At 39.2% G+C, this 72,089-nt stretch overlaps 1 protein-coding gene across 1 annotated transcript; it reads left to right on the top strand.

The window, feature by feature from the left end:
* Positions 1–34,379: 34,379 nt before the first annotated feature.
* Positions 34,380–46,364, top strand: lmo4b (LIM domain only 4b). The gene is made up of 5 exons (XM_014973216.2): positions 34,380–34,951; positions 36,739–36,979; positions 41,842–41,938; positions 42,030–42,185; positions 45,408–46,364. The coding sequence occupies exons 2-5, from the start codon at positions 36,744–36,746 to the stop codon at positions 45,414–45,416; spliced, it is 498 nt and encodes a 165-aa protein (XP_014828702.1). The 5' UTR covers positions 34,380–34,951; positions 36,739–36,743; the 3' UTR covers positions 45,417–46,364.
* Positions 46,365–72,089: the final 25,725 nt, after the last annotated feature.

Here is a 72,089-nt window from a genome sequence, read left to right as displayed (position 1 = left end):
AACCACAACTTTAACATCAGTCCATATTAACCCTCAATATTTCAGTTAAGGCTTTTCAAACACAATGTTCAACCACTGAGGGAAAGAATTGATGCTTTGGTGCGTTGGACTGGATCGGGGAATGTAGATGTGGAGATCCCTTTAAAATGGCACTGAGCAGCAAGGTGATGTCAACACGAACACCAAAGGTCTTTCACAGCAGAAACCTCCCAGCTGGGAGCCCAAACGGCGAATAGGGAACTTGTGTTGGTCCAGCAGTTGCCTACACAGAGGTCCTGCTTGAATTAGATTTACTGGAGCAGATATGACATGTTTTTAAACCTGACACATTTTTTAAAAGAATATATTTTTTATATTTATCTTCTATATTTATTCCACTTTTTTAAAAATTAGACATTGTTTTTAAGCTTGAAAGACATTCCTATGAGCTTAGTTTAATACTCAGATTTGTATTTGCACAGGAAAATACTTTCCTGTTAAAGACTTTTTGCACCCAACGTGATAATAAACGTAGCTGCCGCTGCACATAGTTGTCAGCTAGCGTTGCCTAAAGCCATCATCATGACCACTTAACACAACTATTCACAAACTCCAACAGCTTTCCGACTCTGAACGGGAACTCGGTCGAGTTAGGGCTGACCTTCATTCCCAGATCAAAGTTTGAGCTTCTGAAGCACCAATAGTCAGATTTTCATTTCCTTCAGATGTTAACAATACTTTGAAGTCACATCTGTTTCCAGCAGTCATTTAAAGAAAGACTTTCTACATTCTCTGGGTGAAACCTGGTGATGGTTCCTAGCCTGTTATGTGAAGGCATTCTGTGTTCTCTAGGTAAAACACTGAAGCTCCTCCATAAGCTGTCTTGAAATACAACTAAGATTGAAATGTGGAAGGAAGTATAAAGTGTGGCACTGGTGGAAAAGTCTGGAGTCTGTAGTAATAAAACTTCTGCCTCTTATACCGATAAATATATCCAGAATGTATGAATGATGGCTGAGACACACTCCTCCTGAAGAAGCATTAATTTTCCTTACACTTTTTCACTTTTTCTTTTGTTCTGACAACAGAATGTAGTTTGTTTTATTGGGACTTTATGTGAAGAAAGAAATATGATACCTGATTTTTTTTTTATTGTTTGTGGACCAAATTATTAAAAGTGTTGTGTGAAGTTAATTGTAATCCATTTTAATCTGACATTGTAAATAAAAATCAGAACAAGCTATGACAGGTTTATGTAAAAAAAACAACAAAAAAAAACATAATCCAAGCAGTGAAAAATTGCTGCAAACATTTGACACCCAGTATGAAATTGTTTTTTTTTGTTTTTTTTTTTACAAAAGTGCCTGTAATCTTGACCTGTCTTCCCTTACCAAGCTGAATTATTAATATAATAAAATAATAATAATAATAATAATAATAATAATAATAATAATAATAATAATAATAATAATAATAATTTTCAACTTCTCAAATTGTTTTGTTTATTTATTTTGGATATTTAAAATGTTTTCCACCTTTAGACTTAAATTTAACTTCGGGACACGATTGTGTTTGCTGGTGCTGTTCATCCAATTTCAGTGGATTTTATAAATAAATTCAAAGAACAAAATCATTTGGGCACAATAGGAACAATTTGGGTATTAAAATAAATTTAGATTCTAGAATTGCATCCTGAGGATGGCAGCATGTTGGAGAAACTCTCCCTGAGCTCTGATTTGCTGTTTTTGTAGAAATTTTGGTCAGATTTTTGGAGGGGTTGAGGCATTGCATGTTCGAACAATTATTCCGTCTGGTTTGGGATGCTGAGCAGCTGGAAGGATTTTTGCTGTCACCATTTTATTATTATTATTATTATTATTATTATTATTATTATTATTATTATTATTATTATTATTGCCTTCAGACAGTGACAAATCGTGACAAAAAAACATTTTTACAACTGGAAACAGCTGATTGGCATCTCAGAAGCTCAGCATGTTTCCTGAACTACGACCCCAAACCTCGAGCTTCACAGCTGCAGGACCAAAGAGACAGAAGAAGGAAGTTCACACCATCTCTTCCATCGGTCATAACGGTCAAGGACCATATCCCCGACTCCAACATCTCTCTGCCCAGCTTCCAACTACACAACCAGACAGAGATTTAAAGAGGAGAGACAAAAGCCAAGGAGGTGGATAAGAAGTGCTAACCAGCAATTGATGGAGTCATCCAGAACATGTTTCAGTGAAATACCAATATCATGTCATGTCACAGTCTTCGTTGCAAGGCTGACCATCGAAGATCTTTCCATCTTCACAACAACTCTTTGAACATACTTGGATGATAAGTTACAATATTTTATTTCCCTTTGAGATGATTGAAGTATTTTTGAGCAGGGAATGAAACCCTCAGCTGAAGTGGCCAAACTGAACCTAATTTGCAGAATTTCGAAGTTGCAAGTAATGACTAAAGAAGATACTGTTCACTCTGTAAGGTCAATGAATGCCTGAAAACGTGTCACACAATTATAATCCTGAAGGTTTTATTTTTCTTTCTGTTTTTTTCCTCTTTGTTTGAACAGCAATCCAGGCAAAACACACTATAAGTCAAACAATGTCAGGAAGTTAATACTCTACAACTCTTTTACAGACCATTTAAAAAAGATATTGGCAAGATGAAGTCCGGAGATTTAATTAGCATTACATCCATCCCTTACATCAAGCAGTACACCATGTAATACATAATGGACAATATGAGCCTGTGAGCACAACAGGGAGGCTGACCCCATACAGGAAACTCTCTGATACTCTTAATTAGATTGCTGCATTGTAGTTTGACCTTGGTGGAAGACACTCTACACTCTTCTGTCTCTCCCTCTGTTCCATCCTTTCCCTCCTGCTCTGCGCCTCTCTCTCTCTCTCTCTCTCTCTCTCTCTCTCTCTCTCTCTCTCTCTCTCTCACTCACTCTCGGTTTGTGCTGGCAGACTGAGAGAACATAGCGGAGCATGGGCATTTTCTCCTGGAGGGTAGGAGAGAAATGCAATCAGCAATTCAATCGTGGCCATTGTGTAGCAGTGCTGATGAGCTTTGCAGAGTAGATAATGGATTAAATTATTTATCTTCCCCCCTCCTCCCTCCTCCCTCCCGCCCCTCCTCCCCGGCGCTCATTGTTGCCTCCTCTTTGTGCCGCTACGGCGCTACACAGACGTAGGTTGAAGGCCTGGATCACTCGCTGCCTTTCATAGATCTAATTTTTCTAATTAGCGCTTGAATGCAGAGCGGTCTCTCCACCCTTTTTGCCTCCCGCCCCCGCCGCTCATTGTCGATATACGTTCCGCGAGGTGAGCGCGCGAGCCTATCAGCGGCCGATTCGGCGCCAGAGAATACCGCGGTACCGCTTACCGCCGTCACTCCTCCCTCCGCTCCTCTCCTCTCTCTGCGAGGCTAAATGAGCCTAATAATGACCTAATCAAGGACAGTTTCTTTAAATGGAGCAATTAGACTGCAGCAGATGTGCCGCGCACTCGCCGATCCAGGATCAGGAATACTGACCAACATGTCAAGTCCTCAAGCTGTTTTCAATTAGGCGCCGAAGGGAGAAAAATAGACACCTCCATGTATGATGATGATTATGTTTATGATATCTCCCTCCCCTTCTATCAGTGATACGTAAGTCCATGGAGCTGGATATTTGTGTATCTTTAAAACTAGGTCAAATGGTACTGTTATTAGACAAAGTGACTGGTTGGTACCGTCTTCTGGTTTTAGCCCCACTTTAGTTCTCCAGAACCAGAACCAAACATGGAAAAACAGCATTCAGGTTCTATGCTCCACTAGTCGGGAACAAACTTCCAGAAAACTGCAAACCTGCTGAAACACCGAGTTCCTTTAAATCAAGGCTAAAAACCCACCGGTTCAGGGTTGAGTCTGATTAATGATAACTGGGACATTGATCCACGTGTTTGATAAATATTTTCATGATGAGTTTAATGAAGGCATTTGACAAATTCCAATGTTTATTGGTTAGTGTTTTTATAGTACTGAACTGCCTCGTTGCTGAAAGATGCTAAACTTAGCCTGATTTTAGTAAAGGAGATGATTTTGGATCCAACAAATAAATAACCCAAGACTTCTAAAGAAAGCAACTTTTTACTCAAGGCAAAAGTATTCACATCCTGTCAACTTTTTTACATTTGGGCATGACAGCAAAGAAAGCATAATACAGACTGTGAACTGAATTTAGGTTTGAACTTTGACAGGGTCATTTTAGCATGAGGATATTGAACTGCAGCTATGGCTTTGTGTTCCAAGATGGAATATTAGGGCAATACAAATATAAAAAAAATTAAACTACGAGAAAAAAGTCATTTCATTACAAGAATAAACCCATAAAGGAAAGGTCATAATATGAGAATAAAGTCATAATACCACTACTGTTAGTACTATTACTATCATGAGATAGGCCCCTGGTTCAGGGGCCCCTCATTCAGGGTGTTGTTATTTTTTAATCACGGTGTTTTGCATCTAAGCCAAAAAGTTCAACTTTGACCTCATCTAACCAGATCACCTTCTTCCACATGTTCGCTGTATCACCACTGTGTGTTCTCCTGTAACAGATTTGTGGATCACATAACTAACAGTTGTCCTGCCAGCAGATTCACCAACCTGACCTGAGGATCTCTGCAGAGCATCATAACAACTGTCCCAAAGTAAAGGAAAAATCAAGAGCAAAAATCCTTCCAGCTGCACAGCATTCAAAACCAGAGGGAATTATTATCCACAAAAAGCAACACTTCAACCAAAAAAATGAACAAATGTCTACAGAATTAACAAATCAGCTAACGTCAACATACTGACACCATAAATGGCACTATTCCAGAGAAGCAACATACTTTATTCTGTTTAGAAAATAAATTGAAAACCATGCAGTTTACTATTTTATATGGTTCTGTCACATATAATATCAGTGAAAAGCATTGAAATTGATGTTATGTTATGATCCCTTGTTTTTCGCGGGGGTTGCTTTCCGAAAATAACCCGCGATAAGTGAAATCCGCGAAGTAGTTACCTTTAGTTTTTATAATTATTATACAGCATAATTAAATTCTCTACATTAAAACCAAAGAACAAAACCTGTTTTCAGATCAGCAGTGTTCATCAATCGAGCCTTAAATAACGTTATTGGCACACAGATAGAGAAGGAGCTTGAAGACTGCTGAGCCAATCAGGACGCAGAACACAATGTACTGTCAAAAAAACAGCACAAAAAAAATCCGCGAAGCAGCGAGACCGCGAAAGGTGAACCACAATATAGCGAGGGATCACTGTATAAATGATACACAAACATTCACACATCCACACACATACAAGTGGTGGGTGTTGATCAAAATTTTTGATTAATTTCAGTCTCTTTAAATAATTAACTGCATTAAAATTGAAAACTATATCATGAGAAAATGAGAAACATTTTTAAATTCAAAATCCCTTTGGATGTTGAGATTAGCGTTAGCTACTTCTGCGCTGAGATACTATTTTAGATTGGAATCGCTTCACTGATAGGCTAACTCCTTTGAGTACAACTTGCAAACAGAGGTCTTTTCCAGCGTCCAATCAGATCGTTCTTTGAAGCCAAACTTAATCTCCAGAGGGCCAAGAGAAGCTACTTTGTCGTTCATTGCTGTTTGCAGATGTCGCTTGTGCGTCAGATTTACATGCATACCAGAAACACGCAAATACAAAGGTTCCAATCTGAATGTTGTATGGAAAAAAAAAGATTCATTGCAGTAAAATCTATGTAATTACTCGACATCAAGGCGTTAGAATCCCAACCCTAGAGTGTGTTAGGGAATACTGGTTGTCATATTACAGCCCTACTGCTGTTACTAACAGCATATGTGCATTAGTCTTGGCAAACATGCAACCAGGAAAATCCATCCTTCCTCTGCCGACATCAGCCCTGTGTGCCACGGCTCACATAATCCCCCCTCCTCCCCTTCCCACTTTTTCTTCTTCTTTTTTTTAACAGTGTTGACAGATGATGATGCAACTGTTTTGTGGCCGTGGAACGGCAAAACAAAAAACCGGCCACCAGCGTCTGAGGAGCGAACAGCAGCAAATACAAACTCTCCCCTCCTTTATTCCTGTTGTGGCTGGCAGAGGCTAGCATGCGCTGGAAGTTCCAGAGCAATGAGGCCTGCTTGTGTTACATACTTTCATGGGCCGCCTCCCTGACAACTGGCAACAAAGGATCCATTGAGCAGAGGCAGCGAAGAGGGGCTTTGATGGGTAATCTGCATGCGATTGTAGAGGGGAAACTGGAGCTGGGTTAAAGGAAACAGGTGCAACTCATTACAATATCCCCCAGTTCTCTTTACGGCTGGATTTCCTCCTGCTTTCCTTCACCAGCCCCCCCTCACTCCTCCACTTTTCTTTCATTTGCTTTATCGCCTCTGTTTTTTTCTTATTGGTACAATTCCCTCCTTGCACATACAGCGCATGCAGCCTTCATTCAATCCATACTCGCAGGTCAGACATCAAAGTTGGGAGTAACAAGCCATTTTAATTTGGGGACCTTGCACCACACGTGTTACAGCTTTACTCTTTGCACGTCAGCACAGTACCATGCGACCGACTGAAATCGCCTCCTCTCTTCGTCAAAGTTTCTGTCTTTTGGAAGACGTTCAGCAGTCTGCGGCGCAAAAATAATGGAAATGTAGAAGGTTTGAAATGCGCCAGGCTCGTGGTACGCTTGATATGGTTTCCAGTATTTCGATTATTAGGCTTTATTTCAGAGGTCTAATGCTCAAGAGGTCAGTCTGTGTGGCCACTGTGGGGTATAAATATAAAAGATGATCCCTCCATGGTGAGAGACGTTTGTTTTTTTGCATCTCGTTCTGAGAGCGTAGTTTGAGAAGAAGCGAGTGGCCAAAACCCACACAAATAAATCACAAAAAATAAGCAGCTCATTGTATAAAAGACTATTAGGTTTGGCTGTGGAGTTCTGAAAAATCATAAGCAGATTCCCCCCGCCCCCCTTTGTGTAGATTAATAAACAGATTCTAGGTTTCGACAGCACAGAAGCAGGGACTAGCATGTTCAATCGCTGATCCTGGTGTTACACAACTGATCACTTTGTTGATGATTTAGCAACTGATGGGAATTCTGTTGAGCTCTGGAGTTCACTGTGTGCCAGAAAGAGCCGGAGGACACTTTGGATGGTAACGCAGCTTTTTTTCACTCGTATCTTTCTCCTATTGGGCTTTATTGTATCAGATGCTGTGTGCTAACGGTTTGTAATACTGAGTATTACTGAGTACTGAGCTGCCAAAACAAGGCAGCTTTGTTTTTTTTTTGTCTTTGCTCATTTTTAATTTACATGTCCTCTACATGACCTCTAATCAAGGAGTGGTGGAGAGACGCTAAGAAAATGGAAAAAATAAAATTACGAGAATAAATAATCAAAAAATTATGAGAATAACATTGAAAAAATATGAGAATAAAGTCATAATATAACTATTTCAACTTTACTCTCGTACTTTATTTTCATAATATAACATTATTCTCAATATATTCTCACTTTATTCTCATGTTATGTTATTCTTGTCCATAATACTGTAACTTTATTCTCATATTACAATGATGTTTTACTCATATAATTTTGACTATTCTTGTAATTTTATTTTATTTTTCTTAGTTTGACCCTAATACTCTGTCATACTTCCGACTTACAGATTAAGAACTTAATTTTTAGCATCAGCCAAGCAGCTGAATAAAACACCCAGTAAAACAGAATGTTGCACTACATGCGACGCATAGGGGTGCTGCGCTAGAGCGGGCGCCAAAAAAATGGTGGAAAAATTATTCACAGGCAAGAAAATGGGTGCTGTTGTTTTGCTGTAGCTACTTCTCAGAATATTAAATTACTCTAAATTCCTGACAGAGTTCATACCAGAGCATATGCAGGAACTAAAATGACTAATATGAAGTGTGTACATTTTCAGTTTCAGTGCAGGACTTCATACTTTTGCAGTGACTGCACTCAAAACATCCACCTTCATTTACAATTTCAGATTTACCCAGAATGCCTTGCGCTTTAGTTCGCTTCCTGCTTTTGGAACATTTTCTGGTTCACCTGGCATTCACATATGCATCTGAAAGAAGAAACACACCACTCCTGGTCAGAAACAATCAATCACAGCAAGGAGGACTGTTTGGTGCTTTCAATCAACCTCAAGTATGCACTGCTAAATACATTTTTTTCACAGATTATCTGTCACACATACTCTTATGACATGGTGGTAGTTTTAACACACACGCACACGCACACACACGCACACACACACACACACACATATATATAGAAGCTGCAGCCTAATAAGCCTAATTCATGTTTTTAAGCAATTTCTTGTTTTTTGTGACATATTCTCTATAAATTCATGTGATTGATAATATTTAATTTATGATGTTAAAAGTTATTTTATGTGGCGTTAGTGTGGTTTGGATAGCTTTGTCCCATAATATGTAAAAAAAATAATAATCATTTGAAAATTTCATTTGGAATGAAAACCTTTTAGGAGGTATATATGTTTCAGACTTCTGTATGAAAAATGTTTGATTGTTCTGATGTAATATTTTAATCTTAAATGTCATGTTTTCATCAAGTGGAAGCTGACAATCATCATTACTAGCAGAAATAAAGGCTTGAAAACATCAGTCTATGTGAATTTAATCTATATTATGTTTCACCTATTGATGGAGTTGCTGTAATAAATTAACTTTTCTTTAAGGTTCTAATTTATGAAATATGACTGTATATCAGTGGCAATGAAAACAGGTACAGTTATAAAGGAAGTAAACCATTTCTTTTAGGACCTACAGAGGAGTTTGCGTTCATTAATAGCCGCTACGTACAGTTGAGCTAATCAATGTTTTCAAGTCAACTGAAAATAATTCAAACAAGCACAAATACAGACAATCTATCTCCATGTCAACAACTGCAAAGATTACGGTTGTTTTACTCTTCTTTTTTTTGTTTCCAAGCTTCATCATCTTTGACATAAAAGCTGGATCAAGCTGTTAATTGATGCCTTCAGATCTCCATCGTCTGTTGTTCTTTATCCGGTATGTCTCGTCCTTGAGCTCTCCTTCTTATCGGCACACCATCGGAAAATGGAGTCATTAAAACCGCAGCTCTCTGCCATGTGTTTTCATTAGCACACAAAAACGCAGTTAATAAAAAAAAAAAAAAAAAAAAAAAGAAAGAAAATACGCTGCACCTACATGGTTTCTGCTCGGCACAAATGATGAGCTAATAGTTGTTATCATCTCAGCAGACAGAGAGAGGTGACTCCCTAAGAGAGGACAAATGAGCCCCTTTTTAAAGATCAGGATCCATTTATGATGAGAGAATCATATTAGCGCGGTTCAAAGCCTTGCAACAACGCATTCCAAAGTGTGTGTTTCATTCGGGGCGTTAATATCTCCTCCAGCCGCCCCGCCACACCTCGGCTGCAGATTAGCCCCGTCAATGTGTGTGTGCACCGGGGAGGGAAAAGGAAAACAACCTTGCACTAACAAAACCATTATTAGTTCATTATGAATTAAGAGAGCCACATCTGCAACTAATACATGGGCCAGGTGGGATTTGTGAGGAGAGTACAGTGTAGAGTTTGGTTCCACTAATGCATTATAAACACAGTGAGGATGTGCGGCCTTTGAGGTTCTGGTTACACTGAATATGGACCTTGATGCCGCTCAGATATAATGTTTCTCACATGGGTCAACATTTTAAAATTAAACAATCTGGGATGAAACAAAGCGGCTCCCTTGTTTTCGCTCTCAGATGGCCTTTATTTCTCCCCGAGTCCAGTTTTTTTTTTTTTTCTGATGTTTTAGGACAAAAATCCCTTCTTTTCTCTTCCTGTTTTCTTTTTTTTTCACAGCCAGAAAAGTCAGGTATTAGAATTGTACTTCTACTATCGGACATGACAGTTTTAATAAAACTAGCAGCATTGCCATCGACCACATAGTCGCACAATTCGACATTTCAAAAATAAATTTGCCCAATGTTGTTTTTCGATTAAAAGTTTTGGTGCTAGGTTAGGTGGCTTTTTTTAATCGTATCACTAGAAATATTGAAGTGACACGAGTCACGTGATCAACAACCAGCTGACTGGTGCAAAAGAAGAAGATAGTTGAAGTATGATAGCACAGCATGTTTTTTAATGACAGCATGAAAAAACATATTTATGTCTGATCTTAATTATGTTTCTTAGTTAATGGAAACACTGCAAATGCAAAATTGTGTTTTTTTTTACCAATAGCCTGATATTAAAGTTTTGCACACATTCGTAATGTTAACGCAGCAACCGAGTTAAATCTCTTGAACAGAACACCACGGGTTAGTTGGGCGGTAGGTTAGGTGTTTTTTTTTGGGCCATATGATTTATTTCACAAAACTGCAATGGAAACACTTTTTTCACATCACACGAGTCGTATTGTCAATAACCAGATGTTGCCACTGGTGGAAACCATGAAGAAGACAACAGGAAGTGGTAGGAGGATGATGGCATTGTATGTTTTTCAATGACTTATTGTATGAACAAAAGTATTCGTGTGTGATTTTAATTGTGTTTCTTAGTTAAGGGAAACACCACAATTGCGAAATTGTGTTTTTCAACAACTGAGTTAAATCTCTTGAACAAAACACCATAAGTTAAATACGTTCTGTGAGTAATAAGTTGTGAAGCAAGTCTAGGGTTAGCACATCTAGGTTTGAGAACCTATAGCTGTGTTTCCACTGACCATACAATCACTCAAATTGGAATTAGGAAAATAAATTTGCTGAATTAATGGAAACACACCAATTTAGAAAAAACTCACTTTTTTGTGGTTGTTCTGCCGCATCAAAATTAGTGCATTTCAGGAAGCTCATGAGTCACAGGATCAACAACTGGATGTTACTAGTGGTGGAAATGAAGAAGACAGCAGGAAGTGGCAGAAGGATAATGGCGAGGCAGCTTTTTTAATGTCTTATTGTGTTAAAATTATCCACAAGTGATTCTGATTGAGTTTCTTACTTAACGCAGACACCACAATTGTGAAATTTTGTTTTTGCTCGCAGATGGCCCTATTCCTCCCTGAGTCCAGTTTTCCTTTCTGATGTTTCAGGACAAAAATCCCTCTATTCTCCTCATGTTGTTTTTTTTGCAGCCAGAAAAGATGAAGGACTCGTTTTTACTTCAGCCCAGGCGTTCATGTGAATTCGCTTTTAGCTTAGTCGTCCTGTCAACTGTGTGACTATGAGGGTGGGTAAAAAGGCCATTTTCCCAGGCTGCTCAGGCAGATTTTGGCTTGAAAGAGAAGCGCCGCAACGAGAGAAAAGGGACATCAAAATTGGCCTCCTTGTCATCGGGCCGCGGTATGATCCCCATTTGCCTTTCTCCGACTGATCCATCAGCAGGCCTTGATCAAAAAGGATATGTCTTCCAGCATTCCTCCCCACTCCCTTTTTTTTTTTCTAAGAGATGAGTGTTCCTCACTGTCACACTGCAATCACTTCCTGTGGGCCAGGAAGCCCCTCAAACAAAGGCCTGCCTCTTTCTCCAGAGTGCCGAAAAAGGAATACGACACATATTTATGAGATTATCTGGCATCTCGTGTTTCATTATTGTGAAAGGAAGAACTGTCTCAGTCTCCCAGAGATGAAACATGTGACACCAGGAAATGCTTGGTGCCATTACTGTCTTGTCTGAAAGACGGAGTTTGTTTGGTTTTCCTTTCTGGCCGACGATGACGATGTTCAGAAACCAGTCAGACAGAATGGGAGAGGGTGAAAAGCTACTGTCTGCTTGTGGTGTTTACTGAGGACTGGCTTGAAAATGTATGTCTTTAATGTCTCATCACAGTAAAAAAAAACAAAAAAAACTTTTATGTTTTTTATTTATTTAGTGTGCTAGACTAGCATTAAGTAGTATACAGCTAGTTGTGCAATCTAAAAGATATATATACTTTATGGAGGAATTGCAAGAAAAAAACTATTTTGTAAAAAAGCTACAAAGCACAGGGTGTCTAAAGTGCGGCCCTCTGATGTAGACAGATGCTCTTTGTAAATGTTTTAGGAAAGATTTTCATGGCAAGTTTATATCTTAAATGGAAAATTTAAAGAGCAAATAATTTTTAATCTTTTTTTCCCCTTTTATTTCATAGAAAGTCGGGCCACAAACATATGGCAATATTTTTTTTTAACTCAGAAGCACACTTTGGGTTAAACATAGCAAAGTTTTTAAAAGAAAATTATCTTTTTTTGTTGCTGGAAATGAACTAAAAACATTTTATAGAAAGAATACATAAATTAGAAAATAATTGACCCCTCCCCCCCCAAAAAAAAAAAAAAAACTTACCTAACTGTAAACATTAAGGCAAACATCATACCACTGTTGTCTTCATTAAAATATTACTTCATTCATTATTGTGCAGCTAAAGAAGAAAAAAAAATCACAATAATATTAGTTTTATGTTAATGCTTGGAGAGAAAAAAAAAAACTAACTTTGGCCCCTGGGGACTTTCAACTTGGGAATATTGGCCCCTGGTGCAAAACATTTGGACAGCACTGCTGTATGACATTCTGTTTGGAGTTTGCTGCAAGAAGAAGGTTCTCTGATCAGATGAGACCACAACTGGACGTTTACAGTCGATAAATCATACCAAATTCTTTTGGTCTAGTTTCTAGTTCAAATATCTTTGCACACTTGAAATAAGACAAAACTAACTTACAAGTAACTTTTCAACAATATATACAAGCTCATTTTAAATCAATAATTCCTTAATATTGATTAAAAGATACTGGTGCCATTGGCAGATTATTTCACTTATAACAAGACATTTTGCTCCTCTTATAAATGAAATAATCTGCCAGTAGTATTAGTACTTTTTAAAATCAATATTAAGGAATTATTTATTTAAAACTAGCTCTTATATCGTGCTGAAAAGTTACTTGTAAGTTGCTTCTGTCTTATTACAAGTATACTATTGGTAGATATGCTAGATACTTGTACTAAAAACTAGACAAAATATAATTGGTAAAATGTGTTTTTGCAGTTTATGTATAGTTTTGCTTCTACTTCAAAATCCTGCACTACTTTTTGTTGGTCTATTGCATAGTATCACTTTGAAAAATATGAAGACCAATTTTAAAGGCGTATGAATACTTTTGGAATGTGCTATGTAACATAAAAATTGGTTTATTTCGGGGTTTCGACTGAGACAACAGTAGTCTAAAAGAAAAAATAAGTAGGCTTATATTTGGTGGACTTTCTGCAACAGTTAGAAAAACCAAGCAGCTGAAGAGGAGGAGTAATAATTTTACTTCCAAAAGCAACAATATTGCTCCCATTTGTTCCTCTAATAGCACTCCAAGGCCAAACACTGGACGTCTGGGGTCGCAGGAGCAAGAAAAGAACAAGCACATTCAGGAAAAGCTTTCCCAGCATAAATAAAGGTAGAAATAAAAAAAAAAATGCGTTGGCTCTTTGTGTGCCTGTCTGACACAGTCAGACTCGGTTTCACTGAGATCATCTGAGGCAAAATCCCAGAAGTCCAAAGGAAAAGAAACGATCAATGCCCTGAAGGAAATGCCCTTATTCTGACTTTCTCTCGAGTTTAATTTTAACTTCCCATTCAGACTTAGTGTGCTGTTAACTATGTTAAGCACAATTCCTGAATGAGTCTCTTCTGTAAGCACATTAGTTTTAAACACACCATTTTATCAAAAATAAAACAGTAATACTCCTTATTAACATACACGCTAACCTAATGTAAAATTATCAAAATTCTCCATTGCACATGATGGCGGCTTTAATAACATTTAACAAAATCTTTTGAACAAAGCACCTTATGTTAAATAACTTATTAACCATCTATAAACCACAAATGAGTTTGAGAATCTATAGTTGTATTTCTTAATGAAAACATGGCAATTTCACGAAAAAAAAAACTTTTCGATAAAACTTTGCGCTCATATTGTCACCCCACAAGATGCTGCCCTGGGCGGTTTCCCATGTCATCCGTATCAAGAACCACAACTGTTTGGGGACACAGGAGAGGAAAGGCTGAGACCTATACATTTAGGCCAAGCTGCCTAAATGTAGCGCTTTCAGATCCTTTATGGTGAGGGGAGGGAGGGCTGACAGATGGAGTGGCTCATCCCCACCAACGACCTGCACCAGATGACCAAGGTGTTTTATGTCAGCTAACTTGCCGTCTGCAGCTCTGTAGGACATGCAGAGCAGAGCAGAGCAATAACCAGACAATGCTGCTGGAGTGACTCTACAAATGTGTTTTTGAAGGCAAAAATAAGTTTATGAGCTGTTCAGATCAGAGATAGACACGAGATGAAATATGTTATCATTTAGCAACCATGCTCACACACACACACACACGCACACACACACACACACACACACACACACACACACACACACACACACACTGATAAAAACAAATTACAGCAACAAGACAAATGAGGGCAACCCGTATAAAAACCCATGCAGCATTTCAACCTGCTGTGCAGTGTTTCAAATAAACTGGGCTAGTTTATCGCATGACTCACGATGACATTATTATTACCAAATGTCTAAACCTGGTCCACAGATACTGGAAATATAACTAAAGCAAATTTGTATACAGACTGTTTCTTTAAAAGCATTAAAAATGAGATAAAGAACAAAAAATTCTGTAGAATGTTAACAGGAAGGACCATACCTGCGGTCGTAGCTGGCTAACCTTTTAGCTAACCATTAATCAGAAAGCTACACCGAGGTCAAAGTGGAATTATGTCATGTTTTAAAAACATTAAAACTAAAATACTACAATGGTTAATTTTTAAAAATTGAAGTAAAATAGATGTTGCCGTGTTGTTTACCATACCACGCATCATGGGTAGATGATATGCTAAGTCCTACGGGGCTAGCTCCAACCGGCCAGAACAGTAATTTTTGCACAATAATTAAAGTTCAGCCCTTTCAATTCAAACAAGAGGGTGCTGAAATGCAAGTCGCAGGTGAAAAAAATACCGAGCCCCATGTTGTCTACACTACAAAGCACTCTGCACAAGTTAGATGCTAAGTTAGCTAAGAGCTAACTTAGCATCTTAGATTTTCCTAAGCCAAAATTCCTGTTAACCAAAAGCAACACCAAAGACCATGTCAAATTTGTCAAAAATCATGCCTTGATGGTCCATAAAAGCTTTGAAAAGATGTTATGCTGAAAAAGAATGTCAAAGTGCAACATTTGGAAGCTAAGTCTCGGTCAATAACTTTCTCTCACAGGTCAGGTTGCTTTGGTTAGCATCTTCCATTAATAAATGTCAGCTTAAAACTACTTTTCACATTTACAAAAGAATTAAGATTAGTCTGATGACAAGAAACAAGTTACAAAAGAATTCAAAAAGCCTTGTTCAGGAAAACCCACTGAACATTCAGCATCAACACATCATATTTCTTTTATGAAGTGATCTGCCCTGAACTGACTGTGTACTGCTGAAAACATGTACTTTCCATCTTTAACATGCTAATGCAGGGGTTGGGAGGAAATCCCACACCATTACCACTGTGTAAGATAAAACAAAATGCTTACATGTAAAGTTCATTTAATGCTTGTCTAACACTGTTTTGTGTTAAAATCAAAGATTAATTTAATTCCATCGAGTCTCAGTCATTCAGCCATAAGAACAAGGAATTATTGTTTCTCTGGCTCGTATTGATTTCAGAGGGACTGCATATTCACCTAGCTCAAACATCCTGGGTACAAAGTCACAACACAGAACAGTATGTTTTTCTTCCACTCATTGATTTTTTCGTACAAGCATTCCTCTAACCCTCACTTACCCTTTGTCTTCCCTCCTCAGAAACCTAATTTCACCTTGTGACAAGCCGTCTAATTTCTCTCCAGATCTCTGGGTTTGATGAGCAAAGAAAGAAATAAGCTCCGTGCATTTTCCTTCTTCTATGGACAGAAATATAAGGTGGGATCTAGTGCTTTATCTGTTTTCATCGCAAGCGACCCAAGGCGGCTCCAAATGAAACAGGCCAGCGGAGCTTTGCAATAGTAAATAGGATGTCTGATTGAAAGATTGGCTCACCTGACTGTGACTGTCAGGAAGGCCTCATCTGAACGCAGGCAAGCACAAAGCTCACCCCCACGCCACGCCACACCACGAAGCCGCCCAAATGGCCCGAGACGGGCCCCCTGTCTGAGGAGATTGCTGAGGGAGCATCGCGAGTGGGCCCTGATGGAGGAACACTTATCTCTGGGTAATTACTTTCAGTGCACAATGAATAAAACGAGAGACAGCTCCATAATGTATGGCTTGGCAAGCCCGCAGACTAATATGCAAAGATGAACAACAAAGTCGGGTTATCTTTGGCTCCGCTGAGGGAGATCCATCCGTATTTTACTTCACTCCCAAATTTATTTCAATTTAATTAGCGGACCACGCATATTTGTGGAACCGCTCTATTACACGATGCGCGCGCGCGGTTGCTGTGGAAACATATAATTACTCTGGCACGTGAGCCACGGGGAATTGAACCCGCCAGTTTTGTGTCCACCAATTTGGGGCCACACACATGAAAGCATATTTGGTTTCACTTCTTTGGAAGGTGAGAGGTTTTTTTTTTTCTTCTTCTCTTCAAAGTCACTCCACGCTGATGGATATTTGCAGTTCTCCATAGTCTCTGGTCTTTGTGGAGGGTATAAGACTTCCCCACTCCATTGTTGAGCTTTGTAATTGGCTGTGTGTTCCTGACAAAAGGGGCTCATGGTGGGACTCTGATGAGAAACTGCCTCAATCTGAGCTCCTCTGTTTCTGGATGGGCTTAATTAGAATTGCTGCAAAAGACCCTAAGGGCCCACAGAGAGGGCCTATTTCATTTTCCTGTTGTCTTTTGTCATCCTCACATCGTCCTCCCTAATTATTTCAGAGCCCAGAAAAGCTGCTCAAAGAACTGGGTAAGTGTAGGCGAAGAGGCCAGTCTCGTCTATCAACTGGAAGTGTGGTACTGGAACTGGGCTGGAGGGAAAATTTGGGAGAATTTGAATTAAACATTTTTGCCTTGAAGATTTTTTTTTTTTTCATTTGTCATCCTCAGTGAAACCAGCTTTCTTTAATATTTAAGACTATTGTGTGACCTCTTAACCAACAATACTTAACTCCACTTTAATGACATAATTCATATTGAATTTATAATTTGTTTTGTTCCACTTGAACTCATCTGTAAAATCCAGTACAGTCCAGATATTTACTGATCTACAGGTCGTTCTCGGGTTTCATGTTGCTTTCTTTTTGTCCTCGGAAAATGAATTTTCAAAGTTCTCAGTTGGCGAAACAACTAACTCTTGTATACTGAGTCGGAAAGTTGTGGTTGGCTGAGCGACTTCTAGTTTAGCATCCAACATGGCTACACGAATGTAGCGAAGTCATCATGGTAAAGGCTTTTCAGCAGCTTTCAGCAACATGGAGTTCACTTTTTTAGTACACTTTTATTTGAACACTTATTTTCGAGATTAGAATTTATGCAATCTGTCATCCAATGAAAACATCATTATTGGGTTTAGGCTAAATGATATCTTAAGTGTTATCATATGAATCTCTGTTGGCTTTATGTTTGTGTTTTATGTAATAAAAAAGTGAAATATGCTGGAGTCCATAGAAATCTGAAAGAGATGTCTAAAAGGTTTCATTTTTAGATGGCATTAGCTAACAAGCTAGCTAACTTCTTTTAGCATCCACTTTCTATCAGGTTATTACAGTTTTAACGTTGCACTATATAACTTTCACAAAGCCATGTTGTTATTTTTCATATATTTGTTAAAACTGTCACCATGTCATAATAATATAGTATAAGACAGACAATCTGTGTAAGAATGTAGCTTCTCTGTCTTCCTCGAGTTTACGAATACAGCGTCCTGTAGGGTTCAAATGGCGGAGAAGCAACTTACCGTTACAGGAAAACCCATTTATCTGCCGTCATCATGTCCATGCTAACTAGCCTTACCATTCATGGCAGGTTCCGTTGTGGGTAGCTAGAAGTATGGAGTTATAGAGACAGGGGAGGGGTGTGAGCAGTGCTAAGACCCTCCTCCTGGTTCTGATTGGTTGTTCCTAAGGGAGCAGTCTCATACATTCAAGACATAGTGACTATTTTAACAAATGACACAATTGTTAACCCTTAGGGTAACAAAATGTTTTGTTTTTTGTTTTTTTTTATAAAAGCTACATAATGCAGCTTTAAGCCATTTCATTAGAAATCTGATTATATAAATCCAAACAGTAAACACTTAAAATGAAGTGAAAAAGCCCACCAAAAAATTCCACCCCATCAAAGTTTATGTACTATTCCAGGATAGTCACAATGTGGGCAGGATTGTATGTAAGCACCAAGAATAATAAATTCAGTCAACATACATAGAGCCTGCATGCAAAGACAAGCACGGTATAAACAACCCCTGGCTGTGTAATCTGGGAAACAGAATTTCTCATATAATGAAAGGTGTTAAAGTGGCAACAGCGCCTTTGCTTTACACAATATGAATCATCTGATGAAATTGTTAGTTCGGACATTTAATCACTTGACATAAATAGCCCTAAGGGTAACAATTGTGTCTATTTTTTTTCCATGTAAAGTCAGTCACATTTGTTCCCAATGCACATACAGCCTTTACTGTAGTAGAACGCTATTTACTGGGGATGTTGCGCCGTATGAGGGTGATAGGAGTAATCAAGGAGAGGAGGGGGCTTCTCCATAGGAAGTTCCTGCAAACAGAGTGCACCCACTTTTTAAACCCCATTTGTCTTGTTAATGCTCCCCTCTGATTACCTGATTGCACTGGATGACTGTGGAGAAATCTGATTGCGTAAAATTATATAGAGCAAACTTTTGATTGGGGAGGGATCTGGCGAGCTTGCTGCCACCATTGACAGGCTTTGTGAAATTTGGCCTCGCTGATTTGAAATCAGCTAAGTGTCACGTCCCATAATTGTAATCAGAACTTAATTTTTTATCCTTGTTCTCTCTCTCGCGGCGCAACTTTTCTCGTGCAAACTTTGGGAGCTCGAACAATACCGCAAGCTCTGTTCGACACACAATGAGAGAAAAAAAAACTTTCACTCGGTTGTTTTATAACCCGTCTGTCTCATATAGGTGCAACTCTATAGGTCAAAGGCAATATGTGTTAGTATATGCTTCTACAGTAAACTAGGAAACGTTAGATTTTCTGCCCTGTGTGCGATGCATTACTATCGTGATGCACATTCACCTGTTCAATTGCTTGTGAATACAAATAGTGAGTCACTTGGTCAGGAATGAAGCTATGCTTACTTGGAAAAAAAAACAAAACATGAAGAGTAGGGTCACAATCAACAAAATGTCTTAAACGTTCCTCTTGCTCTGACTTTAATTGTTCAACAGTTGGAAGAGTGGCCAACACCTACCGAATGGCTTTGCTCATTTCACTGCCATTGCTAAAACTACAACTGTAGGCAGACTGAAAAAAATTAAAATAAAAATAAAAAATCAACGTCACTGTTTACAACTTCTCCTTCTGTTTGATGATGGGCTTGGTAGAAATTCATGAAATCTCAACTGATTTAGGAAAGTTCACTCTACTCCAGTGGCCTCCATGAACTCCAGATACCAATCCTGTTCGAACAGGAGCTCCACATCCCGGTAAGAAATATAGTCGCTCTGCTATGAGATGTACTAATCAGCGCACAGGCAAGCCTGATGCGAGCTTTTACAGGTCTAAAGATATGCAGAAATGATGGGGTAATATTAAAAATGCGATAATACTAAAGTGCATTCTTCATCAGGTTGCTACATTTAGTCTGCATGGATATCTATGATTTAAAAAAAATATTCATACTACATGACATTGTTTCAAATCAATACTAATGTAAATTCCAAAGTCAACCAGATTTATGGCTTACGAAGCGTCGCCTTCCTAAAATAATGGCCTAAGTAATTTTTTTCCAAAAGGGATTTGTTTTTTTGCTAAATCATGTTTTATCAGTGAAAAGGGAGTGATTTATTTGCTAAACTTATTTTTGGCACAAAAAAACAAACAAACAGAAATTGCCATTTTTTTAGGAAGTTGATGCTATATTTGCTAAAGCTACAATAAATATTGTTCTTTACTTGCCACTATAATGGATGTATATAATGTCACAGTGGCAATATTTGCCTGTCCAGATCGAATTTAGTCATTTTTTGTTGCAGATTCAAAGTATCTTTTGAAAATACCAATCTTGAGGATGTATGAATCATACTTTTTATTAAGTTCACATTTTTGTATTTTTTATTGGTCTTTTGTAATGTCCTAATATTAAATGTTGTGTTTTCATTAGCTGCAAGCAGAAAATAATCATAATAAACCAAAAAACGTAATTGTAAATGCCAATCTGTGTGTAATTAATCTGTGTTCAATTGGTCAATCGATTTAATGAAAAGAATGAACCTTTCAAAAAAAATCTGATTTATTAAACATGACTACGTGTACCAATGCAAAACATTTTAAGTGTAAACTAACTTTAAAAAACATTTTTACTCTACTTAGTTACATTTTATTATGTTACCATGACAAAGTAAATACTTTATGAATAACATCAAAGAGTAGGTCAGGTGACTGAAAAACTATGAAAATGGACCCAAAGGTTTCTAAAAAATGCTTCAGACACCTTGGTGAAGAACTGAAGTGGTTCTGAAAGTAAAGTGGAGTCCAACCAGATAAGGTGTTGCTAATAAAGTGGCCAGTACATGTACACAGTCTATATTCATGTCTATTTATATTCATGTAATTTTGTCTTTTGTCCTTTACACCAAGGCTATTTTGACAGCTATTTTGTCTGCTTGAGCCTCATTGGTTCGTTCCGTACAAAACACGAGTCCTGAAGAAAATCTCCACCATATATCAGGGGGCTGATGATACAAACGTTTTTATTAGGATACTATTTCCAGGTAAATTAAAAGGTAGGCTGATTTTTTTTTTTACCACCCAATTGCTGGTGACATTTCAGTTATTGGAACACACTCATAGGTTTTTCAGAAATCCATACTTACACAACGTTGCATACTCCTCATTAATTAACTTCTTATTGATCTTGCCTGACCTTGCCACTTTCATTTCGCATGCCAGCTCACAATTCAGTCTACTTGTGTTTCTGGAAAGTACAGTGAACGAGTAGGAGAAAAAGAGTAAAAGTGGGATTGAATTTATTATCGGTTTGTTTTGATAATGGATTTTTTTTTCCAAAGGAGGCAAAGTGCAAGATTTAGCTCAAGGACCCGATACAACAGAAAGGCTCATGGGACTCACACAGTATTCTATGTAGGGTTGACACTGTGAATGCTTTTCACTCTCATAATCAGAGGGCGACTGTATCGGAGAAATATATACATCCTCCATAGTGGCAGGTAAAAGTGAAAGAAACACAAACAAAATTAAAAAGAAAAAATAGAAGAAGGACCTCAGTAGTAGTAGTGGTAGTCTTTGGTAGTATTGCCCTAAAACTGTATGACTTGGCTCAAACGTTTTGGGTTTCTTGACAGAACTGGCGTAAGGTTTGCAGGCCTCCTTGCTTGGATACACCTTATACAATCTGGCCACAAATTCTCTGTAGGACTGAGGTCAGGGCTTTGTGATGGCCTCACTGAAACATTGACTTTGTTGTTCATTAAGCCACTTTGTAACTACTTTGACCAATCTGCACCCAAGTTTTTACTTCCTGGTTGATGTCTTTTCCTCATGATGTCTATTTTGTGAAGTGCACCAGCTCCTCTTGCAGTACCCCCATACTTGACAGTTGGGATGGTGTTTCCAGGTTTATAAGAATCCCCTTTTTCCTCCAAATGTAACCATGGCCATTATCCACTTCAGTTTCATCAGACCACAGGGCATGGCTCCAAAAATGAAGGTATTAGTCCCTGTGTGCATTTGCAAACTGACATTTGGGGTTCATAATGTTTGTTTTGGAGTGAAGGCTTCCTCTTCATTGAGTAGGATTTCAGCTTATATGAGTAGAGGAACACATTTCACTGTGGCTAATGACTCTGTCGTACCAGTTTAAGCCCGCGGACTTCACACTGTCTTTAGCTTTTGTTCAATTTGCACAATTTGGACGAAAACGTCTTTATTAATCTCTGGGACACTCGTTTCTTTCCTGAGCAGCATGATGTTTTGACATTCCCATCATGTCTACACTTGTATGAAAGTGGTTGAACAGATGAACACGGCATCTTCAGCCATCGGTAAAGTGTTTCCAAGGCCAAGGATGAGCCAGACTATAGCTCCTGATGTCTTGGCTGATCCGTGCTTACGTTCCCATCATGTCAAACAAGACAGCAGTGTGTTCCAGGTGGGGCCTTAAAATACATCTGCAGGTGCTCCTTTAATTAACTCGAATGTGTCAGAAAATTAGATGTTTCTAATCAGAAAAGTTCCACAAAATTTCCCTCAATTTTTCATGCTTAGACTCTAATACAGTATTATGTAAACTTGACTTTTTTCTATTTTAGCTTTACATCGTGTTATAATGTTATTCCCTCATCAAAAACATCCCTGGAGTGTTGCCTTGATTCTTTTATGCATGTTTGAGAAATCCTTTAATCTCCTGTGGCAACCAGTCAGGTGTGCAAAACGCCTGTGTGGACCTAGCCCCGCCTTTGAGACACAGCTCCTCCTCAGAGCTGCAGTTTCCAGAGCTTCGGCCTCACAGAGCATCCCTCCGCCTTAACTGCCACTCAGGTTCTTCAGACTAGCCAGCAGCAATTAGCCTGGTGGAAGTGTGCATCTCCTGAGCTCATTATGTGAGCTACCTCTCAGATGCTGGTGAAAAAGTTAAAGGGTTAATAGAGGAGCCATGTTGTGATGACTTCTTGAAGGTTTCAGAAAAAGTAGGAGTTTTTAAAGATACAGAGGCTCAATTTCAAAGAATTAAATTAGGAAGTAAAATTTCTATTAAGTCATATTTGATATATTTAACATTTTTCTAACAACTGATGTATACAGGTACTCGATTGTTCTATAAAATGACACTATATGCCTGGAAAACACATAATACAGCTCCTCTAAAACTCACATTTTTCAATGCGCCATAATAGGAAAGACTACACCAGCTTTAGCACTTTTTTTTCATACTACAAAGTTATAGTTGAGTCAAAAATACTGAATATTTGGCTTGAAAGTAGGAGCTTTTTCAACACATTTTTCAATTGTTGGTCAAAATATATTCATCTGTCTTAGATTTGACAAATACAGTTACATTTTTCGCAGATCCATTGAACTTACTATTTTAAGGTTAGGTTCTGTCTGGCTTTGTCCACACATTAGATATTAGATAACTTTGATGAAAAGGCTTCAGTTCCAAATGTAGGGGGAGAATAAAAGGTCTTGATTTTGATCCAGTGTGCGTCTTCAGGCATTAACGGTTTGCTAGCAGAAGCTGCCGCTATGACGGTGATGGTTGAGCTGAGCAGTGCAGAGGAAACGTCACTAGAGACCAGAGAGCTGCTCAGCATTTTGGACTATCTCCATGTGGCATTCTTGTTTGACTCCTGAGCCCCCAGCCACCTGCACAACTAGTAATAAAACTGTCACAAATGAATGAAAGTCGAGGGGGGGAGGCAGAAGAAGGGGGGCTAACACAGATGTCCAAATAAAGTGTGAATGATTCATTTTACCAAGATTAGTGACATTCTCCAGGAGAAATTTTCCCATGGCAAAGGAGCTCCTCTCCTTTCATGACTACCCTGCGGATTGTCATCATAAATTGATTTCCCCCTCAAAGACAGAGCAAATTGCAAATGAAATACAACAGACAGAACAAGAACGTGTCTGTTTCTTCATTTTTCTTCTTTTTTTCTCCCTTTTTTCCACAGCTCCCATTGCCTCCTCGCTCTTTGTTGTCCCCCTTTTCCCCCCCCCTCCCCCTTTTTGTCAATTTCCCATGTCTCTCACATCTAAAGTGATACAGAGTGTTCAAACTTAAATTAAGATCTCTGGCAAGATAAACAGTTAAAACCAGTTCCCATAGTTACGGCTCACGCAGCGTGGTGATTGCATTATAATCCGACAGCAATCAACTCTAAATGAAACAGGGATGATAAGGGTGCTTTTTTCTGTGTGCGTGTGTGTGTGTGTGTTTGCGTGCTTGCTTGAATGTAGCTTATTTCTATCCTTTGTTCGACTTAGATTTTTATTACCTTCCAATCAGGTCAGCTCCACAGCGTAGGCTTTTTGGACAAACACAGCCATGATGTGGGAAGGAAAAGATTAGAACATTACTACAAGGCCTTAATGAAGTCCTTCTGCTGCTGTGGAAAATGCAGCGTCCCTTAATAATTCTGAAAAGAAGAAAGAAAAAGGGGGAAAAAAACACTCTTTAACCTTGGGAGATTTTTACCAAAATTTTTTTCTAGGGATGGAAGAACAAATCAAGTCAGGGTCAAAAATCATAATTTAACCCTGACTAGTGGCTTGCTGAACAAAGGAGTCAAATATTCCATCTTTTCATGATCACTGAAGGCACCATGAGCAAGTACTGCCAGGCTGCACTAAAATTAACACACTTTGGTGAGGAAGCTGTTACTGAGGGAAGAAGATTCAAATCAATAAGCACAACAACTATATATAAATATTAATCTTTTACATTTTAGCCATCAGCATGTTTAAATTTACTAACTGAATACACACTGTCAGACTTGTTTAAACTTGACCTTGTTAAAATCTAACTACTAACTAAAATTGCTTTATTTATAGAAATTACTAACTAAAAAAATTGTCAAACACTCCAAATTGTGCTTTAAAGTTTGGTTGGCTTTCAGATAAATTTTCCTTTAAAAATAAAAAATAAAAAATTCAGAAAACTGACAAAAAGCAGGAAGCTTGCATTAGCCTGATTTAATGTTCTAATCTTAAATGTTTTTCCATTAGTTCTAAGCAGAAAATTATCATAATTAACAGAAAACATCAATCTGTTTGGAATTAAGTTATTTGATGTGTTTCACTTAGGAAATTAACTTACTAAGTTAACTTTTCAATAATATCCAAATTTACTGAAAATGACTGTGTGGACATGGCATTCTCAAAGTAAAACACGATGGTGGCAGAATCATGCTGTGGGGATGCTCTTCATCGAGGACAGAGCAGAGTTTCAGATTTTTACTCTTCAGTTTTATCTTTTCTCTACTTTAGTTCTGCATTATTTTGTCTGTCATGCATAATCACCATAAAATACTTTGGTGCTAGTGCAAAAGTTCAACATTTTTGAGTGACGTAATGAACCAATAAATATTATTAAAATAAAACACTTCTTAGCTTTTAAAGCCTGGTTACAATAAGTTTATTATTTTTCTTGAGTTTTACTGATACCAGCAGTCTTCTACTCCTTATACATTTAATTCAGACCAGAATCTTTTTTAATAAACTGGCCACAAATCCTTCTGGTTGATAAATGCTGTGCATTAAAAAATAACCAATTAGCATTAAAAAAAATAAAATAGAACTCGCAACAAAACTAGATGGGCTGTTTTGCGGTGCTTTTAAATTGCAGTTGTATTATTATAAAGGAACACATTATATTTCATCTTAAAACCATAATCTTAAGATCAGTTAACTCCACTGGTGTCACTCTCTCTGCCACTCAGCATCTCCTGGTCTCAACACCAAACAGGGAGGATTTACTGTTCATTCTTCCTAAGTCTGAGACTCCGTGTCTCTGTGGGAAGAATGCCACTCATCTGAGATGTCTGCAGGTTGTCAAAAACGCGAGGCAGGGGAGTGAGGGAAGAGGCACACCCCGAGGCAGCCCCAAGACAAAACAAGAGAGGCGTCTGTGAGTGGAAGCCGTCGTCAGTCATCCTAAAGAAATTACCCTCTGCCACCGCGTGCCGCTGATCAACAACGGGCTACCTGCTTGGCCCTTTCTCGCCAAAGACACAAAACATTCTTTCATTATTGGCGAGTTCGTCTTTGCTCTCGTCTCGTTTGGGGTTTCAGACAAACGGATTGAAGCAAGGAGAAAGAAGAGAAAAAAAAAGGTGAAACTTTCCGAGGAGAACTGCATCGTCTTGGTTTTACATAAGCTATCGTACGGACGTTGTGCAGGACAGAGCCTCACTTTGTAAATAAAATAAAAAATAAAAAAAAGAAAAGAGGAAAGAGCAGTCATTTAGTAAAGTGGAGCTCGAGCCAAATGAAATATGCTCTCAATTATGGCAATGGGTGTAAGAAGCTAATAAAGTGAATGTCCCTACAAGACACTGAACCCTAATGGATCCCAACTAATTTGCTTTGACTGATGAATTTCCCGCTCCGGTTGTGTTGGGGTTGAATAATTATGAAATTTATCACGAGACATTGAGACTCATTAAGGATTCGCGACATTTCATTAAAGCATTGTTGTTAGAGGCAACACATGGCGCTCTGTTTGTGTTTGTACCATGTCCGCATGCAGAGAGTCTGAAATGGTGTGCAGAGGCAATTATGTGGCGATTAAAGCACTTAATAGAAAGACTGATTTTTAATTTTACATCTCTGCTTTAATTTCTCATCTTTTTTTAAATTCCGGATACATTTCATACCTTTTTACATGTTGTTTTGTTGTTGTTTTGATGGAGCTATTATGTTCTTGTATCGTATCAGGCAGCATTTCCCAGGAACAATGCTGTACATTTACACCTACATTCATCAGTTAACCTGTCATGAATATTTTCTACTAAAGTTTGTGTACAAATCCATCCTGAACCCTAAATCTGAAACTGGGAACCTTTAATTGTGGGACTACAATGTAAATCAGTAAGAGTCACCACAGTTCATACCATCTTTTCTGAGTGTCACCATCTTGACAGCCTTTTTAAATTAAGACTTGCATAGTTTGTTGGTCTAAAAAGAAAATGAAAAAAACTAAAACACATTTTTATCAGTTGGCACCGATTCATTGGTTGAATCATGCAGGTAATTACAAATTCTGTTTTTGCTCACATGTTGACATTTCCAAGCCTGGTCATTACGTTTCTATGTAATTCCACTTGATTCTCATCTCCTCTCAGTTCTCCGTCTGGGTTTTCTCCCATTGACCTGGATTTCTCTGGTAGAACTTCAATCGAGCCTCTCAATGAATAGTACAAGAATGACGACATCAAATTTCTGTGCTGTTTTATATCGTAGTGTCTACTTTTAGCATTAGCAGCGGAGGAAGTTAACAAAGTCGTTTAGTCTGTCTTGACCACGCTTCCAAATACTGAACTAACTTTGAGAGCAGAGACAAATGTTGTTTAGCTCAGCATTTGTCTCTCTGCAGTGGAGAATAGTTGTTTTCAACACTGGCAATTTCTGGTATGCTTCATAGCATTGAACTGGCTCGTTACATATGTCACGGACAAACGTTAGTGACTGGGTAAAACTTCAACAGAGTCCACGACCAGCGTCCAAACCCTTTGTATGAAGCAAAGCGTAGAACAAAGGGCTGGCTTTTACAAGGCTAAAAATGTCCAAGTTTGTAGAAGAAAATTGAAGGTAAAGCTCCCCACAAGTCAATAATCTAACTAAATACACAATATTGTGCACAATATTCACAATGGCTGCCTAGCACATACATCTCAATAGCCACTGTTTAAAAAAAAAAAATAAAAAAGAAGCTCATTTACAGTTCTGATGACGACTTGTATGTCATTTAAGTTTAGCCACATGGGGGCATGCGGCCTCAAGTTGTTAACATGTTCCTACAGCGATTGAAGGTGCAAAATACAGAGAACTAGATCCTTTTCAGCTGTCATGACTAAAACTTAGTCATGGTGAAACTGAGGTTTGACGTAATTCCCGAATCCAAGTTCTGACTGCAGAGTTAACTGGAATCACACCACTGCTGGATATGTTGTAATCCACAGTTCTGCACTAATTAGAGCACATTACTGCACAACTGTGCACTATGTGTGTACTCACAAAATTAGTCCATTTCTCTCCCTCTCTCTTGCTCTCTCTGTGCTGTGTGATCACAAAGAAGCGCAGTCCAAACCTGGGAAACCTTTTCAGACATCATAAGCTGGAAGTTTCTTCCTCTCAACAGGGAGTTGTTCTCCTTCTCCATTGCCCAGTGCTTACTCAGGATGAGGGATTGCAGTGAACTGGAAAAATTGATGCAATCTGCTGTTGCTTACATAAACTTTTTTTAGAAATGACATGGTGTGTGCTGCTAAATCCAGGGTGTGCCCGGCCTCTCGCCCAACCTCTGGAGATGGGCAGTGCCAAGACAATGGATGGTGAATCTCGTAAAGTGCTCAAGAATGAAGTGATGCTGTATAAATAAATTGAATCCAATTGAGTTTCTCTGCCTTGTTATTCTGAGATACTACCTAACTCAGGGTCACATCAGCCCTGTTAGTGACAGTAAAATAAACAGTTTTCCAATTTGATCCCAAGTTACTGTTGCACATAGACTTTTCATTCATAACATATAATCTCTCTATGTGGCAAAAGTCTGACAGACAGTAGACCAGTGTTTCTCAACCCTGGTCCTCAGCGCCCCCCTGCTCTGCATGTTTTAGATGTACCTCTATTCCACAACAGCTGATTCAAATGATTGCATCACCATCAAGTACTGCAGAAGCCTGTTAATCACCCAGAGGTAGAATTCAGGTGTGTGGCAGAAGGGAAATACTGAAAACATGCAGGACAGGGGGGCGTTGAGGACCAGGGTTGAGAAACACTGCAGTAGACAGTCCTACATCAGCTGAGCATATGATTATTTGACGTAATCTATGATAGCCCCATATTTTGTCTCTCCTATCTTCAGACCACTGGATTGGTACTGACACCTTCTACAGATTTATTACACTATGGGATCTGATTATTAGTGTATCTATTACCAAAATTCTGTGATGCAGGAAAAGGAATTTAGGTTTTTGATTCTGGTTATCTGGTTAATAAAATGGAGATTTAGTTTGGTGAACTAACATGAATAACACTACTTCTTTTTTTTTTTTTTTTTTTTTTTTTAACAATTCAAGTTGTGACTTCATGAGAAGTTAACAAGGAAAACAAAAGCAAAAAGCAAATATGAGTAAAGTAGCTATATTACATTATACTTCAATTAACCACAAACCACAAAATGCACCACTAGTCTGCCGACATGAATTGGAGTGTATTGACTCGCAGTTCATTGAACTGAATATGGAATCATGGCTACTGGGTTGACTTTGTTATTTTATTATGGAGTTTACTGATAGGCTTACTATGTCACACGACAGAAGGTTTGGGAATCAGATATGCAGGTGGTGTGTTATGAAACGCCAGCACATTACACTCATTTATAAAGTGGTTGCATGATGGAAGGCTAGCAGATAAGGCAGATTTATGCAGCCATCTTAGCACAACTCCTAAAGATGGAAACAACAGGGTGCTCTCTGTCCAAAATCAAAAGCTAATGTTACTTTTATCAAGAACTACCATTTAATAGGCTGTCCCCTCATAAAGTGTTTATACCAATGTGCTATGTAGTTAAACCTAGTACCCAGTGGTGAGTGGATGTTTTTTAGCTACATTAATATTTGTGAGGAGTCGTCCGTAGCTGACCACCGAGTTATACACATGGACAGTTTTAGATTCTCACTGCATGATGAGCCAGAGTGCTGTATGTCACTGTATATCTGGACTGGAAAGACAAAGGGCGCATTCACACCAGTCCTGTTTAGTATGCTTTAATTGAACTCTGGTCTGTTTGTCTAAAAGGCCTGGTTCATTTGGGAAGGTGTGAATGAGCTTTTGCTGACATTTTATTGCACAAAAGTAATATTTATATTGATTTGTGAATAATTTTTAATCCAACTTGCTGTCAGTGAGCATTACTCAGTGAGTTGTGTTTTTACTCAGTGCATGGGTGGGGCATGTCCAGACAAAATGAGCAACAACTGGACAATCCTTGGACTGGGGACAATAAAAGACCACCCCAAAATGACAAGTTTTGTCTCAAGTCATAATGCCTCAGATGTCACAAGTTATGTGGGAGCGTGCCATTGTTGGATGCAGCGTTGTTCACCAGAGAGGTGCTGCATGACTCAATGTCCATTATCGGACCAAAGGCCGTTTTAGAGTTTGTTTCCAACAGACTGGCACTACTGCAAATCGACCTCATCCTCGTCGGCCACGTGTGAACACTCCAGCACAAGATCGCCACATCCGGCTCGTCCATCTGCAGGATCGGCTAAGACCAGCGACACACACAGCTGATGAGACTATTGGTCTGCACAACAGACGCATCACACCTCAGACTGTTCGTAACCGCCCACGAGAAGCCACCTTGGTCAAAATCAAATTCCTCAACTTGACCCCTATCATTTTCAAAGGACTGTCAATCCGCTACAAATGACCATACCATGATGTTATCACTGCTGTTATGAAGGTCAGTAATTACTGAAAATATACTTTGAGTTTCTCTATATATTGGGTAGCCCAAATGTTCATAAAACTCTTATTTGACATGGGGCTTTTATTTGCACTGGAAATCAAAGATTTACCATGTATCAGGTGCAGCATCAATCATGTTTCACTATTTAACCATTAAAATTTCTATTGCTGCTCGATTGTTGTAGGTCACCTTTAGTGTTAACTCTGTAAATTGTCACTGAAACCCACCACTCAACTTGCTTCTGTTTCCCAAAGTTATTAGCATGAACTTGGTGGGGGTGGGGGCAGAGGAAACAAATCAAGTTCTAGCATATTCATAGAAAATTAGCTCATGGTTTGAAACAAAGACGAATCACACAAGTAAGGAGGACTGGAACACACGAAACGAATCACCAATAAAAGATAAGCAACAAGTCGGTAAATTGCAACTCAAGGAGTCATGAACTTTAAGATGAACTAAAAGACATTTTAAGGAAGTGGAGGCTTTACAAATTCCTTTAATGGTTTTAGGAAGGTAGCCTCTAACTCATTTAGAAGATTTCACTTAAAGATCTTACTGCAGTCATCTGGGAGTGGTTCCTCTGTATCTGGATCATCTCAACTCTAATCTCCACTCATCAGCTGGCTCAGCTAAGTAAATACACATCTCTCCCACAGACAGGATGTACATATATGGACTGAAGGCGGTTCCCGTGGTGCGTCACAAAATTTACAGATGAGGCCAGGCCACTGTAGGAACTACAGTGAGATTTTAATATTGACCCGCATGTGGTTGGTTTAGGGGACTGCCTGCGGTGTGTACAACTTGAAGGATGAAGCCAGACTCTCTGCAGTTCAGTGTCATGTCAATGGAGAGGAACACGGAGTGAATCCTTAATCTGAAGTTAACCACCGCGCTGAATGCCGGTTCCCACAGGACAAACAAGCTTCATTAAGGAGGACCGCGGTCTCCTTTTCATCTCGTTGAGATTACCCCTGTGGGGAGTATCAAGATCTGATGCTCTCCGGTCTCTGTTTGAACATAGAAATAGTTTTCTACCATATTGATGTGTGCATGCTCTCTCTCTCTCTCTCTCTCTCTCTCTCTCTCTCTCTCTCTCTCTCTATTCCCCTTTTCTCATAATGCAGCTGCTTGGAAACTGCCACACAACTGAGAGATCTCAGCGGAGGGAAGGAGATGATCAATTTCTCAGGGAATCCTCACTCCTCCCACTTTTCTTTCCCTCATCCTGACCCTCCACCTCCTCCTCCTTACTTCCACTAGCCATAATTACCCCCCCCCAAAACACACACACACAGAAAGTAATTTTTCTTGCCCAGTGATGAAAAGCTCATTAAAATAGGCCTGGAACAAACAAAGCTTTTCCTGTGAGGCCTCTTTTCAAATTCATTTCTGAATTTCTCGCTGTTTTAATCAATTAAATCAATTAATCATTCCTTGGTGGAAAAGACATTCTTTGCAATCTTCTGTGGGCTTTTTTTTTTTTTTTTTTTTGTTCCAGCGTGAGTGAGGCTTGATGAGAGTGTCAAGAGAATGTGGCTCAACCCAAGGTGGTGTATCGCCGGCTTTGCCAAAGGGAAATCAGCTAGATGCAGCGCAATCTCCTCAGAGCCGCAAGAATAATTAAACAATTAAAGTCAAGAAAAAGATCATCTTTACACAACCGTAGCCGGAGGGGGAGTGGGGCATCGTTTTGTCATGTAAAACCTCAAAGCCCGGTAACTTCTCTCTAAGTCAACTTTTGTCACTGGTGGCAATCATCTTCACTCCTGCACCAGATGTTTCCTGCTACAGCCCTTTTTACTCAAACCAACAATGACTCGTGAAAGTGCGTACCCTCCCATCCCCCCTTGAATGTGTTCGTGTTTTGTCACGCTTCAACCACAGACGTTTCATTGGAATCTCATGGGATAGACCAGATTAACACACATGGTTGTAGGTCGTTTTCAGAAAATAAAAGTCTGAATGGTATGATGTGTGCTTTTATTTCACTCCCCTGAGTAGAGGTTTATCAATGCCCAAAAGTCACAAGACAATGATGTTGAGTTCACAAGAAAAGATTATTACTTTCAAGAAAACTTCAACGATCACATTAAGGCCGCAAAAAAGGTCCTGAGGTTCATCCACTCATCGGTTGTTATAGTGATGCTTTCTGCCTCTTTCAGCATCTGAACTACTTGCATGGCTTAGGTGTTGTTAACATCCTGTCTTGTCTGTGACTCTGTTACCATTTATAGTTCCTACTGTAAGCCAAAAATGCTGCCAAACAGGTTATTGAAGGGTAGTTTGAACATCTGTTGTTACAACTTCAACAAGCAAAGCCATGATGACCATAACCGGCTAGCGCTCATGAGGTAGCATAGCAGTCACCTCATCAAGAAACATTGGGATCTTTTCATGTGGTGAGATTTTGTACTACAAGATCTCGTCACACTCCAACCTCTTAGTCGACGCTATAGAAAACAAGTTTTTGATTCATTACAGATGTAAGTTTTTTGGTAGTAAGTAGCCTACCTTTACATCTAGAGACTTGAATGTTTGCTAAATCTTTGTAACCTCAGTCATGTCAGACGGACAGCATAGACAGCAACTTTCAAGTCATGCCACAGGTCTGGACTTTGACTGAGCCATTTCCAACACGTTTTGATCAGAACAATTCCACTGAACCTTGACCTAAATGTTTAGTGTTGTTGCCATGTCGCTTTGTGAGCCTCTATACTGGTATCAAGCATTTTGCAGTCAATTTTCTTTCAGGATTTCCTGTCTGTAGCTCCATTCATGTTAACCTCTCACCAGTTTCCCTGTTACTGCTGAAGGCGATCATGCCCGCAGCATGACTCTGCCACCACCTTCTTTAAGTTGTTGGGATTGTCTTCAAGGTCATTTGCAGTTTTAGGTTTTAGAGCAGACAAATCACTTTGCATGTCCAGAAAGTTCAGTTTTGGTCTTAAATAGTAAGTAGGGTTTAAGAATTTTTTGGTTTTCTATTTCGAATATTTTGTGCCTTTTTCCTCACGTTAGACACATATGCTACATTCTGTTGTGTCGCATCAAATCCCAATAAAATTAACATAAAAGTTGTGATTGTAACCTAACAAATTATTCTAGGGTATAAATACTTCGCCAAGGCACTCTACATGCAACAGAAAGAAAAGTTCTCATCTCTCTGTTAAGAAGTGGCTAGATACCATGCAGCAAAACAATATTCTCATCAAACGCGGTCATAGATTAAAAAACAGCCTGCAATAGTGAAATAATTAAAGGATCTCAGCCAAATCGAGGTCTTGCAGATTAGCCTTAATAGGTGTTGAAACCAATGACCTGCAGCTTAATGAGGTTGTAAACGACAGCCGATCTCGCTGCTATTATTCTCGGTGACAGACGATGGCGCCACTACTCAGCTGTAAAGCCCTGATATTTCCCAGAGGTTGGAGTCACCCTCAGTAAACTAAGTAGTTATTGAATGTCAACTAATTAAACTCTGACGTGAGGTGAATGTAACCTACTGCGTGTTGCCATGCAGCTTGTGGCGCATTTGAAAATGTCCTTAAAGGGAGCAGTAAGAATAAAAGCAGAGCTGCTTTCGTTGTGATCCTACCAATCGCTAAATCCTTTAAATAACCTATTGTATACAGTTAAATAAATATTTTCAGTATTATTATCGATACATTAATTAGAAAAAAAAGTATAGAATTAGAACTTAACTTAAACAGATGCTATTTATTTATTTCTTTTTGTGGCTTTTGGCTCTTATAAGCTTGTTTTCAATACACACCTTTGGCTCTACCTACTCCAGCCTCTCTTACCTCTGTTTCCATTCCTACATGTCTGTGTGTCCAGTCAATATCACTTCTCCCTGATTGGCTGAGATTGTTTTCCTCCTAAATGGACTGCGAGCTGATTGGTCGAGGCGTCGCTTCCGTCAGACACCTAAGGAGGGTTTTTACTGGAGATTTCTTGCTGTCAGCGACACATGTAGAACAAGCTGCTTGTGGGACGCACCGACCAGACGAGACCAGACTAGACGGAGTGCGGACAATCAGTTTTCATCTTCTCCGCCTGCCTCGCTCTTCCTCCACTTCCACCTTTTTTCCCTCCTTCTACCCCCTATTTTTGCCACAATACGCACTTCAAGCTTTTTGGGGAACGTTACGGCATGCGGAGACCTCACACAACGTCTTGCTGTGGAATCCTTTCGTTTCTACGCAAAGAGAAAAAAGCAGTAAAGCGGTGACAGCAGAAGGGGCGAACATCCAGTGGAAATACTATCTGAAAACTCCATTTGCTCTCTCTCTCTCTCCGGTCCGCGAGCTGCTGCTACTGCTGTCTGTGAACAAGCCGACTCGGGTTGTTCAGCGCTGGGTTCCGCTTGTCGCGCGGAGCTCGAGGCCAGCGCGCGCGGTAGTGCGTCCGCGTAATTCTTTCATTTCTTTTTTTTTTCACCTGTACTTGTTTTTGGGACCAACCTGTTCAACTGCGTCGCCAACTTTACTGCCATTACACTTAAGATAAACAGGGTGAGTATGTGAGTCCTGCAGCTACACGGTGTGTTTATGTTTTCCGCTGGAATGCTATAGTAGTATTACATTCCGCCTGCGCCTTTTATGCTATCACCTATTATGCAATTTCCACTCTATTACTCCATAATAACTCCAATATGAAGTCGCATAGCTTATTTTCCATTTCGAAGAAGCAGCCACGAGCGTTTTCCTCCCTCTCCCCTCTATTGTATTTCTACGTCTTGGTCTCTTTGCCCAAATTGAACGGTCGTGTAATTACTTGAGTTAGCCCATTTAAGTTAAAAGCCAACCCCCCCAACCCCTTTCCACTCTCTCACACACACATACACACACACACACACTTCTTTCGCGCTCCTCCTCCCTCCTGCCCCTTCTATCCCTCAGCTAAGAAAACCCCCAGAAACTCCCTCCCCTAAATGAAACTTGACTATAGTCTGTCCTGCTCATCCAGGGGGTCACTTTCAGCTCTCTCTTCTTTTTTTTTTATTCATCTCCTTTTAGATCTAATCAGCACTAAGGTAGGCAGTGGTTTGTCCCTAAGAGCCATCGCTAATGGGCTTACTGAATGCTTTTCTCTATCTCCCTCTCTCCCCTCCCTTCCTGTCCCTCTCCCCCCCCCATCCTAACTCTAATTGGCCTACCTGGCTTTCAACAAAGATTTTTTTTTCTTTTTGCTTTATCCTGGCAAGTCAGGCCTGATCAAATTGGTAGGGATTACATCTAAAAGAGCTCCACATTAATTTTGTGGCTGAATCATTAGATTACAGTCATTACAGCAGGTTTGTCTGCAAAGTCTCAGTGCTGGGCTGTGCATGTCTCACTCTTCTCCTGAAGCTCCAGCTAGTATAAACTGCTAGTAATAAGGGAACTGGAGTGACAAAGCTCCATCCACTTCTGCTTTAGTGTTTCATGTTTGAGAAAAATAAAATGACTGAAAAGAGCGACAAATTTACTAAGATTGTGTTGTGATTTTTGGATTGACAGTTGGCATTAGAGCAGCGTATTGAGAAAGCTGGAGTTTACTACCTGTTAATGGATGAAATGACTTTTTTTCTTCTTCTTTGTTTTAGTTTGCATAAATTATACTTAATGATGAACCAATCAGGCTTGACCAATACCGATTTTGTGTTTTGGTTTTGGGTGCCTGTCCTTTGAAATCTTATTTTTTTAGCGAATACAAGATCCTGACTCATTCTTCAATATGCAAAATGATCATGACGGGTGTAAATCTCAGTCGTCATCTGATAATTTATTGCTAAACTGAAAGAATAAAAAAAGTGAAAATGCACCAGTTAGTCGGTCAAGAAAAGGCCAGTTTTGCCCTCACTGCTGAAAAAACTTAAGTAAATGTATCAGGACTCAGAACTTACTACATTTTTGATCAATAAACTCATATTAACAGTGAAAGTGATTATATTTTCATGCACTGTGCTCAAATTAATAAAAAAAATCTGATAACATTGGTGACGTGTGAATAAAAAAATGGAATCAAACCTCCAAAAAAAAATCAGAAAAAAAATCAGAAGTATCTCTATAAACATAAGGTTAGTGCTGCCAATTACAGTGTTTATAAATCTGAAGAAGTGGGAGTTTGTCGTTTTGATGCATGTAATGAATAAGAAAATAATATCTGACGATCAATAATCAGGGAAAACTGGCTGATTTCGACCCTGGCCGATTCATTTGTGCATTGATATTTTGCTGAAATTTTTCTCTCAGGTAAAGGTACGAACTGCAAGTCTGACATTGACCTTTTCTGTTTTCTTTTTTTTTTTTTCTTAAAGAGACAATGGTGAATCCCGGAGGCAACAGCCAGCCACCAGCGGTGGGGACAGGTTCCCTGTCCTGGAAGCGATGCGCGGGCTGCGGGGGCAAAATCGCCGACCGCTTCCTCCTCTACACCATGGACAGCTACTGGCACAGCCGCTGCCTCAAATGCTCCTGCTGCCAGGCCCAGCTGGGCGAAATAGGCACGTCGTGCTACACGAAAAGCGGGATGATCCTCTGCAGAAACGACTACATCAGGTGAGGAAGCCAGGACGCTTTGTGTTCGATTTCGTCCTGCTTTTAAGTGTCAACAAGTTGACTTACTGACAGAAAGTTTCTGAGTAGGTTGAAGGAACACCAGCATAAAATTGGTGGGATTTTTCCCTGCTTGGCACCACTGAGTCAAACAGTTTTTGATCAGTTTTCAGCAGAGATTTCTTAAGCTGTTGCAAGTTGGGCAAGAAAGTGGCGGTAGCCCAGGGCCACAATTTTGAGGGGGGCTCCAAAGATTTGTAATTTTTAATGAATGAATGTTTTGCGAACATCAAAGGCCCCAATCAAATGAGTTGTATTATTTTAGGGTTTTCATGAATATAAGCAATATTCAAGCATTTGAAAATGATAAAGTTAGTCACTTTCTGTAGAAACAATATGGAGTTATTGGCTACAGGATGTATTCAACCTACAATCAGTTCATACCTACTAATTTATAGGGGCTACCTATTAATGTTCTGTAATTTGCTTTAGTAAAATATTTTTTTCTTTGTGGAGGTAGGGATGGGCGATACAAAATTTTTTCACAATATTTTTAGTGCTATTGTGATAAAGGTAAAAATGATGATAAAAACGATGTATTACTTAGTTTTTAAATAACTTCCTGACAGAATTCATAGTGCCACAAACAATTATGTCTTGAAAACCATTCCTATTTGAAAGAATCTTCTTCAGGATACCACATACTTAAAGACTTGTGAATTATGTTACTAAACTGACTTAACTATTTTTTCAAATTTACTGACATTTATTGATGCCCTCATGGAAGAAAAAAAACAATGGAGAAAATAGTAAAAACATTTTTTAGGCTGTTTTTAACATCAACTGGAATTTATTGAGGCAATGCTAACTCAAAACTCTTATGACAAGAATTTTATCACAATAAATTATAATACAATAAATGCCCACCATTAACTGGAGGACACCAAAACTGGCTCCAGCCCCAGGACCCCACATCCTTTTACATCCGGCCCTGGCGACGATGAAGACGAGCAGAGATGGATTTTGGTGGAAACTCACCCTGAGGTTGTTTCATGTTGCTTAAAATGAAAACTCACAAAACATATTTGGTGTGTTGTAAACATGAATAAAAGGAATTAAGCCAGTTTCACACCAACAACCCAAAGAAAGTTATACATTCCCTCCATGCTTGATGTGCCGAGCTAGACGAAGATATTTTACATAACAGATCACATCACAGTACAACATGTGAACCACTGAGTTGTAGATGTGTTATAGATAAGGAAATGACACCTGATCTTGTGAAATTAGTCGATCTGGCTCTGAATTTAACTCGGAATCTTTTCAGATACCACTGAGAATGGGTGGGCGTCATGTTAGAAAGTTAAAATACAGCTTAACTCAATGTTTTAGTGAAGACGGAACAACACTGCAGTCAACAGGGGGAAAAAAACACACAAAAAACTGCACAATTAATTGAAATGGTAAAGTGTTGCTCTCAGCTCCTACTCCCACCTCATAAAAAACACAGGGAAGTCAATGGGGTACTTCATTCATAATGGTACTATAACATAATTAAAACTGGAAAGCCGAGTGCATACGTGTGTGTGTGTGTGTGTGTGTGAGGGAGAAATGGAGATTTGGGTATGTGTGTGTGTGCGTGCGTGCGTGCGTGTGTGTGTGTGTGTGTGGATACACCTTTCCACTTGTAATGAGAGCGTGCTTGGTTGGAAGAACTGAAAAGCATATTATGGAACGGAGAGATCTCTGCAGAGATAAGACCAGAAGTGGTGGTTGGTTGGTTGGTTGATGTGTTGGGGGGGGGAGAAGGCATGTGACAGTGAGTCTACACAATTAAATGCTTTAATTATAGTCCCCCCTCCATTTCCTTTAGTCCTGATGGGTTTTATCTAATGAGATCTGGTCCCTGGCTTGTATCCGCTACCAGTGACGTGTCCGAAATGAATGAGAGCCGCACCGCAAACAAAACATTTAATTAACCAAATTGGCTTTTGAGAGAAGCAGGAGAGAAAGACAGATAGAGAAGAGGGATTATTGTGAAGGCCATTTGCTCCCCCCCTCCACCTCCTCTGCACTTTATCTTAAAGGGGCAGACTGACTTTTCCAAACAGAACATGCAACATATATTTTTAGGCATCAAATCGAGCTGTGTCTGGTCCAGAGGGCGGCGCCTCAACTTCCAAGCGAAAGTTGTGCCTCGTGTTGTCTCCAGCCAGAGGTGATGTTATTTCTGCGGGCCGCTGGCTGGCGGAGTGGGGAATTAATTTACTTGCGGCTGCTGGATTCGGGAGAGAATGCGGTCGGCTTAATTGAATAAGCCAAGGTAATTAAATGGCACTTTTCCAATAGAACGTGTGAGGTAAATCTAATAGTTGGTTATTTAATATCACTTTGAAGTCTGCCCACTCAAGCACTATGACAGCATGAGAGAATGTGAACTTATTAGGGCCAGGGAAGAGGAAAGGAAAAAAAAAAGGGGGGGGGATCTCAGAAATTAATTAAATCGCATGCAATTTAGAGGAAACGTTTATCTTGATTTGTCATATCAGAATTAATTCAAGGCCTTCAATTCACTTGGGGCCAGATCTGTTACTCTGAATTAACCAAGTGTAATTTGGCTGATCCCACCCTCCACTTCCAACACACACACATACACAAACCCTTCTCTTCCTCCCTCAACCCCCTGCTCCCAAAACACACACACACAACGATCTGTGCCAGCCCTCCGTCATCCTCACAATCCCCCCCCCACACCCTCCTCTCTAATGCAGCTCTTGCCATTATGCAAAGCCTCGCTTCAGTATCAATATGGCCTAGTGCTTTTAAGGTGCTTTGGCTGCTGATGTAGAGAGGCATTTTTAATGGACTGTGTTGCAGAAATCATTGTTGTGGGGGTAATTTTACCCTACTCAAAGGTCTCGGCGAACGAGGTCTGCATTTACCAGACAGCCCAGCAGCAAGCCATGCTATATTTCACCCTGCAGTCACTGCTGAAATGAAATCCAATAGTCATTGCCTATATACTCAACAGACAGCTCAGAATGGGTTCCTTTCTCTCTCTTTTTTTTTCCTGATTGTTGGTGTTGTTTTGATATTTAATTTTATCAGATCCACTTGGAGAAAGGGATAAATGAAAGCGTTTCCTCTTGAAACGCTGTCAGTATTTTTTTTTTAATTTTTATTATTGTTATTGTTATTATTATTATTACGATTATTGTGAGAGGAGGGAAAGCAGAAACCAGATGTGTCATTGTAATTAGGAGTCCCCTTGGCCTTAATTATGCTGACCCGCCGTGTCGACTTCACTCCCGAGCCGTGGACGGGGGGGCCATTAGAGCCCAAGTTCAAAATGCTACAGCAACTTAATTGAGCACCTAAAGGCCTGGGCTCCTTAAATCAAACAGTATCCAGAGCTGCCCCCCCTCCCACCACTCCTTTCCCTTCTCCCTCTACCTCTCCATCCCTGGTAAAATAATTAACCTGCTTCGTGTTGCTTCGTGGACCTTCGTAGGCTTTGTTTCAACACTTCTCAAAAAGCTTTCATGCTGATAAAACTCCAACGCTTTCTCATGGAATCATTCTCGTATCGTCACGTCTCTTAAAGCCAGTTACGTATACAAATAAATACATTTTATATATATATATATATATATATATATATATACACACACACACACGTTTGTTTCCCAGAGAGCCCAAAACTGGCAGCGTTGCAGCAACAGTCTCCATTTAATTAGTTTCTGAAATTGAGTTTTGACGGAGTCTTTCCAAATGATGCCAACAAAACAAAATTTGCTTCCGCCCGGTGCTGTCTTATTGAAAGCCGTTTTCTCTGAGAGCTCCTACTTTTGTTTTGTTTTTGTCGGTCGTATCTTAACAACCGCTCGGGGAGGAGAGCGGGGGTTACGACACAAACACGTTTTATTCTCTCCCTGATTCCGTTTAAATACTTTTCATGAAGAAAAGCTTCCTCAAGAGCGTAAAACGGACGAGACGTTCTTGGGTTTCCTGTTAATTTTATTATTATTTATTTGAAGCCAAACAACTTTATCTGATCCACTGCCACCACCCATCCTTTTTTTCATCCCTCTCTTTCTTTCTCTCTTTCTCTCTGTCTCTCTCTCTCTCCCCCTTCTCTCCGGAGCATGTCAGATGCCGTGGTCTTATTTGATTGCTTAGGAAAAGTGCAGTGATAGAGCAAACACCCAGTGAGATATGATGACAAATGGGTCCAGATCCCAGTAAATTACTTTCTGCTCAAATCGAAATTTCATTCAGTTTGCTGCTCACCGAGATGAAGTAATCTAAATTGTGGACTCAGAAGGAAGATAGAAGGGAAGCTGGAGCAAGCATTTCATTATCAAGAGGCAGAGAGAGAGAGAGAGAGAGAAGGTTAGGGACGAAAGAGATGAGCAGAAGCAAATCTAAAGTGTTGACACCATGATTGAAAAGGTTAACCCATGCACATTATATATCAACCAGAGAAGCTACGGGGTTTCTAATGGAAACACGGCACTGACAGAGCATTCACATGAGTCCTAATGGCGAAAGCTCTGCGTCCCTGCCTGGGTGTACAATCAAATCCTTTTAGCTCCTGATGTCTTATGTTCCTGCTTATTATTGGGTTGCAGAAAAGAAAAATGCAATAAAAGTAATACGTAGTCTCAGCATGAGATGCTTGAGTAGAGCTTAAAAGGATTCATTTCTCCTGTTGATCTTCCATCTCTTCTTCATGTTTTCAGTCAAGAGTAGAGACATGTAGAATAGAAAACTTGGCAAACTAAAGCGTGGGTTCCCACAGTTTATTACGCAAATTTACGCAGACGCAGAGTAACCCCCGCTCTCCTCACTCCGTCTTTTCTCAGGTTATTTGGGAACAGCGGAGCTTGCAGTGCCTGCGGTCAGTCGATTCCAGCCAGCGAGTTGGTGATGAGGGCGCAGGGCAACGTGTACCATCTCAAGGTAAAAACAAAACCGCCGCCATGTACCCGCGTTTAGTGGTGTGTAAGTAGATTGGGTTGGTTAATCTGGTTCCTCTCTTCCCGTCCCAAAGTGTTTCACGTGTTCCACCTGCCGGAACCGGCTCGTTCCCGGGGATCGGTTCCACTACATCAACGGCAGCCTCTTCTGCGAACACGACAGACCCACAGCACTCATCAACGGCCATTTAAGTTCTCTGCAGACGAACCCGTTACTGCCTGACCAGAAGGTAAGCCCGCTGCACTGGTGGAAGTTTGTTCTTAGTGAGTTATAGATTGTAGTGAAATGAGAAAAGCGGGAATTTACTCAGTTTACATTGGTGTTTGATGATCAATAAGGATAACTTGGACTGGCTTTGTTACATTTTAACTCAATAATTTATTCAAAGTTCCTTTGGCTACACTTTTTGTGCTGTTTCTACAAAGTGTTTAAAGCTACATACCAGACTTGGGTGAAAAATCACGCAAGATAATCATATAGTTTGTCACATATAGAACACGTTGTCCTCTAACACGTGCCTTTGATCATGTGTGCATGACCAAAGTCATTTGTCCTCATATTTTAAAATCAGATTCCGCCTTTAAACGTGTTTATTTAGTAGCAGAATGCTACATGTTTCCTCCAGAACTCCTGTGGTCCTGTACCACTACTTTTTAGAGTCAGTTAGAACCAGAGAAGTTAAGCTAAGCTAACGCAGTGACATATTAAAAAATGACTAATATTGGCTGATATCAATGTTAGTGCTCTATCGTTCATCCCTAAATTTTATTAATTAAATTTTTTTCTGAGCAACCTGGAATTTTACTGGCCTGGTCTGGCCCCGCCCCTTAAGACCATTTTCTGGGGGCTCCACTAATGCTCATACCTACAGCATCTCCACCATGACCTTTACCACCCAAACACCTCAAAGTCTATGCCAAAACTCAACCACCGTAACGTTTACTAATGCCTGTTTGATCGGCTAGCCTCTTGTGATGTCGCAGAGCAAAAATTGGCATCCATGTTTTGTTTTGTTTAATTTTAAAAACGTATTCCATGAAATCCTGCAGAAGCTCTGTGTTGTATTGTTGTCGCACATTAGTTTGAGAGTATTTACAACAGAGAAGTACCTTTAAAGCAGATTTTCATGACCTTGTGTGGATAAACGGGAACACCCCGGGCAGCTAGTGTATCACCAGAACCGTCATCACGACTTCCATCTTGATGTTTCCAGTGAAAGCAAAACAAAAAGCTAATCATATACAATACAAGGATAACTTCATTCTTCAGGGTAGCTCCATTCTGCCTGCTGGAGATCTAATCATTTCTGCCTCAAAACAAGGAGTTTTATTGATACACGCACAGGCTGAGAGAAACCTGGAAAGAGGGGGAGTGTTTGGAGTGTGTCATAGATAGACTAAAAGAGGAATCATATTATTGGGAGCATGCATTTCACCTTGACTGCTCGTGCGAGTGGAGGAGAGGCAGAACTCCATTAAGGCCTTTTAAGGGCTTGTCACTTTTACAGATCGGCTCGCCGAGCTCTAAGAGCTCCTCACATTTAAATTGAAAGCCGTTGTATTATCTAGCTTAATTTTAAACGTCTGTTTAAGTCGTCAGCCACGCGCTAAGAGCGTCTCCGTTAGCACGGCCGGCGTAGTAAAATACGAAGCTTCATTGTTTATTTATGCCCCCGACATCAATTGTAGTGGGAGAAAAAAAAAAAGTGCTGCATTATTGATGCTAAAACACAATCTGAATATTGGCCCCGGTGCTTTAATTATAGCGGAGAGAGGAGAGGAGAGGATATTTAAATAAACAGAGACGCTCAGTGGATGCTTCTGTTAGCTCCACATGGGAAAACGTGGAGGATCATCCTGCTGCTCCATCACATTGTGGCACGTTTAGCAGAATCTGGCAGGACTCCGGACCTCCGAATCAATATGGCACCAATGCATCAGGCCGCAGTCGTTTTGATTATTTGCAATTTTTGCGGCGATCGTTTTTGCGCTCATATCTTCAGCTTCCTTTCCAGCTTCTTCCTGCCTAATCTCTTTGTTCAGAGCAGACAAATTACCTCTCTCAAACAGAGCTCACTTTGACCCAGGGGAGGAAGACCCTCCCAGCGTCAGTCACTTTAATTAGCCCCCAAAGTCGGAGTTTGCAATTACTAATAGACTCAAGCCCTCCTAGTGATTTGAAGGATGAAGGGGAGGGGGGAAGTAAATCACCCCTAGAATCGCAGAGAAAAACACGAGGAAGATGAAAAAGTTTAAAGCTGTTTCTTTTTTCTTCCTTTTTTTTTTACCCAGACAGATAATAGTGTTTCCTCCCCCTGCATTTCTGTTTCACAGGCTTGAGCACCTCCTGCAGTTATGCTGGAGCGTGCTTCTAATTATACCAAAGAGAATCGCCTCATGAAGGCACTTCTGAGTCGGTGCTAAGTAAATGGGACACCAGATGGTTTTCAAAGCCTGGCTGATCAATAAATTAAACACAGGCGCTAGTGGAAAATGTATTTATCAGGTGGAGGGGAGTGGACACGTTTAACACTTCAACGTCTTGCTTTTAATGCTGACCAGAGATGTTTGTTTGAGATGCACCAATCCAATATTTATATCTTTATCAGTTCTGATTTCGACAAAAATGATCGATCGAGCATCGGTGGCACTGTGCCTGAGATCTATAAGAGCACATCTGTTCAAGACTAATTCTAGGATTCGTGCTTTGAGATGTGTCATTGTTTATTTATTCTTATATTTAGATTTTCTAATTGCACTTTCTGTACTATTTAAAAGGCTTGTTGCAGTTTATTTTTACATCTACATATTGTCCTGTGAATTTTGGACTGTTTCAAAATGCTTAGAAATAGATTTTGCTTAATTTTTTTGTAAAATTATATTTGAAACTTTGAGATTTTTTTTTTTATTTATGACAAAGCTGCCAGGTAAGCTAACCTAATACTGGTAATATAAGTTACAGAATTTCATTCATAAACCTATATTTGTTGGAATATAAACTGGTGAATTGTGATACAGTATGGAAATCTATCAAATTGTTTTAAATAATTGATGGTTTTGTTAAAACTCTTTTCCTGTTGTCACATAATTTAAACAATCTCTAGACTGTTTGGATAGGAAAACAGTGTGTGAATCAAAAATTGTTTCTAAATCGAATCATTACCCTAAAAATCTGAATTGGATCGCTTAACACAAACATTTGCATCTCTACTTGTGAAGCTATTGGTGTATTTAAGTATGTAGTACTGTTACAGAGTTATCTAATTCATTTGTAATTCAGTACATTTATGTCTGTGTTTAAAGAAAAAAAAGACATTTTAAGTCAATTCAGCACTGTTTTTTTTGTATCGGATCGGTATCGACCGATACTAAACCTCAGATAGAAGTATCGGAAGTGAAAAAAGTGGATTAGTGCGTTGTTAATCTCCGTTTCTGTTTGTTTTTCGTGCTAGGTGTGTTAGGTGAGAAGCTGTGCAGGAAGCAGGATGTGTGCCTTCATTTTAGCCCTTCCTCATTGTCACCAGAGACAGCGTGGATCAGCAGCAGCCCAGGCCCGTTCGCCCTAAAGGAACCCTCTGCCCATCTTAACCAGTAACCTGATTTCTCATCTCCGCAACCCTCAAGGCCCCGCCCCCTAACTCCTAGCCTTCAACCTTCGGCTTTTCCCCAAATCTGGGTGGATATTTGCACTTATTACAACTGAGACGAGAACGCTCGGGAACGCTTCGGAGTTTTAACACTGATCGTAATCAGAAGGGGACTCTCCAGGTAGAGAGGACGTTAAAGCAACCGACAGAGGATGTTGTGACTGAGCGAAGACAGAAAAGTAAAAAAAACAGACTAATTAGGTTTAAGAGTTGCAGACTTTTCAACGCTGCACATTTGTTTAAAGACACTTTTGGGGGAAAAGCGGGAACTTTTCTTTTTTTTTTTTCCCTCTCTTCCTTTTCTATCCTCATTTCCCAGAAACGTGGTGGTTTCACTTTCTATATTTTAAGTGTTGTCAAAAAAAAAGGGGGAATATGTTCTCTTTCTGTTTTTGATTCATATATACATATGTGTTCATATGTATATGTATATATGAATGGGGTTTAAATACAATATCTGTGGCATTTTGTGGAAAACAAATCATGAACACTTGTGGTGTATTTGTAAAGCTACCATGTATGTACAGTATGCATGTAAATGTTGTTGTCCAGGTGTGGCTACAGTACATCTGACCCCTCTGCATCCAGCTCCCTTCCCTTCACACCATGGCAACCTGAAGAAGTTCTGCTCATAGCCAGAAATGTAGATATCATTCCCAACATATAAATGATGAATGAAAGAGAAATTTATTTGTGATATTTTCCGAGACATTTGCTCCCGTATGGTGTATTTAAATAATAAAAGTATTGGAAGATTTTAAAGCCTCCTCAAATTCATTGTGACCCTGGTATGTTTATTTCTTAAAGGAGAAATGTGCTTTGGAGACAGAAATACCAACAGGCGCAAACTTGCAGAAACCAGTGAAACGCACCACAACCAGCTGGAACTGCAAAACACACAAACCCCCCAAATGCAACAGAAAAATCACTGCAAACACAGGAAATGGGAGCAAGGAGGAAAACAACACAACTAGTACAAAACAAACAAAAAATCACAGCACTTGTGTAATGCTATTAACTGGCTCCACTAATTGAAAGGGCTCCAGACCACTAGGGGGAGTCGACAAAAATATCGTACGAGATCAGGCTCTCAGTAACGACCATAGGAACATGGGCCTGAGTGTGTTATACTTCATGTCACTGAAAGGAGCAGTCTTTATGATACTGAAGACGTGGCTGTTTATATAGGTTATACAACCTACTCCAGAATCCCCCTAGTGGTCTGGAGGACTTACCTTTTGAAGCAATAGTGCACCTTTTCATATTTCCAGATGTTTCTGCTATTTGTAAAATTTTTTATTGAATTTCTTTCTTTTCTATTTCCTATGATTGCAATTTTTTTTTTTATTTGAAGCAATTTTCTGTTGCATTTGTCTTATGAAGTTTGCATTGTCCGTGTGTTTGCTGTGTGGAAAAATGACGTTTTTATCCTTGACTTTTTCTGTTTCGACTCCGACCAGCTTCTCTTTACCTGCTGCCGGAGAGCATCCCCCCCACAGCATAACGCTGCCACCACCTTATTACCCAGAAAGGCTTGCGGTGAGCTGCAGCTAGCTCGTAGAACCACAAAGCAAAGTTGCGTTCAAGAGCGACTCTTACCGAGGACCCCCTTCAATCCTATTACAAACCCCGCAGTCATCAAGGCGCCATGATCAGCGCCTGACTGAAAATGGATAAACATGTATCCTCTCTTTCTATTCAGATGACCGTTTGCTATTCATCACTCTAATACCTGGCAGAAATGGAGGAAAATGTCCCTTTGAAGATTCAATTACTGCAGAGAGGGAGAGAGGTGTCTCTCTTTGGTGGGCACAAATTGAATGGGCTATTTGCAGAACAAATTGGTGTTTGAAGTCCTCGCAAGACCTAATAGGTCTGAAGGAGGGACCCAGTAATAGCTGATGCACTTATCTGCACAGTGTGGAGCCGCCGGTGAGCCTCGCTTGCTGCTGCTGATGAAACAATGCTGCTGCTGTACAAAAGCAGACTTTGATGCCGAAATCAGCTCAAGTAGGGAGAGGAAATGGGCCTAAAGAGTAAACAGTGTCTTGGGTTCTAAATTGAAATTTCATGCACGAGGGGATCTGCTCTTGGCCTCGTGGATTTAGCACCAGACAAGCTGATTCTGGAATGATCAAGCTTTAATCTAGGAGATAAGTAACACTTTTTGATTTGATTCATTTAGGGAGGTTACAACGGCACAGAGTTGAACGTTTTCTCAGCCGTATGAAGCTAGATAAAGCGGTTTATTGATGTTGCATGTAAAGCTGCAGCATGCAACTTTTACAAAACTACGTTTGTTCCATATTTGTTAAAACGATCACCCTGCCCTGATGGTTTAATATGAGATAGATAATTGCTGTTCTTAGAAACTCACTGTTTCCAACCAGTTTCAATCTCTGCTTTAAATCAACAGTGTTGTCAGAAACTTTCAAAAATTCTGTAACACAGACTGCTACAGTCCTTCCTCTTTGAAGAACATTGAATAATATGAGTGACAAACATTAACATCAAAGTATTTTTCACATTTTTGCATAAAACAATCCACTCTTATTCACCAGCCATGATCTTAGTGAAGACATTTTTACTGCCCACCAGTCTGGGAAGAGTTCAAAAGATCATTCGCAAACAATTTGAAGTTCAACTATCTACAAATTCAAGTTATTAACAAGCTAAAACCCTTTAAGGTAGATGTTGGTAATCCATGACTGGATGCACCATAAAGTTTTCTCCTTATACTCAAGGCTGTTCACCAACTCTAAATTTGCAAGAATCATGTTTGTCTGTGCAGCACAAAGGCATATTTACTGTAGCAATAGTCCTTAGATATTTAGGAAGCCTCGCAGCATAAACATGCATATAACATGTAGGTGGTGTAGGTGGAGGACAGACAATGTAGGTGATTCCCAGCAGCTACAGAAACCTGGAAGTCTTAAACTCACTGAGACGACCTTACCAATGGCTGAAGCTTGACCCATGCTAGGTCAATAAAAAGGACAATGGACAGTAGTAAATCAACAAAGGAATGGTTGTAAGAAAGAATATTCAAGGTGTTGCTCTGGTCAAGTCGCCTCAGCGCTCAATGACCTGAGGCAAGACAAGTAGGCCTAGCTTATTTCACAATGAGACTGTTAAAAGTTGAAGTGACATACTAAAATACTCTGTATTGCCAGAATATTTTTCGGGTATTTGGTCTACCGCTGATGGAAAGTGAATTGCTGAAGTTGCCAACATTGTGGGGTATGCCTCAGCCAGTCTTGCACATTTTGCCTCCTCTATGTGGTTTAGAGCCTTTCTGTAAATTCCGAATCTTACCTCTGATTCTTAACTGGATTTAGGTCTCTGCTTTCACCAGCTCATTCTGATACATCAACATGTTTTGAAGCAGACCCAGTTGTAGCTTGGACTCTACACCTGGGCCTGGTGTCTTGTTGGAAGGTGAACCTCCACTCTACTGTCAAGTATTTAATAAACTCCACGGTTTCCGTCTGGGCTTCCCCAGAATTTAGCTTAATCGTTATACGTCCGATTCTAGCAAGGTAATTAGCAAACTGCTTAGAGTTTGCTAATAGCAGAGCTAATTTTTAGCTTAGCGCTTTTGCTGATTTGAAAAATGCTTAACGCACATACCTTCCTCTAAATATTTTTTTTTTATATATAAATTCTAAAGAACTCATTTTTGCTGTTTTGTAAACTTTCAGCTGAATAAAGCGCAAACCATGCAGATAAGTTTGTAATTACAAATTTTACTCAGTAACTTGAGAATGATGCAAAAGACATGGTTGAATTTAGCACTGTAGCATTAGCTTCCACTAAATACTACATTGACAAAGCGCCTTAGCATTAGAGGAATATTTACAATTAAAATTAATGCTAACGCAACTAGTTTTCTAGCTAGCAGTGCCCTTGACTGGACATTCACATCTTTTTGTTGGTCCTTTTCATAAAAGATAAAGAGATATGAGGTTTGTAGTTGCAATTACTTACATGTTGTTGGTTTTTTTTAACAAGTTATATTAGTCCAATGTTTTATTATAATATTAAAATATAGAATTAACAGAATAATACATTAATGACGTGTTATTTTTCAAAAATGTTAAATTAGATACAAAATGCACTTACACCGGCCAATAGTTTAACTTTTTGCAATAGGAGGAGAAACTTTATGACAAAATGTCACAAAACAGCCACCATGCAGGCTGTTTTATGTTGCAACATCAATATCTCACCACTGCAGCTGAATTTCACCGCAAATGCAGTCAAGCGACGCAGATAGATTTAGAAAGAAAATCTGAACCAGAACTATAGCCGGGGATAATTCTGCGGTTATATGTCCGATTCAAATGGAGCTTTGGCAGGCGGTTCCACGCAGCACTTAAAACTAACCTCTTAGGCGGGTAAAGCTTTGTAAACATCGTTAAAACGTGGCCGGCATTAATGCTTGGATCATCGCAAAAAATAAAAAATAAAATAAAATAAATAAATCTTTACCGTGAACCTCTTTATTTTAGAGGTTGTGTTCGATTTAAGTCAAAACTGTAAAACAGGATGGACGTGGCGAAGACCGAAGTCGCCTCACAGAGGCTCTCTGGTTGGTGAGCTTGGTAATCCACATCTGAACAGGACTACTTTGTGCACCACTAACAGCCATTTCCATTATGAAATCCGCTTGCTTCTATTAAGCTGTTTATACTCTCATGCACACACACATCAACACATACAGTCTACTCAGAGCTCATATGTCAATTTACAAAATGAACTTATAGTTTGGCATCAACCGGCTAAGTCTGGGGAGGAAAAAAAACAAAAAAACAAGATTTACAAATAATCCATATGTGAGAATTTGCTTTGATGTGGCACATCATGTAGGGGCTAATGGATCTCCCTCATAACAATGCGGCATACTTAAATGGCACATCTGCCTGAGGGAAATTACTGTGCTCCAACCGCCAGCTCCTTTCTGCTCCCCGCTGGGGAGTCTGCTGATGCTCCACAACTGGATTACTCATAATTAGCCACCTTGTATTCATTTGCTATTAGTTTACATTTCCATTCTGCCACTAGTTTTTTATTTTTTTATGTCATTTATCTCAAGGTGGTTTGGAAGACACCAACAGCTGATGTGTTGCTGGGCTAGCTTTTGTTGTTTTGGGTTTTTTTTTTCTCTTTGAAACATTCTAAGTAAATCTTTCCAGATGCTCAACACATGTAATAGATTTATGACTACGGCAGCCTCTACTGGACATGGTTATGCAATTATTCAGGGTTTGCTCTGCATCTTTAACCCTTTCATACATAGTGGTCACTACAGTGGACAGCTATCTAAAAGCCATTTTCTTGTGCTTCTTGTGGATTTCTATGTTATAAATGCACACAGACCACTGAAGTGGACACTAATGCATCATAAAATACACTATCAACTACTGGCCATCAGATGCAAATGCAAGAAATTATTTTTGTTAAATCCAATATGGCCGACAGACAAAAAAAGCATGTCGACTAACCCAGTCCCTCCTTCTGCTGTAGACGATTCTTGCAGGTAAAAAAAAAATATTGTGACATCAGATAACCCCTAAAGAACAATACTACTGATGTATTTTTCAAATAACTGTATTTAGAGAAAATTACAATTGATCACCTAAAATTAATTAAAAAAAACTTTTTTTACAAAATGTTTTTTCTTACCTTTTCTCTATGCCTTAATAAAATTTAAAAAAATTTTGAAAAAAATCCTGACACAAAGGATTACAATTCATGCATGAAAGGGTTAAAGCCGTCATCTTGTCCAATGGCCATGGGGAAGTTTTGCGCAGCAGACGCACGCTGATGTCTTGAGTGCTATTTGTACCATTGGAAGATTGGATTCCTTTGACAGCTAATTTAAAATTATAAACAAGGGAGTTTGTTTTTGTTGCCTTTTTCCATTTCAATCTGCAGATCATAAACTCAGGGGGAATCAATGGAAAATGAACAAAGATTATCTTCAATTGAAAAATACTTTATTTATCCCAAGGGGAAATTAAATGATGTCTTAAGTCACTTTATCCCAGTATCGTCAAAGAGCCGTTGTGGATGACTCTGGTAACAGTCAATGCCTCAACAAATCTAAAGAGGCCTCTGACTTAAGACTGGTGCTGTTTGACACTCATTAGTGTCATGACATGCTAACAGCTCAATTTCTGAGCAGCAGAGATGAGATAATATTCCACAGTAACATGTCCTGTAAGACAGTGTCAGTTGTTGGTAAGCTCAGCTAATCCATCTCATTTGCTTTTGCTGTTCCCCTTTACGTCTCTGTCTGGTTAGAAACTTGGGTATGAGGTAAAAAATGTGGCTTATTTGTAAAAAGCAGAAAACTTGCAGGCATAAATGAAGCATGTGAATTCAGCTCACAGTATTCTTTTGCACTCGTTTCATTTTTCAGTATTTAGGCTAAAACACACACATTTTTATGTTATTCTACTGTTGTTAACTGCTTCCAGTGGTAAATTAGCAGACGTCACTAACGTCATTTTTTCCCATGAACACATGAAAACGCAGAAACAGTTTCCTCAAATCTCCACTGGAGTCAGAGTTTTCTAAATAATCATACATAAGAGTTTTCTTGTTGGTCATGAGTCAAATTCAGTTTCATTTTGAGCCATATCAAAAAGCTGAACGTTCTTAAAGGGGCTGGTTGTGCCAGAATGCGTCCAAGAAACCCATTAAACTCTTAATAGTTAATAATTAGCTGTCCCTCCAGAATTTTGTGATTGTTTTTTTTTTTTTTGTGGCGCTAATTCAGATATATTTGTAAGGGATTTTTTTTACAATATTTGCGCTAATGAATCATGTTAAATGAGACTTTTTGTTACTTTTCAATAACGACATCAAGTTAGGTTGAGGTAACAGTGACTTAACCCCATGTTATTGACCATTTTTGAAGAAAATATGCTGTAAAATCAGACAAAATGTGGGGATCTGTTGATTTTGAGTGAATCTTGTGGATAAGTGAAAAACTGGTGGGACTTATTGATGTAATTTTGGGTCAAGAGGGCCATATGAAAGGCTACGGCAGGCCAGAGTTTGTCCCATGTGGTGTATATCAGTGGTCCCCAACCCCCGGTACCGGGCTGGGCAAGAAATAATTAAATATTTCCGTCGTATGCATTATTTGAGTCTGGAGGATCTTTTATTTTGAAAATCCTTTAACCGGATTCTCTCGGTTACTTGCTGCCAACACTGAGCCCCCAAGCAGCAAAATGAGTAAGAAACAGATCAGGTGTCTTTGGAAAGTTTCTTTGCAAAGGGGAAAAGGCCCAGAGAAGAGACGGGAGGATGGATTTATCCCGGACCGGTAGGTGAGTCCCACATTACAAGCCCGCTCTGCGTAACATGCGGCAACCGGCTGCTAATGAGGCAATGAAGCTTCAAACTGCTTCACCTCATAGAGACCAAGCACGCTGTGGATATAAGCAACACTTCGGGTGTTATTGTCTCCCATCACTCCCACATGGGACCGTCTCGTTGCACAGAAACAACGTTGCTCCCGTTAGTCGTTATCGTGAGTTAAAATTTTAAGGAAAGTAAAATATTCGCTTTTGTGGCGCATCTGTACCTTATTTTGAAGGGATATGTAAACGTTACCATAGCGATCAGAGTCAGAGAGCGTTTGGGCAGTGGTCGAGAGGAGATGAGTAGATCTTGTGAGTCTTAAGTCTGGTTTAGACGGCAAGATTTAAGATTTGTCGGCCGATTCTCCAAACCTCTGTGACCACAGAACTGATAAAAGTCCAACAGGTTCGATGGGTTCGTGTTCAGCCACAAGGCAGGAGCAACACGAACCGATTCCAGTCACGAACATCCCAATTCCAGAGGATAATCCAGTAAAACCCCCAACATAGCATATGGAAATTTAGAATAACCAAACACGGATGACGATGTAGAAGTAATAGTGATAGTTTGTTGACTCATTTTAAGAGATAAAAGAGCAGCCGCTCTATTTGCTGCACTATGATTTGGAGGTGAATATGTTTTTTCATAGTTAACATTTTTAAATGAATAAACATAATAAACATGTATAATAATGACCTTTACATAATAAACATTTCCATATCCACCGGACTCTTGGTTGCGTGATACGTCAGCTGTTTGGGATTTCCCTCTATTCTTACGTCACCGCGCTTTCTGATTGGCTACCTGTCACATTCAGCAGGTTGTATTCTCGTTCCCAGTCACGGTAAACCACACAGGTTGCGATAAAAGGGCCAAGATTGGGTATATTCAGGCTTTAACGGGAACACCAACATGCAGAAGCCTTATCTGACTGTTCATCCCCCAACCCCCCACCCCCCGGGCATATTTCCAACATTTCTCTATTTCCATCCATGACAATACCATCTTCAGCTGGTATTGGGGGAAAGGCACTGCATTGTCTAAAGTTTTTCTATTAAAGGTCAAAAATAAGGGGTTCAACCATATTTACTCCTATCAGTAGTCCTCGGCAATACTTGGCAAATCTCTTTGTGTGCATCATTTATTTTAGAAAATGCCATTTCCACAAAAGTTGCCTTCCATTTCCAGCGAGACTATTTATACAACGCATGCCAGGATCTAAGCTTTCAATGAAAGCTGAGGCCCCTTAAAACGCCATAATGGAGGGAAATGGGCTTCATAATTGTCTTGTTTCAGCCCACCATGGAATCAGCAAACAACTTAAAATAGTGCCGGAGCCGCGGTACTCAGTTACTTAGCGGGGTGTTCAATAACACTAAGAGGGACATGCAAATATTGGTAAGGCAATTATTGGCAGTCGTGTTTGGCCCATAGTGGCAGGTAACACTATCCTGTCTGTTATGTATGCTATGAACTCTGGCGCGAGCCTCCCAGTTAAAGTGTTGCTTTTTGCTAACCAGAAGAGGCTCGCTTTACACTCCGATGTCCTTCAGAGCGTAAATGCACTCATAATGGAGCGAGGGAAACGGAGCACCTCGTGCCCACAGGACTCTTGTCTTCTCGAAGCCGCATTTAGTCTGAGTGGAAACTTTACCTGGGTGGCTGCGCTTTCATCCAGAGGAACCGGTACGACCGCATTTCCACGCAGCGCCTCGCTCAAGTATTAAGCTCTGACACATTTTGTCAGCTTTGCAACCGCAGACTTTGTTGGGACTTTACGTGGTGGACCGACACAAGGTCACACGTAACGGTGAAGCAGAAGGAAAAGGACAGGTGGTATTTAAAGGGACAGTAGTACATAAAATTGACACTTTTTTTTGTTACATTACATCATGTAATAATGTTCTAATTTAATCAAAAACAAACCTGGAGTGATGCTTTGATTCATTTATGTTTGAGAAATCCTTTAATCTCCTGTGGAGAAGGAGCTTCAGAAACAGCAGTATTATGTATTTTCCCGCCACACACACATACACACACACACACACACACACACATATATATATATATATACTTTTTTTAAAACCAATTTTTTGTTTTTCAAGTTTCAAGTGAAAGAAAATTAGCACTTTTTCACAGTCTTCTATCTTTTGAGAGTTTCCTACCAAAAGCCATCATTTTGCTTGAATGAAAATTATTTTACATCTAAATCTTCCAGGGGTATTTTGGTTCTCTGCCGTCGGATGAATTAAAAGAATCAACTTCCAAAGCAAAAAAAAAAAAATAAATAAAATATCTGCATTCACAAGAGAAAATTGCAAACATTCACCCACAGACACAGCTCCTTTCTTCTTCTTCTTCTTCTTCTTCTTCTTCTTCTTCTTCTTCTTCTTCTTCTTCTTCTTCTTCTTCTTCTTGTCTGGTTTGGCTCCTGCAAAGTACTCCATCCCCCCCTCCATTCCTCCCAAGAATGTAGTTTCAATAATAATGCATTAAGTGGGCTGAGTACTCCAAACACTCAGAGCTTCCTCTCCCAGTAAGTGCACAACTAGTTCCTGCTTGCTGCTGAAAGCATCTTACACACACGGCCCTCCAGAGTGTGAAGAGTTCGACGCCTCCTTTTGCCTCACACACACACACACGCACAGCAGTCACTCCTCACACTAACCGTGATTCCGGAGGAACAAACCAAAATGCTGTCAGACTTTTTTTTTTTTCCTTTTCTTTTTTTGGTGCAGGCGTCCTGCACCACATCTGAGTTGTGGCGTTTCATTGTGCTGGTGTCTGCTGGAGCCAGCAGCATGGTGCAGCTCTGAGCAGGGGGTTAAATCCCCCATAAGAACAGCGAAAGGTCACCAAATGCTGTTGTTTATCAGCCGTCCTGAAACGAAGCGCTGAGCGGGTATCCTGCGGATTGATTTGAGCCCCTCCATGTCTGCCGCATCGCAAACACACCGCCGCGCTTATCTGTCAACCACCACCGTCTGCACAAGTCCAGGAAAGAAAAAATCAAACTGATCAGACGTGGCACCAATCAGTGGATGCCTGGTCAATAATTATAAATAAATGTATGTTGTGTTCTTGCATTTTTGTTCTAGTTTCTAGAGCAAACATCTTAGTACACTTGTAGTAAAACAAAATGACTTACAAGACTTTTCAGCAATACGTTTTTTTTTTTTTTGAGTCAATAGTTCCATAATATTGATTTTAAAAAGTATTAGTTCCATTGGCAGATTATTTCATTTATAAAATGTCTTGTTATAACTAAAATTATTTGATGGAACCAGTATCTTTTTAAATCAATGTTAAGGATTTGCTGACTCAAAACAAGCTCCTATATCTTGCTGAAAAGTTACTTATGAATTAGTTTTGTCTAATTTCAAATGAACTAAGAAACCAGACCAAAATTACTTGGTAATATTTTGTGTTTTTACAGTGTAAGTTGCCAAATAATATCTCTAATGTGCTTTCAGCATTAGTGTTCTATATTAAAACACATCTATATTAAAACTTCTCATTCTAGACTGAACAACATTCAAAATGCTGCAAAGCTGAAACATTTTAAGAGCTAAAAAGTGAGAATCTTTGAGATCGTTTTACTTGTTTGCTGTTGATTTCAGCTAATGCTTAAAGAAGCAGAAGAAATATGATTCTTCTTTTTCAGTTTCATCAGAACTTGATTACTGCAGCGTTTCAACGTTTAGCTGGATTTTGTGGACTTCCTGATAGTAAAGAATTTCAGCAGTTCAGCCTTGAAGTAACAAGTGGATGAAGTAGTTTTTTGGCATCACTCCTGGACAGCATATTTTTAATTTTGGCAATAATCACAAGATGAAACATTAAACTTGTTTAATATAGGACTGAAATGACATGTTCGGAGGCTATGTATACCGGTACTATCCCGATCAAGTTTAAGCAGTTTCTTTTTCAGAGATCCAAAGATGACAAAATCTGATTTGTCAGAAAGCTGAAAAGTTTTTTTTTCCAGGTTTTTTGTCTTGAGGACATGCCTGTAATCTACCTAACTTATTGAATTCATTAGGATTAATTAGATCAGAGTATCATCAGCATAACTGTTAAAACTTTTCTGATCCTGTCTGATTCCAATTCAAAGGAGATATATAGAACTGACCCAAGCAAATGTTTGTTAGGTTTATTGTAGGGCTGTTGTAAACGAATATTTTAGTAATCGAATAATCTATCGATTATTCTTACGATTAATCGAGTAATCGGATAAAAAAAAATTATAAAATGAAATATTAGTAAATCTGGCATAATACCAGTGTAACTATCAGATATCAATATCAGTCCAATTTTTCATATTTGAGCATCCATAACAGTTGCTTTTTTGTAGTTTAGAAAACTAACCTGTAACAATAATAGCTCACTTTCTAAGTTAACCAGAAGAAAAGTTATAGAAAAATCTGAAATTATATTGAATTTAATAACAAAGAGGCAGGCTCACAAATATGCTTATAAAAATGTCTACAATCCAGCTTTTAGTTTATGTATTCATCTTCAGTGAGTTTAATAGATTAATTAAACTCACCTTGCCACCTAACCTGTCACGCTTTGGGTTTGAAAATACGGGAAATGCCGCCTGGAGTGGGAGGAGAGGGCGAATGAACGAACATGGGATGGAGGGGAGGAAATAGACCAGCGGACTGACGAACCGTTAGACCGGGGGACGAACACGGGGGAAGCAATACGGGATATTTACGACACCTTCACTGGTCACACTCAGAAACTCATCTACTAGCCATGTACGATGCGCTCCGCCACCCGTTTCTTCAGACCGGGATAAGAAATTTATTGTGCGGTTCGTCGGTAAAGCTACATTTACACGGTAAGCATCAGCTACTCAGCCACCCGCCCTGCTCAGTCTATCCGCTCACCTCAGCGCTCTTCCCGCCGTTCGCTTTCAACCAGCAGCCCCGGAGGAGAAATGCTGCCGTACTCCAGGCATTCCCCAGTCATTTTAAGGATGCTTATTGGTTCCCCAAAAACGATAAAAAGTCGGGCATTATCATCAATCAATAAAATCCCCACGGGCCAATCTTGAAGATTGGACTTTATGCCGCTGAGACTTAGCTTTTGTCAACAACTCAGAGGCGGAAGTGAGAGCTCCGCGCAACGCTAATGAAGTCCCGGCCGGAACACGGTGCGCTAACTAATAAAACATAAATTAACGAAGCTTCGAGGCAGGTAAATTTTCCTCGAGGAATTTTAGTAATCGAGGTACTCGAATCATTCGAGGAATCGTTTCAGCCCTAGTTTATTGGCTTTGTTACATTCACAGTGACCAATATGCTAATGCTAATTTTGAAAAACAAACCATAAATAAAAGGTCAAGAAACATTTTTTAGGAATTTCTCCAAGAAGTCAATCAATATTTGCCTAGAATTTGGGTATAGACCTTATTAATATCAATTATTTAACTTTAATATATTGAAAATGACCAAAATGCTAATGCTAATTTTGAAAAATAGACCTTAAATAAAAAGAAATGAAACATTTTGTTTTGTAATTTCTCCAAAAATTCAATCAATTTAAATTTTTGGAGAAAATTCCAAAAAATTCAAAGGTATACACCAGATAATAAGCTATACACCAGAGTCTGGGTGTATACCTTATTAATGTTGCTTATAGGCTTTGTTATAATTAAAACAACCAAAATGCTAATGCTAATGTTCAAAAACAAAAGTAAATTAAATAGTTTTTAGCAATAAAAGTCAATATTTACCCAGAATTCATGTGCCAGATCTTGATAATGTCTGTTATCGCTACCGTAGCCTAACATTCTAGATCCAAACTCATTGGGAGCTACGGATGCTAGCAACGGCAAAAACGCCCGCCATCTTAACTTTTTCCGTCAACAGCTCAAAAGTTCAAGAAGAGAAAAAAAAAGTAATTTCTCGGTGTCTTCGGAGTTCAAGCTATTAAAAAGCACTAAATCAAGATGCCAGTTGGCTCAGCAAAGGACTGTGTGATTTGGCATTATCTTTGCAATTACGAGAGAGGGGGAAGGATCTGCCTAAGATCTCTACTTCTATGCCCTTTACACACAGATACACACACACAGTGAGAAAAGGAAGCACTCCGGGGAGACAAAACACACCTGAGGGATATCCCCTGCCTTTTACTTCACGGCTCTGCGCCGACTCAGTCTGAAATGAACTTAAATACCGTAGTAATATAAAAAGAAGAGGGTGGAGGTGGAGGTGGGGGGCAGGGGGCTTAAGGGCGAGGACACTTTGTGTTCATCTGAGTAGTTATTTCTGCTAATGACTCTGCTCCTGTCTTTCTGCAGCAGTTGTCATTGTGAATTAGAAGAAACGCCTTGGGAACCAAACAGTTTTCACAAACACCAGAGGACAAAAGAAAAGCAAAGCAAAAACCTGGGAGAGGAGTTTCCCCCCCTCCCCTCCACCCACACCACCTGGTCGCTGACCTATAGATGTAATTATGGGACCAGTTCAAGCAGCTTCAAATATACCCCCAAGAATCCATCACTCCCCCCTCGGTTTTTTCCCTTTTTTTTTTTTTGCCTCCGAACTGATTTTTTTTTTAAATTCCTCTTTCTTTTAAAAGGCATTACATCTCGCCGTTTCTTCATATGTCACAAAGATTCAGAATCTGTGACCTGAAACAGCCCCGAGGAGTGCGACTTCACAGGCAGTTTCCTCCGGGACTAATGTGTTTTCAGAGCGGCGACCATCTTTTTCCCTGTTTAATGAGCTCAGTCATAAATAAATGCATGGCCTTAATTAGCCCGCGTGTGGCGGGGGCACTGGAATTAGCGAGGAGCTGGGGAGATGGAGGCTCCATGCCCGACTTCTTCTGGAGATGGTGAGCCGGGCATGGGGAGGTGGCCTTTGAGCAGATGCTCTCCTTGCTCTCTGCTGGTTGAAGCTTCCATGATTCCTTCCTTTCATCTGATCTGTTAAGCTGCTCCTCACTGAGAGCTCCTTGGCCAGTGGTGGGGCTCAGATTGGACTCGCTCTAAAGCAGCCTCAGACTGTAATCACTTTAAATAGTTTATGAGGGCTAAAATTAACAGAAACTCTCTTTGATTCTGTGACTGTTTTTGTGAAAATTAAGCTAAATGATAGAACTATACCATAAATCATCATTTTAGGATTGTAGGGGTTTTTTGCGGGTGAGGGGGGAGGGGGTCATTTGTTAGTAGCTTTCATGAGTCCCTGTGAAACTGTGTTTGGTTATTTTATTAGAGTCATTTCTTACCTTGGTAAACCTTGTGAAACTTTGGCTGCATTTCCATTCACCATATAGTTGCAAAATTTGACATTTTCTAAATAAATTCTCTTAACTCTTTAAGACTCAAGTTTCAAATTTCTGCCTGGATATTTTTGCTTATTTTAATTGTACTCAGTTCTTTAAATGTCCTGTGAGTAGGCCTGTCACAATAATCAATAAATCAATTAATCACATAATAAATTAAAACAAACTCAATCATTTCCATTTGCATAATGTATCGTTTTTCACTTTTCTTTCTAATTTTCTACCAAAAACTGGATCAAAAACAGTCTGGTGCCTTGGTCTCAAGTAGTCCTTTTCTTAATTTTGTTTTCAGTGACTTCATAATTAATTTTATTTGTCATTTCTGTTGTTTTGTTAATTTATTTTGGATATTTAAAATGTCTTCCAGTTTCAGTGATAAAAGTTCAGTTCATTTGGATTTAAAGTTTATTGATCTTTGAGAATGTGTTCTTGCATTAATTTGACATTAACATTATATCATTTGAAAATGGTCTCAAAACAACAATATTATCGTTTAAATATGAATCTATACCCTTCCGTTGAGCTCTGCATCCTACATTAGAAGATGTCCCGTAATCTATATAACATCCATATACAGGGAGAAAGGAAGCAGTACAACAATACACTAAACACAAACTTCTTTGTGCAAAATTCTGTCTTAGTATTTTCAATGTTTCTGTTCTCATATGACAGTACTTTAAGATGATCTTTACGTGATCATTGCTATGCTCACTCAAACATTTGGCTGACAGATGTCACAGAAGTGAGAAGCCAATGCTCTTCATTGAGAAACACAAACTTTGTTCACTCACTCACCAGTACACACCACACCTGGTGTGTACCGTAAAGAGGAACGGTCTAGTCAATGCACAGCTTCAGTTATTACAACTAGAAGCTATTACATCTAGATCAGTCCCGAAACCTGGGTGTAGTGATGGACTCTGACCTGAACCTCCAGAGCTACGTACAGATAGTTACAATTCAGTACACACCACACCTGGTGTGTACTGAGGGACAGCACCCAGTGATGCATGTGGAGGAACGTTTCCACTGACTTCATGAGTCAACATTATAGATACTACCCTATAAATACAGAATGCAGATATAGAGTCTACATGCAAATGTTTGCTTTTGTCTAATTAAATACAAGATTACGATTTGTTCAACTGTTCAGTCGATCAATCGTTTATTTGATTGGCATTTCAGTTCAAAGTGCGTTACATCATGAAAAACACATTTAATTATACTATCAACAATTGTGAAAACCAATTAACAGACATCATAGTTTGTCAAGTGGCATCATTTAAATCATCAATACCCATCAAATGTGTCGGTCAGTGTTCCAGTTATTATGGGTCAAAACTGATCGGGGTTTTAGTCTTGATTTAAAGGGACTCAGTGTTTCAGTTGTTTTCTGGAAGTTTGTTCCAGATTTGTGGTGCATAGAAGCTGAATCCTGTGTCTCCATGTGTGGTTCTGGTTCTGGAGATGCAGAGCAGAACCAGAACCAGAAGACCTGAGAGGTCTGGAAGGTTGATATGACAACAGCAGATCTTTAATGTATTGTGGTGCTAAGCAATTCAGTGACTTATTTACCAATAACAGTATTTTAAAGTCTATTCTCTGAGCTACATGGATCCAGTGTAAGGACTTTAGAACTGGAGTCAGGTGCTCTATCTAACTGGTTTTAGTCAGAACACCAGCAGCAGCGTTCTGGATCAGCTGCGGCTGGAGGATTGATTCTTTAGGCAGACCTGTGAAGACATTGTTGCAGTAATCAATACAAATAAGATGAGTTTCTCTAGATCTCGCTGAGACATTAGTCCTCTAATCCTGGAAATGCTCTGCAGGTGATAGAAGGTCGACTTTGTAACTATCTGTACGTAGCTCTGGAGGTTTCTCAAGAGCAGCAGAAAGTACCACACTATAAAAAAAAGTCAGTAAATTTACGGTAAAAAACAGTAAAATACCAACAGTTTTTGACTGTCATATCCAAAAACATTTCATTACCGTAGAAATTACATGGAACTACCTTAAGTCAAAACTGCAAAAAAAGTCAATAAATTTACGGTAAAATACCAACAGTTTTTGACTGTAATGTCCAAAAACATTTTGCTACCGTAGAAAATACATGGAACTACCATAAGTCAACAATGCAAAAATAATCCATAAATTTACGGTAGAAAATTGTGAAACACTAACAGTTACTAATGGCTACTGACCGTAATATCCAAAACATTTTGTTACCATAGAAAGTACATGGAATTACCGTAAGTCAACACTGCAAAAAAATCAGTAAATCTATGGTAAAAAATGGTAAAATACCAACAGTTACTGACTGTAATATCCAAAGCATTATACTACCGTAGAAAATACATGGAAGTATCATAACTCAATAAATATATATCCTAAGTAATTTTGACAGTCATGAAATGTAGAAAATATAGAACTATATTGTAAAAATATAAGTAACTGTAAAGTTCATAGAAAAATATTGTAATATTGCCACCCTAAACTTAACAAATCAGCCAAAATTACAAATTTTGCTGATATTTATATCTACAATGTAAAACCGTAAACAAGACTGCAAAAGTAATTTTTACAAAGAACTGAATGACATTTTGGTTTCTTTTTTAATAATGCCTTTAATACACCAAACTGAAATCTCAACAGTAGATCAGGCATCAATCTGGCAAATTATCTAGTTTGTATTGCTGCTTGATCCTTCAGCAGCAAGATTCTTTTAACTCTGTTCCTGTAGTTGAGTGTGGCTCAGGATACTGTGGTGTTCTGAACTCAACACAGTAAAGTCACAGTGCGCTAGCTAAGGCTGCTAACTAGCAGATGCTTTAACCAACTGATAAAGAAATGTGTAATGTCTGAGCCCTGCTGTTTATATACATGCACTGCAGCTAGATATTTTTGCTGTATGGAATATTTAATTTTCCCAGACGCAACACTTCCATTAATGTTTCTGTAGGAACGACTGCATAGATTTATTTATATTTCTGGTCTACTTTAGACTGCATGTGCTTAAAATTATTGTTAATGGCAGAAGCAACTTTTTCAAGTTTGGTTCAATAATTCATTTGAATTACTTTGAGTGTGAAATGTTCATGCATGCAAGTTAAATCTGTGAAGAACACGTTAACTTTTGTTTCAATACTTTGGTAATACTTGGAAGTATAAAGCTTGGCATCAGAGCTAATATTTAATATTTTCCTTTGACCTCTTGACTCTCGCCCCCAAAATACTTGCACTAAAGTCACTGGGTCCATGACAGTTGAAGGGTTTTAAGATAAGGACATTTAAGTATAAAAAAAATTACAGTTTTTCTCAGTTTGGGTGCATTTCTCAGAACAGAATTTAAATTCTTAAAACTACCTGTTCAATCTTCAAATTACTGTGTCACTTCTGCACATCAAAAAATTAGTTTCTCATTCCTTTTGCAGGTTTTGCTTTTGCACATCATGTAATTGATTATGTGCACTTCTCTGCTTTCCCCCGTTGTAATTTGTTTTAATCATGTTGATCAAAATGTGTTGAACATGTCTCTGTTGAATTCTCAACTTCCAAAAGAGCATAAGTTCATTGTGTAAGTCTTAACATGCATAAGTCTTGAAGATGTCATAATGTCAATCATAATTTAATTAATTTATATTAGATTTTTTTTTCTAAATCTGTCCTGAATTGGTAAATTGCTCCCAAGTGAGTCCTGGATTTCTCCAACAGGTCAGTGTATGAACCATTAGCTCAACCAACAATCAACCAGTTTTCTGAAGCAGATTGAAGGTGCATCTGTGAACCATCAGTTGGCAACAATATGGTCTATATAGCCAGAACACAACACAATGTTACATTACTGAGAACTGATGAACAAGTATCTGGACAGAGTGAACAGCCAGAGAGAAGAAGAGGAGTGAGGCTGAGGAGGAAATAGTTGGGAGGAAAGCAGAAGAAGAGTCAGAAGAGGCTGAGGACATCTGCCAGTTTCCATCAGTCCAACATCAGGATATGGTTTGTGACCCACAACATGATACTGTTCTCCCAGTAGGGTGGGAGAACAGTAGGGGTTCTCCCACCCTACTGTTCATTCCTTAACCCCACTGAGGAACTTTTATCAGCATGACGATGAAAATTAAAATGTAATGTAATTTCTACAGCACTGTACAGTTTTCCATGAGGAGATTGTCCAATGTTTCTTTTCTCCTTTTTTTGTTCTCTGCATTTGTCTTTTCCTTTCTGAATCACCATGGTCCATCAATAAACTACAGCAAAAGCGTAAATGTGAATTTTGTAGTCTCTTCCCATGACTAATCAATTTGCCTGTCTTATCTGTACATAGAGAAACTATAACTTTTTATTTGGAGTCATTGATATGTTAACTGACAGAATTTTGAGAGTTGAACTAAGGATTTTGCAAGCAAATAAATGCTATTTTTTGCTGTTTCTACAAATTGTTTTGAGAAATTCGCTTACTGTTTTGTAAATGACAACAATGACTTGAGAAATGCACCAAAAGTGACTGAGAAAAACTAACATAGCATAAATTGTCTTAAAACTATTTGCCTGTATGAAACTTTTTCACATTTACAGCTTTGTTTCTGCTAGCTTGGAGGAATTGTAACTTACATAAATGGTTGAAGACAACTTATTGGCCTTCATAAGACTCAGATAAATGGTGAGTATCTATTTCATAAATTGCCTAAAACAGTTATGTTTGCAACTTTTAAAGTCTATTTGTGTATTGAAATTTGGACACAAGATTGTTTAACGTGTTACAAGGGGTCTCTCTGTTGGGGACATACATTTGCAATAAGAAGAAATAACCAAAGGCACTCTTGCCAAACAAAAAATCCTTGATCGACATGTACATTTCATTCATAAAATGCAACATATCTGTGGAATGAAATCCAGACAACACAGAAAAAATGGCTCCAGGCACCATCAAAACATCTATAGAAATAATTGCATTTACCTTTATTTCATGTCCTGATTTGTGCAATGTTTTCCACGTTATTTGGCGTTTATAATTCAGTTTCATTTGTAAAGGGCCACCTACTGGCAAGGCCTGGTATTTTATAACTGAGCTCATGGCCTAGGAGGTCAGATGCATGTAATGGACCCAGGTTTGACAAACTAATATTTAGTCTGATGGGGAGGGGTACTCTGTGGGGTGAGCGCTCAGCAGGGGGCTGCTGCTCCAAGACGGAGCTTTGTATAAATGGGCGGCGTGTTGCAGGAGGAAGCATTGAAGCGCTACTGAATGGTTGCCATGGAGATACGAGGTTGTCGCCAACATGTTTTCATGAGGAAATAACTCCTCATGAACATGGAATTATAACAAGATATAAATCTCAAATCTAAACAACTGATGGTGATATACACACCAAATAAGGGCTGTTCACTTTTTAATTTATCAACCCTTTGTTTTTGAATTTTTGGGGATTTTTTCTGTTTGACTTTCTGCATTGAGTTGTTGTTCTTGTGTCATCTATCCTGAATTACTGATCAAAAAGTAAAAAATTGTAAAGAGAAAAATGTTTCTCCCAAAAGAAAGGATGGAAGGATGAAGATAGAAAATTCCCTGAAACAACATGTCTTATTTTTACTTATGTTTTTTGTTTGTGTATTTTGTCTGGTTTGCAGAGAGGATCACACCTGTCGACAACAAACAAACTACTGACTTTTCAGTCAGAAATGATCACATCGCCTGGTTGAAGTCTCCATATGCAAGTCAACAAAGGTGAAACAAACATTTAAACGAATGCTGAATTTATATGATGTTCATGTAGTGCATCTTTCTAACTTTTGCTTTGTTTGTTTTCCAGCAGAGAGGAAACACCTGACTGACAACATGTGAGTCTCAATCTCAACCTGTGACTGGGAAGACCATAACCATGACGCACACCATCCTGAACAAAGTCTGAACTCAGTGACTTGTTACTCTCAACCCAGAGCAAGAATCCTTCTATCGCCGATTTTTCTTCTACAATAGGTTATCTTATCTGTTTGTTTTGTTTTCCAGATCTCAGTAATACCGTGAGGAAACTGGACAGAAAATAGAATCTGTTCTTTTTTTAACTGAATTTTTAAATAGAAATTGTTTCTTTAAGTTGATTACTCGTAATCTGTATTTTTATTTAATTTGTATTTATTTTCTTTATAACTTTCTGTATAGAAATGCTGACAAGTTACACTTCCTTGTGTGTTGTACTGTAATTTTTATGGTAACATTCTGTTAAGAACAGCGACTGGTAATTTACCATAAAGTTGTTTGGGTTTTTTTTTTTTTACAATAAAATGTCAATATATCATACAGTCTGGCCGCGTTTTTCACTTATGTAGATATTATGCCTCAGGCAGTATGACCATATTTACTACGGCAAAACCACATTTAAATTTTTTATTTTACTATATTTTAGGAAATATGGTATTTTACTGTATATTGGGAAATACGGTAAAATACTGGCAGTTTTGGTTGCCAGAATTTTACCGTATAAAGACGGTAAAATTCTGGCAACCACAGCTGCCAGTTTTTTACTGTAAATTAAGGCCGTTTTTTTTTTTTACAGTGCACAGGTACTCTTGGTTAAAAACTGACTTGTGACCTGAAATATTCACATTTGGTTAAAAAACAAGTGTGAGGGTTTCTGAAGGCTGTGATGACTAATTCTGTTTCCAAACAGCGCGGCTGTGAGAAGAGCGGGGGGCGTCGCTCCCCTCTATGTGGATGACGACCTGGCTTCGCTGTGATAAAAGCAGAGAGCGGTGCTCTGATCTCTCAGCCACGGTCCAGAACATTACCACTCTGAACCACACATACAGCTCTGATACGGCTCACTCTGCCATCTCACCACACATCGACATTTGTCCCAAACAATTTGCAGAGAGTGGTCCTTGGATTTGGATTGTAAAAAAAAAATACATTAGGAACAGACATTAGTAATATTACAGGGCCATATGTGTGGCAGACCACTGAGGTCACCTAACACTGAAGGTCACCTTTTTTTTTTTTGCAGTACAAATTATTAAGTGCTTCCCCCTCTAATCAGATGAGATGTCCCACATACTGCCCAAGCACATAGCAACCAGTTTATTTATAGGTTCCAAACTGAAATGACCAGTTGGTTTAATTTAATAGTGAGCAATAGGATTATACATGGAAACAAATTACCTAAGTGGGGGTACTCAGTACCAAAATCTTTTAACAATGATGGAAACCATGGACATGATGTCTCCCAGTATTATTTCATTATTGGGCTTAGCTTCTGCATCTGTCAGCTACGACTGGCTTCTGGATGGGCCCAGCCTGTGTCCAGACTGACGCACAGCTGCTAGCGGCTCACACAGAACCAACGCCCCACCCCAGCTACTGCTCTCTCTGGGGTCAGAGACAGGAAGGGCAGGGTCCCGTCTCACCAGCAAGCACACACCCTGTTACCCAATTACAATTTCTGTTTTCTGGCCTGCTGTGGTCAGAAGAAATTACATGCACTATCTGCTGATTATTAGACCCTTCAATTTTTTCCCTCCCCACTTGTGGTAGTAAACATTCCTTCTGACTCCAAGCTCCCTAAAATGTCACAAAGAGTCCACAATGGTCAGTGAAAACATAGAAGCCTTACTGATGCATGAAGAAATCAGCTGGTAAGTGGATTTGGATGATTTTTAGGTTGATCTTTTCCTGACAAGTAACAATGGGTCAACTGACAGCAATAATCTTCTGTGTAGCAATTGTCACTGTGTGAAAACCCCCCAAAATAGCTAAAATTTTAGCTATTTTTAGCTTCAAACTAATTAAAACACAAAGAAAAGTTCACATTAGTTGGTATGAGCAGAGAGATCAGCTGGTAACCGGATTTGGAAGATTTCTAAGTTGATCTTTTACCAACAAAAAAACACAAAAGGTCAACTGACAGCAACACTCTTCTGTGTGGAAGCTGTCACCATGTGAAAAGCAAAAAAAATGTTAGCTATTTTTACCCTCAGTGGGAAGTCAGAGAAGCCACAGAGGTGTAAGAATCTACTTAGCTTTCTATGGAAAGTTCCCTTTATGGCATGTCAAGACATGTCTGTGGTTCTCTGAGAGAGAGCAAAACTTTTACTCTGTAACAGGAAGGTTAAACAAAGAACAGCAAAGTTGTTCTGTTTTCTCTTTTTCATTTTCTAGTCAGGAACATTCTGGATTTAGAAATGTTGGCAGCCTTTTGGAATTCGAAGAGCTAAGTACCTACATTATTTGGCCCTTTTCTTTCAGAAACTGATCCGCTCCGCCATGACGGACGTCAGAACAACACATATGTGCGTAAAGTCCTTTAAAGCTAGTCAAAAACTGACGTCTGGTAGCCTTGAATCACTTTTATTTAGTTAATTTCACTGTAAAAATGGTCAGTGTCTGCTCCGGTGTAAAGGATTATGCCATAAGCAGTGTTTCCAACACAGATGTGTGGAAAACCTGGGCTATATTACCCCAATGTAAAAAAATAAGAAAATACAGTGTTGCCATTAAATAAATAACACAATAAAAATAATTAAAAAAATATGCCGCACCATTGTCTTATCATTTCCTGTTATCTTCTTCGTGGTTTGCACCACTGGCAACATCTGGTTGTTCACCACGTGTCATATGATGCAAAAAAACTACTTCCATTGCAATTTTGCAACATTAACTAATTTCAATACAGCCAAAAGTCCACCTCATCCTTGTGCCAAAACCTTTTATTGGAAAACAAGAGGGTTTTTGTTGTTTTGACATTGTAGTGTTTCCATTAAGCCAATTTATGTTCAAAATGTCAAATTGCGCAATTATATGGTCAATGGAAACGCAGCTACTGCGGTATAAATCCTGTGGCGTGAATTCAGTCGTTCTGTTCAATATGCCCGTCTCAAATACTTCAACATGATAGACATAGTAAAGGATCAATAAGATATAATAATGCTGGCTGTGCTGATCGCTAGTATTAGAATTTAAAGACTGCTTACTTTCAAACACACTGCATGTTGCCATTTCTATTATTAATGATTTATCACAGTCAGGAAAGCTAGAAAAAAATAAGGATTTTTGTTTTACTGTGTTTCTGCATCTTCTTGCGCAATTGGACCAGGTTACCATCAGTATCAACGCTTTACAAGACGGAAATCAGCAGTACAATTTTGATCGGTGCATCTAATAAAAACAGTGTACCAAACCATTTCCCCTTATCTGGAGCCGTGCTGGTGATAATATTTTGCCTTCTTTAATATTCAGGAATGCAATTAGACTTCAGCCTTAATATCGCAGAGGCTGTCACATTCTCAAAGTACTCGGCTATGCTTGCCAACTGCAATCAGAAATAACTCTGTCCCTTCAACTTAATGAAAAACAAGTACTTGGCCATAAACTTGTAGTCATCCCCTATCCAATCACATTGTCTTGAGTAATTAAAATGATTAGCTTAATTAGCTTAATTAACTAAATTTGACTACAGGACATGGCCATATGGTGAAGAAAAACAAAGATGGGAGCTAATTAAAGTTAAAATAATGCAGGTTTTAATTAACTCAACCCTTAGGCATCAACATTTTCAAATTTATCCAAGCTGATAATTAAAAAGTCCTCTTGCCCAAGCAACATTTCTTCTCTGAGCTAATTAAATCTGGAAATAAATTAGCAACATGACGCTCCAAATATTAATTCCTGCTAGAAGATGACTTCACTTTCTAATGAAATTAATTAGCTGCACTGGACCCTCAATCAGATGCCAGGCGCTGTCCGTGAGCATAGACCTCATGTAATCTAGCGCCGGGCGAAGGGCCTGAGGGCAGAAATTTACAATTGTAATGAACACTCTTTAACTGTGTGTCTCTCTTAACCCTCCTGTTATGTTCACTTTTGAGGTACAGCAATAATGTTCGCGGGTCAATTTGACCCGGGGAGTTCTATAGTGTTCTATAGTGTCAGAAACCAAAAAAATCCTCCAAATCTTTTTTGTGTCTGATTATTAACTCCTATACTAACCATTTCAATCAATATTTGTGCAATTATGTTTTTTATTCCTCACAAATAAAGGATCAATGACAACAATTTACTCATTCGGACATAAAAAAATGTGATTTACATTTTTTTTATGGCCACTGAAAAACCTAAACACAAAATAACACTAAGTATCTTTGAAAGTGACTTTTTGTAAATTTTTTTATATTACATTTAGATTTTTTTTTGAAGGGGTCATCTTTATAATTGAACTTGAGACACTATTCTGCCCTGGGTCAAATTGACCTGCTGACTATAATCAAGACAAATGAGTCCTGAAGATGATCCTCCAGGTGGATTTCCAGTTTAATCCTGCATGTCCAAAACATAACTGGGTTTTTCATCACATGCTGCCCAGATTTTTATGTCATATTTAGCTGGTGTGGAAGGCATATATAGCGTAAATGAGCAGCGACCTCTGAATGCCAGCGGTGATCTTTATGAATGCCACAAATCTTCCATCTACTGTGACATTGGAGCCTGTTTTATAGGACAGGAGAAGTTACAACCCACATGTTCCACACTGTTCTATTAGCTGCTAGTTTGTCTTGTCCATCGATTGTCAAATCAGATTACTCTGGAGAAAAGTCTCCAGAAACATTATGGCCCATAATATTACCCTGCCTGTCTCTGCATCCCTTAGACTGGCTGTTGATTCACCCTTTGACTTGAAAACTCTGGTCAGAATGAGGACCCCCCTCAAATATGCATCTAAATGCATCTGGTCCAGCTCCTTCCAGTTCTCTCCAAAAACTCGCCTTCCTTTTAGACTTGTCATTTCAACAATGATTTTCTGTATTGCACTAGACATGAGTAGTTCAGACTGACTTGATGTTTGTGATGTGAATTACTGCCATCCTGGCATGATCAACAAGAAGTTCCAGAGCTTCCATGGTTGTCATCTTTTTATTTCCCTGCTGCTCATTTCCTGATCTCCAACAGTGACAATATTACATGTACCTTCAGTGTGTAATGCGTTTAGGACTCCCTTGCAGAGAGTATTTATGTCCCCCCCACACTTCTGCTGAGTGTCCACTCAGTGTGGGTGGAGTTTGTCCACAGGAACAGAAAAGGTTCCTGTCAAAAGTTGTATGAACACCTGCTTTCTGGGAGCTTCCTAGTGAAGTAAAGAGAATAGTGAAAGAGTGGGTTTGTGTGCGTGTTTAGGGGTGTGTGTGGTGTGTGTGTGTGTGTGTGTGTGTGTGTTCATGCATGTGTGGTGTGGTGTGTGTGTGTGTGGTGAAATATGTCTCATGGGTGCAAGGAAACAAATAGAATTGGACATTGTTTTAACCTTTTTACCCTTCAACTTGTATGGCGGGTCAAATTGACCCATAACAGTACGTCTGTAACAAATGGACCTAGGGGGGGCTGCAAGTGTGTAAAATGAACCATTTTCATTTTATACATAGAGTGCACCTATTAAGACAAATAGAAAAAGTTTCATGCAGAAAAAATACTTCTATTTTTTTTTTATTTTTAAACTTTGAAACGGGTCAAATTGACCCGGAACATAACAGGAGGGTTAATATACCAAATGAACATGTAGATCTATTTATGCCAAGAGCTTCCTCATTTATAAAGGAGTGGCAAGACCAGCTAGTTAAAACTTGCTTTTTTGCATTTTTTTTTTTTAACTTTTCAGAGAGAATGTGCAGTGTGAGAGACGAAGCACAGAACCACATAGCTGCCAAGAGCGATGCCAAGACCAGCCTCAGCAGCCTGCAAGGTTCCACAGGCTGTGCCTGCGCCTGTGCCAGCCTATTACAGAGGACCCTCATGAATTCACCCTAATACACTCTCTTGGCAGCTTAAGG

Source organism: Poecilia mexicana, unplaced genomic scaffold, assembly GCF_051168715.1.
Source record: "Poecilia mexicana isolate PSO_F unplaced genomic scaffold, ASM5116871v1 scaffold_4, whole genome shotgun sequence".
In the NCBI taxonomy this organism is placed as follows: domain Eukaryota; kingdom Metazoa; phylum Chordata; class Actinopteri; order Cyprinodontiformes; family Poeciliidae; genus Poecilia; species Poecilia mexicana.
Note: the sequence above shows the minus strand (reverse complement) of the source record. Positions and strands in the feature narration are given on the sequence as shown.

What these genes read in the sequence shown, in the direction of transcription:
- lmo4b (XM_014973216.2), top strand. Translation starts at nt 36,744, where the DNA reads ATGGTGAATCCCGGAGGCAACAGCCAGCCACCAGCGGTGGGGACAGGT. An exon ending in TGCAGAAACGACTACATCAG is followed by an intron (nt 36,980 to 41,841) that starts GTGAGGAAGCCA and finishes GTCTTTTCTCAG; the next exon opens with GTTATTTGGGAACAGCGGAG. An exon ending in GCAACGTGTACCATCTCAAG is followed by an intron (nt 41,939 to 42,029) that starts GTAAAAACAAAA and finishes CCCGTCCCAAAG; the next exon opens with TGTTTCACGTGTTCCACCTG.